General features: G+C 43.3%; 1 protein-coding gene across 1 annotated transcript; it reads right to left on the bottom strand.

The window, feature by feature from the left end:
• Positions 1-40907: 40907 nt before the first annotated feature.
• Positions 40908-71305, bottom strand: PRKAR2A (protein kinase cAMP-dependent type II regulatory subunit alpha). Its single transcript, XM_069966761.1, has 11 exons — positions 70797-71305; positions 55395-55430; positions 53062-53114; positions 52859-52942; positions 49974-50080; positions 49411-49564; positions 47056-47157; positions 46903-46977; positions 46752-46817; positions 43789-43927; positions 40908-43407 (listed from the first exon to the last, which is right to left on the bottom strand). The coding sequence occupies exons 1-11, from the start codon at positions 71065-71067 to the stop codon at positions 43274-43276; spliced, it is 1221 nt and encodes a 406-aa protein (XP_069822862.1). The 5' UTR covers positions 71068-71305; the 3' UTR covers positions 40908-43273.
• Between the last annotated feature and the right edge of the window lie 784 nt (positions 71306-72089).

Here is a 72089-nt window from a genome sequence, read left to right as displayed (position 1 = left end):
AGGAAGTCACATGGTATTCCCCAGCCAAAGCTCGATGGCCATTGGAGTTACCATGGAAGCAGGGGCAGTCACGTGACATCCAGCCATTGAATCTTCACACCATTAGGCATATAGGACTAAATATACATGAGAAGTACCATACTTGAACACTGGGGGGGGCGACATAATACCCTTAGGCACTGATAACTGAATATGCATACAAGAAATGAATGGAATAGCAGACCTGAACACTGAGAGGGGTGACACAATACACACAGTTTGCAGTGGACCATAGCTTTCCAGAACAGAACTGGCCATCATAAAGGTGCAGAGATAAAATGACAAATAACTACTCTGTACTCGGACACTGCAAATAAATAAACATATAATATACCGTAGCGTGCGTAATTGTCCAATCTAATAAAATATAGCAAGCGTCATTGCGAACGGTGAACGGCGTAGACGAAAAGAGGGAAAAAAGTGCGCGTATTACCGATTTTATGTTAGATTATATATTAAAAAAAATTTATAAAAAGTTATCAAAACATCCGATCTTCACAAATATGGTATTAATAAAAACTAGAGATCATGGTGGAAAAAATGACACCCCATACAGCCCCATAGATGAAAAAATAAAACTGTTATAAGCGTCATAATAGGCCCATTTTATTAATATTTAATTGCCAAAAAAAAGGATTTCATTAAAAAAATATATATAACATTAGAGAATCTGTGTAAACCTGCATATGGTTGTGTTCGGGCTGACCTATAGAATAATAGTATCATGTCGCTGTTACCATATAATGCATTACGTAGACACAGGAACCCCCCAAATGTTACCATATTGCATTCTTTTTTACGATTTCAACAATTTATATCTTCATAAATAATATATTTGGGATTCCGTCATACATGTTATGGTAAGATGAAAGACGCCATTACAAAGTACAACTATTCCTGTAACAAACAAGCCATTACATGGCCCTGTAGATAGAAAACTGAAAGTGCTAGAGCTCTTAGAAGGGGAGGAAGGAAAAACGAAAGCGCAAAGATCAAAATTTGCACGGTCCACTGGGTCATTTTGGGCCTGGTCCTCAAAGGGTTAATAGAGGTCCTTCTACAGGTTTGGGATGCTGAGTTGTTGACAGTAGCTGTGTATACTGGAGCCACCTGGCACTGTAATCTTGTCTAGGTTGATAAGCAGGGCACTTCTGGAAAATGATCTGTAACAAACAGGAAGTCTCAATTTAGTTTTTAGGCCTAGTGGCCAGAATGAAGATTGCAGGATTTCAGGATTTTTTTTAAAATAAAGAGTAAAATTTAAAAAATTGGAAAAAAAAAATTTAAATTGATTAAAAAATTTTCTGATGAGCCATTCCGTTTAAGAGGACCTGCTCAGAATACAACAGCATTGTCATAGGCAGTAGCAACTTTTAATTGAGTGGTGTTCATAGTGAAGGGATAGCTTTTTAACGTTTATTCCAATGCTGGACTACATGTTTACCTCTGAACTTATTACACTGTACATCCCCATACAGGTCCACATTTGACTATTGCGGCAAAAGTCCTAGATGCACCTGTAACCTTACATCCCCTATAAATACACCCTCTAACCAGGGGCAGATTATAATGTGGGCTTCTGGGGGGCCTGTGGCCATCCAAATGGGAGAGAGTGTGGGAGGTGAGTTCGTTTTTCTATTTTAATCTAGTCATCATCTACTATAGGTGGACTACTCACAGGGGGAAGCAGCACAGAGGGGCCATCTACTAACTGAGGTAGAAGCACAGGGGATTATCTACTATAGGGGGCAGAAGCACAGGAATCCTTCTACTATAGGGAGCAGAAGCACAGGGGGGCATCTACTAAAGGGGGTGGCAGCACAGGGGGCCATCTTCTATAGGGGGCAGAAGCACAGGGGGCCATCTATTAGATTTGGCAGCAGCACAGGGAGCCATCTACTTTAGGGGGCAAGAGCACAGGGACTATCTTATATGGGGAATGTACAGGTATATATGGGACTACACAGGGGGCCATCTTCTTATTGCTCTAGGATCCTGTAGGGAGGCAGGGGAGGCTGGGGCATTTAGGTAGGACCCATGTTGGGTGGACATTTAATCTGCCCCTGCCCCCAAGGACTAGTATAGGGTGGGCTGGCTTTTCAAGCAAAATTTAGAATACCTTGGAATATGTCCATAAATCGCCATTATTCCAGCTACTTTCAGAACCTAAGGGGGAGATAATTGAGCATTGTTCATTTTAACTATTTGGGTTGTCTTGTAAAAGTCTTAACAATGTTCTTGAATTTTAATCATGAAGAAGCAGGCTCAGGAAGAGCACAGATCTCATCAAGATTCTAGAAACAACTGCCCTGCCTATATAACTGCAGTCTGTAGGGTGCCCTGGAATTCCTCTGTAATATCTGTAAAGCTTATCAACAGAGATGGATAATATGCTGTTAAATGGGTTAAATAATTATTTTTTTCAATGCCTGTATTAAATCTAAAAACATGCTGCATCATCCTGGATTATCAGAAAAACAAGTGCAGACTTTGCTTTAAAAGGAATTTTTCTTGGTTTAGAAAATCTTTTCTGTTTTGTAGTCAGAGGAATAATTAACTGCAGTCATGTATTCCAAATAATCTGCTTGTTCCTCAACAATGTCACCGATTAAGCGACAGTGTTTTAACCCTCTTCTCTCCAGGTGAAAAGCACAGCTAGTATTCGCTACATTAAACGCTTTGGCCCAGAATTCAAGAAAACTGGCTCCACCTAGTGGTGATAAAAAGAGAAACGTGAAAGAATAACAACAGCAAAAAGGTAACTGAAAGAAAAAAGGATCAAAAAAAGAAAACAAAATGAGGGACATAGAAAGCTGTGTCTCCATGCTAGGACAGTACATGGTTTTAATACATCCTCTTATGTCTCTTTTAGCTTTGAAATTCATTATCTCAGTCCCTTACATGCTGTCATGAAGTTGGATTGACTGGTGCATTTATTTTTTTCATTCTTATGCATTTTTTTCAGCCAGGATCAGACTACGAAGGTTTTGTTTAAAGTCTATACCTATGGAAATGGTTTGCATAGGAGCTGCTGTTTTTTCTCCCTTGTTGTTCCTTGTTGATCAATGTTTGTTTGTTTAAACTCCAACTCCTTTCCCCTCCCCCCCCCCCCCCCCCGATTTCTTACTGATGTGAAAATTTAAGTCGCATTGGACAGTATCACTCACCACATAATACGTTCTGATGTACGTGTTGGACCGCTCCCTTTGTCCCGTGCATTACCCAATACCGGGGGACCCTTTATGTTGTACCCGTACAGTGTTTTGTATCTATATGAAAATTTATAAATAAAGTGTTAAAAAAAAAAAAAAAAAAAAATGACATTAATATTTTATCTCAGAGCTCATGCCATCCCGGTTGGGAGGAGGAGGTTAGATAGAAGCCTCATTGACGATGAAGATCAGTGAAATCTCTTCCATTTCTTGGATTTTCTATTCTCTACCAGTGCATAACAGCTTCTGTCCTTTCTGTGACTGTTATGTGTCTGTCCTTGAGAAAGAGACATAAACCTAGATACATGTAATGGTGAAGTTTGCCTAGTAACAGCCAATAAAAAAAATGCATGAGATGTGTCAGGGCTATACACTTAATACAAGTTTTAAAGACACAGTGACCCTATTTAATAACCTCTACTGCAGACAATGCTATTAATATTGGTTAATTTCAGTTAACAGCGGTATAATAAGACACACCAGTCTGTAGATGTAACTGGAATCTGGAATGTACAGTCTCCGGTCTCAGGCAATAACCTGTGAGGGCTGGTGTCAGTCAGCTCTTTTCTGGGCTCTTTTCTACATTTTAGAATTAGCTAGCTTTGGACCACTGTAAGGCTAGGTTCCACACTGCATTTTTGCAATTAGTTTTTTTCATCCGTTTTTTGCAAACAAAAAAAAAAAAAAGGATGGAAAAAAAAACGGATGCATTTGTGTGCATCCATTTTGATCCGTTTTCTATTGACTTCCATTGTAATAAACGTAGCTGACACTACTTTTGTGTCCGTTAAGAAAAACGGATCCGTTTTGATCCGTTTTTTTTACAATGGAAGTCAATGGAAAAACAGATCAAACGGATGCACACAAATGCATCTGTTTTTTTCATTCGTTTTTTGCAAAATACCCCTATACCTTTCTTTTTTTTTAAACTCATTTTATTGAGAACATGTTTTATATCTTACAAATGGACATTCACAAAATAAAACATTACACAGAATCATATACTTCAAGGAGCAAGTTATAAGCATTACAGAAACAACAAGTCATCTACATAGGGAAGAAAGTCGGTATGAGAACCTCAGGGCATGTAGGACATTCCAAGCTAGGCACATTTTAATGATGAAGGCACATCCATTAGGCATTACAGCATAACCCCTAAATCTTTATGAATAATGGAGAGTAAAGCTAGTGAGGGCACATACAGACCTAATATCACCACTGAAGCAGTTTCTAACTATGACAGGTTCCCACTGTAGGGATTGATGAACTAATAGGGAAATCCCCCCCCCCCCCCCCCCGGGAGTATGGGTGTGTAAGCTCTTGTGTCCCCCCAGTCCTCCTCCTATTCTGTAGGAGGAGAAGGACTGGGGGGGACACAAGAGCTTACAGACTAGGAGGAGGACTGGGGGGACATAGGAGCTTACAGACTAGCTCTTGTGTCCCCCCAGTCCTCCTCCTAGTAGTCTGTAAGTGTGTCAGTGTCCCCCTAGTCCTCCTCCTAGTAGTCTGTAAGTTAGTGTGTCAGTGCCCCCCCAGTCCTCCCCCTAGTAGTCTGTAAGTTAGTGTGTCAGTGTCCCCCCAGTCCTCCTCCTAGTAGTCTGTAAGTGTGTCAGTGTCCCCCCAGTCCTCCTCCTAGTAGTCTGTAAGTTAGTGTGTCAGTGCCCCCCCCAGTCCTCCTCCTAGTAGTCTGTAAGTGTGTCAGTGTCCCCCCAGTCCTCCTCCTAGTAGTCTGTAAGTTAGTGTGTCAGTGTCCCCCCAGTCCTCCTCCTAGTAGTCTGTAAGTTAGTGTGTCAGTGTCCCCCCAGTCCTCCTCCTAGTAGTCTGTAAGTGTGTCAGTGTCCCCCCAGTCCTCCTCCTAGTAGTCTGTAAGTTAGTGTGTCAGTGCCCCCCCCAGTCCTCCTCCTAGTAGTCTGTAAGTTAGTGTGTCAGTGTCCCCCCAGTCCTCCTCCTAGTAGTCTGTAAGTTAGTGTGTCAGTGTCCCCCCAGTCCTCCTCCTAGTAGTCTGTAAGTGTGTCAGTGTCCCCCCAGTCCTCCTCCTAGTAGTCTGTAAGTTAGTGTGTCAGTGCCCCCCCCCAGTCCTCCTCCTAGTAGTCTGTAAGTTAGTGTGTCAGTGTCCCCCCAGTCCTCCTCCTAGTAGTCTGTAAGTTAGTGTGTCAGTGCCCCCCCAGTCCTCCTCCTAGTAGTCTGTTAGTGTGTCAGTGCCCCCCCAGTCCTCCTCCTAGTAGTCTTTAAGTTAGTGTGTCAGTGTCCCCCCAGTCCTCCTCCTAGTAGTCTGTAAGTTAGTGTGTCAGTGCCCCCCCAGTCCTCCTCCTAGTAGTCTGTAAGTTAGTGTGTCAGTGCCCCCCCAGTCCTCCTCCTAGTAGTCTGTAAGTTAGTGTGTCAGTGCCCCCCCAGTCCTCCTCCTAGTAGTGTCCCCCCAGTCCTCCTCCAAGTAGTCTGTAATTTAGTGTGTCAGTGTCCCCCCAGTCCTCCTCCTAGTAGTCTGTAAGTTAGTGTGTCAGTGTCCCCCCAGTCCTCCTCCAAGTAGTCTGTAAGTTAGTGTGCCAGTGTCCCCCCAGTCCTCCTCCTAGTAGTCTGTAAGTTAGTGTGTCAGTGTCCCCCCAGTCCTCCTCCTAGTAGTCTGTAAGTTAGTGTGTCAGTGTCCCCCCAGTCCTCCTCCAAGTAGTCTGTAAGTTAGTGTGCCAGTGTCCCCCCCAGTCCTCCTCCTAGTAGTCTGTAAGTTAGTGTGTCAGTGGCCTCTGGGGAACTCCAACCAGAAAACGTTAAAAAATTTGAAAACCTCATTCAGTGACTCACAGGTGACATCTTCTTTGATCTGAGATGTTCTCTTTCCCTTTTCCTTTCCATCCGGCCCGGACCACCATGATGATTTCTTCCAGCTGCAATTCATTTCTTCATAACCTGCCAGACAAACATATTAGGGTCCGCACATTCTTAGCAACTTCTTTCCTTTTTCCACTCCTATAGGCTCCCATACAGTAGAAACTCCACTGTTTGGTCATGGGCATTTAATTGAGTAGGTAAGTGGGTTGCCCCCTGTATGTCGGATCCCGTCGTACTCCCATATAGTAATAATGCCCCAGCTGTGCCCCCATATAGTAATAATGCCTCTTGCTGTACCTTCATATAAATGTCCCCTGCTGTGCCCTCCATATAGTAATAATGCCCCCTTCTGTAACCCCATATAGCAATAGCAGCCCCCGCTGTGCCCTCTATATAGTAACAATGTGCCTGATGTACCCACCATAGTAATAAAATTCCCCCCTCTGTCTGGAATTAAGCTGACACCCCCCACGCACAAACTACCCCACCTGCCCCCTCCCACACACACACACTACCAGACCTGACCCCCCCAGACACACACTACCCCACCTTCCCCCCCACACACACTACCCCACCTGCCCCCCCACACACACACGCACTACCAGACCTGACCCCCACACACACACACTACCCCACCTTTCCCCCCCCACACACACTACCAGACCTGACCCCCCCCACATACACACTACCCCACCTGACCCCCACACTCACACTACCCCACCTGACCCACCCACACACTACCCCACCTGACCCCCCCCCACACACACACACTACCCCACCTGACCCCCCCACACACTACCCCACCTGACCCCCACACACTACCCCACTTGACACCCCCCTTACACACTACCCCACCTGACACGACCCACACACACACACTACCCCACCTGACACCTCCCTACACACACACTACCCCCCTGACACCCCCCCCCCACACACACACACTGACTCACCTTACCACCCCACCACCACCAGGCACTACAGGTTGTGGCAACAGTGCAGTAAATGAGGACAGACCCATGACCACGGGAAGACTGCGACTGCACTGTCTGCACAGTGCCCACTATACCAATGCCTACAGCAGAGCGGGAGCAGTGAGGAGGAAGCCCGGGGAGTGGGGCCGGTACCTGTCACACATGTCACTGGGGAGCCCTCTGGGGGAGATCATCAGCTGTCAACGTCACGGACACCGCTCACTCAGCCGTCTGCATGCAGCAGTCCAGGAGGCCAAGCTGAAGAAGATGCCAAGATCATCTGGAGGCAGGAGAGAGGCTGGGCGGGAGCTGGGCGCCGCTGCGGCCGGCCACGACGCACGCAGTGACATCATCCGGCACCTGTTCATTGGATGCGTGCGCCGCGGCGGTACCTGGGGGCAGGCTGTACATGCCAGCAGACGCTGCGCATCCAATCAGGTGCCGGGTGACGTCACACACAGTCACGCGTCCCGGGGCCTCCGGTAGGGAGGTGGTGAAGTTCAGGGAGATCACTAGAGGCCGCGGGCAGCTCATTAGGTGTTTGGGGGGTACAAATTTGCGGCGACTCAGCCAGGGGGCCCCTGTCACGTGATCTGAACCAGGGGGCCCGATGCATGTGCACCATATGCACCCAGGTTAAAGCGGCCCTGCTAGCAGCCTTTCCTTTAATCAGCTGTCAGCCGCACATCAGCTATTACACGGAGCGATGCATAGCCAACAGAAGATTATTGGTAAACATGTTGAAAGACAGCGATCAGCTGATGTGCTGATGATCCGCTGATCACTGTCTCTATTACACGGATAGATATCTGCCTAATTTGGCAGATAATCGCTCCATGTAATACGGCCTTAAGACTTTGGTGGGCTAATAATAGGAAACAAAAGGCAGCATTCACCTTGGCACAGCAATATTCGTATCCATTCAAGGGGTATTTAACCTATATTGTTTAACAGGAATAGTTACAATCTAAACTTTCAAGAATTACTGGCAACTTCTCAGCTCAGAATGTCACGTTTCATGGTGGGAAATCCTCTTTAATAGAGAACTTTCAGAGTACTGGCGTGCAGCTTGTTTCACAGAAAGTGTAATCATATTGACTAGGAAGGACAAGGGGGCTCAGGGGGCAATGAATTATTACACTAATAGGAAAGTGGGGAGGTTAGAAAGGGAAGATAGTTCCAGCCATTTAGAGGGGTGGTCTGCAACTAAGGGCACGTTTGCCTAGTGCATGGGGATTCCCCACTTCAGCTTCAGATCCATATCTGTGAGCTGTACCAATAGCCGTGTCCACTACAGCATAAAGAACAGCCATTGATTTATGTATTAAAATGATGGAAATACCATTTTATTTAGTGGCGTAGACATAGGGGTGCACAAATAATAGTTGTTCCCTTTTGCCTTGTAAGAAGACACCAGTATTATAAATGGCAAACTGTAGGGTCCTCAGAGCTTCATGTTAATTTGTACCTTAATTAGATTACTATTATATAGGTGTTTAACAGTGAGTTTATGTAGAAGAGTAGTAGAGCTACACTGTAATATGATACAGTCAGTTTACTACCAATGGAGAGATCACCGGTAGCCCACTGTGGTATTGACAATAGTTGGAGCCAATTACAAACTTAGCTCTGCTACTTCTGTCTGTAGAATTTCTCAAATAATGTAGGCCATGTAACCATGGTCTTCGAGCTATGCTCCCTTTTAATACTGTTCATGTAGTTCAGATTACTTCACATTGTGAATGCAGGCGTGTGGCCCTGAAGGTGTCGTCTCTATGGGCCATGTGGATTTCAGCCCTGGAGCGGACAAACCTGTCTACACATCTGAATTCTTAGAAGCGTTCTCTCCATGAGATGAGTTGAGGTTACTGGGTTCTCTTCTCTGCAGGGGAAATTCCAAAAAAGCATTTTCCTATCTGTAGCTTATCACTCACAAGGCAAATGACCTGATACTTGTGTTTGCTTTTTAAATATTTTTTTTGTGTGTGTGTGTGTGTATAAAAGTTTCTGCAACCTTGGCCAAATAGTTCTACAAATACAGGAATCAGTTCTACTGATACAAGCATGACCAACAGATGAAACCTATCCTGGGGTCTTCGGATGGGTGATTTGCTAATGTTAGCACTGATACCATGTACATTGTGTGAGGTAATGCTGCCCAGTCCTGTTCTTTAACGTCCAGAAATTATTCCGGAACGGCTATCTTGTGTTGTGAAGTTCAGGTGGTGGGCAGAATTCCCTTTAAAAGAATAGATTGCAGAGTGGAGAGTCCAGCAGTTTTTTTTACAGTGGCACAACAAGTATCATGGTCACAGTACAATTTAACCTCGAGCATGCTCAAGTTCATCTGAACCGGCATTTGATTAGCGGTGGCTGCTGAAGTTGGATAAAGCTCTAAGGTTGTCTGGGAAACATGGATACAGCCAATGACTATATCCATGTTTTCCACATAGCCTTAGAGCTGTATCCAACTTCAGCAGCCACCGCTAATCAAATGCCGAATGCTCGGGTTCGGATGAACTCGAGCATGCTCAAGGTTCGCTCATCTCTATTCCCCATCTTTGCTATGGGTCCTTTTACATTAAACAATCTTCAGCTGTCCGCAGTCGCGAATAAGTGCCGGTCACCAAGATCAGCCCAACTATTGCAGTGCCTTTAGATTAATCATGTGGCCATTTAAATATATTGCTATTGGTTGCACATCTCCTGTTCACAAAGAAAGAGGTGCGGCTGATAGCAATAAATATTTAGACCCGCGCAAAAGATGCGTTTAGCCAATGAGCCGGTGTTTTCCTGGTCATCAGCTGATCACTGTCACTTGGACAGGTTATCAGACGAAAGAGCGTTTCTAGGAACAATCGTTGACAATAATCAGCCTGTATAAAAGCACCTTATAACTTTTACACAGACTACTACAATAATACATTAATTTACTTACACCTACAACTTGACATACAACACACAAACACTTCACAGTGAATAATAGCAATGGTAACGCTCAATATCATGTGTTCAAGAGGGGCCACTGCTCTTCTTAGCCCTTATCTAAAGAGCCTTTCCCCTACCAAACCCTACTTTATAGTGTCCATTGATTTCGTAGTATGCCTAGATCAAACTATATTTCTTTTAGTGTTACAGAACCCACATTAAACCAAATTCTGAAAGGTTTCTTTCTACCTGTGCTCTGTGACATCCAAGCCCAACTAGCTGAAGTAGCAACTCCTATGAGGACAACATCTTTTGGCCTCCAGATTACCAGCACCTTGTCAGCCTCCAGTCCTCTTCTCTCTCCGACAGCTGGACAAGCCAGTGCCCTGTCCAAGTTCAGGCCTAGCCAGTGCCCTGTCCAAGCTCAGGCCTAACAATTTCATAGGCCAACTACCTCTCTTTAAAAACTAAAACCAATCCCGCTTGCTCTGAATGCCAGTATTGTGGTATTACACCCCCTCCCCCCTTCACATGCTGCTTTTACCATCATCAAAGGCCTTATATCTACTGTCATTTGAAACACTAAATGTAAGGATTGAAAATTTAGCATTGTCTATTAGAGTGGGCATACTTGACAACTTTCTCCAAAATTAAGACATTTAAAGCGAATGTACCATCAGTACATTTGCTTTAAGTTTTGCACATGAATAGAACAGCGCTGGCACTGGCAGGTAAGCCAGTGGCGCGGTTCAAAAAAGGACAACGGCGGCACCGGCTTACCCTTTTTTTGGAACCGTGGCCCGGTTCCCAAGCACAGAATCGGTCAATTACCGAGCACCGGCCAAAGGGTGAAGCACTGGAGGCGGGCTGGCCCACCCCCAGTGGAAGGAAACCCCCGCTCCTCTATGACATGGCTCCCTTAGAATCAATGGAGCCACATCATAGAGGGGCGGGGTTTCCTCCCATTGGGGGCGCGCCATCCCGCTTCCAGTGCTTCACTCACAGACGGTGCTCGGTAATAGACTGGTGCTGTGCACAGGAATCAGACACAGTTCAAAAATAGGACTGCGGTACCGTCTTCCCCATGCCAAAACTGTTCTATTCATATGCAAGACTTAATGCGAATGTACTGATGGTACATTCGCTTTAAACCCCAATTGACCACTTACAACCCCTTCTTATTTCCAGAATGATGGATCATACAGCGCTATTCTGGATTCCATGCCCCTTTGCCTTTTAGCTCTGGGATACTCAGTTCTCTTAGCTCTGTTGATGTGTCATCACATTGAGGCCCAAAGAATGGTACTGTCTGCTTTAAAAGGCTCCCTTTCAGTTAAAAGCGTACCGTGAAAATAAAATGTTCGTACAGCATCCTGCTACTGGGACCCCAAGCAATCAGCTGTAATCTACAGGTAAATTCTCTGGAGCGGCACCACAATTAAAAATGGATCTATTGATGGGAAACAAATGCATTAATTGGCTGTCATGAAGCTTTTCCAGAAAAAAGCTATGGAACCACCATTTGAAAGGGTTAAAAATCAGAGTTTCTAAGAGGACAGAATATTAGGGTAGTCCTGATAATCCGGCTAAAGCTGGAAGCAGAAATATCCCTTCTAAAAAACACACAAAGAAGAATATTGTGCTTGGATTACATTCCCGATCCATGAGCTAATCTTTGTTATATCACATTGTGTATATAGAGACAGCCGGGGATTGGGCACAAAGAGCATTTAATGTCCTGCTATAAAACACTTTGCTTGGAGGCGCGTGCTGCTAATGAAGCCGCCACAGTCACTTCCTGGAGGAAGTCAATCATCTTAGGAAGGGAACATGGTGTGATGGCGACTATTATGGAGTATGCTGCCTGTACACAGAGTGGTGGATAATGTCCTAAAATGAACTATGTCTAACTTAGCTTAAATGGGAAGTTGATTTTTGATTCTTAGGAAGGCAACACCTCCAGTCAACTGTAGACATTGGGTACTGGCAGCCTTCCTGCTCTATACTGAGGGTCACCACCAGAGCTTCATAAGAGCAGTATCATCCTTTTGGGTTTAAACCTGTAGCTAAGCAGCCAGCTTATGTAGCCCTGCCTAAAGCCCCTATTACACAGGTGATTTGGAGAGTAAGCGAGCGCCAATCTGTCAGGTCAACACTCGCTTGTTCCTCGTTCCCCTTCCTGCTGCCATCACTATTACACGCGCTGACAGCGAGTGAGGAGAAGCAGTTGAGGGGGGGCGTGGGGAGGAAATTTGACCCGGCGATCATCTGGGCAGCCCATAGGAGACATCAGGGCTCTGCTTCCGCTGCTCCTATTATTGTGTGCTGACCAATCACAGGTGCTCTTTCCTCTAAACCTATCATATATTTTCTCTCTCTCTCTCTCTCTCTCTCTCTCTCACATACACACTCAGTCCCACCACTCACAGGAGAGTTTAGATTTACCCCTGTAGGAGAAGTTAGCTTTGGTGGAGGAAGTGTGTCAGTCTCTAACTAGTACTCAGTGTGAGAGGAAGCAGACCCAAACCAGTTCCTGCCAGGCCCCCTGACAGGGAAAGAGACAGACAGTAACTAAAGACTTTACTCTGTATGCAAGCAACTACGTTCAGTATGCAGTGCTAAGTTCACCTTAGGGGAGAGAAGCTACCTAGGATAACCATAGTCCACGCCAGGATTCTTTCTAAAACATGCAGGGCAGTCTCCTGAAATGAGAGGAACTGACCCCAGTAGGACAAAGCTACCAGGGAAAAGGTCTACGTATCCTACTGCACAGCGCATAACGACTGGGAAGTCTTCGCAACCGGCTACACCAAGATAACCGACAACTGGGGCTCGTATTACCCACCTAGTACAGGTATCTCGCAACTATGGGGCATAGGGGGTTCAGAGCCATAACTAGGCATCCGTGAGTTTGAGTATCACTCATCACTTCTTTCTACACACTTGTTCCGGCAGAGAACACTTACTACTTGAAACGGGCTCCTCTCCTCTTCCTTCTCTCTACAAAGCACCAACTCTTACAAGCACTGTTGTACCTCACTGTCAGCCACATGATTCCATGATAGGGCTGGTTTGTTTTCATGGACACTAGATGGTCCAACCTTCCCCTTTAATGTCATGGATCATTCAGAACACGGGTCCTCTACCTGCATTGTGAGTCCTATATCAACCTACACCTTCCTCATCTCACTGGGACAGCCCCAGTGTTCAATTTCTTTAAAACCTACTACAGCAATTAGGAATCTTTCACTTTGCTTAATTCCAGCCAAAGTCATCAACAAGCTCCTGATGCCGAAAGCATACTCCTGAATTCTTGGCAATAATGCAGCTTGAAACATTCCATCCCCGGGGCCATTCTAGACTTCAGGCTAAGTTACCTGCTGTTGTTATTTGGCCACAAAGTAATTTATGTTCACCTTAGCCTAAGAACAAAATGTGTCACTACAGACTCTACATACAGATTCTACATACAGAAGCATGTGACGTGTCCACAGGCTGGTGGATATACATCTTCTCAGGCCACCCCAGGCTTCTAGATTACAGTTGTTATTACATAGGTGCAATTTGAAACTCCTGGGCACCAAAATCTGTAATTATGAGGTATCTTGTATAGTTCTGGACTTTTAATATGTCCCAGGGAGACCTACTGGGGCTTCTAAAGCTTTGCCTCAGGCCTGGATACATCCACAACTTTTGAACACTCTTTACATACCACCTTTTCTGGTTACTTTTGAAGCAGCTGGGAGCATTTTCATTATATAGTAGGATCAAAATGATGAGGAAGGATGGGTATAATTCTTAAAAGGGAACCAGTCAGCACAGTTGTGCTGATATGGTTGCCTGTAGCACAATATAGATGTACTGTGCAGCTCACAGAGCATACCATCGGCGGCTGCAGCAGTAGCTTTATAAAGGTGAAAAAGATATTTCATTATGCCGTGTGAGGAAAAAAAGCCGGCAACTAGTCATTAGTGGTCTCTCTGCCTGAGAGCCATGACTAGTCACAGGTGGCTCCCCGACCAGATGACTAGTTGCCGCCCCTCTCCCTGCCTTGCACTGCGTAATTAAACATCTTTTTCACCTTTATAAAGCTACTGCTGCAGACGTGGCTGGTAGTCTCGGGACATGCAGAGTAGATCTATACTGTGCTGCAGGGAACCATATCAGCACAATTGTGCTGACTGGTTTCCTTTAAAATGTGACTCAAAAGGCTTACATATTCCTCATCTTTTACTGTCTATAAGTTGAAGAAGGGCAAAGAGTTGAGTAACACATAACTTCAGGATTTTGATCAAGGAGACACATAAGTCTAAATAGGATCTGTGCAACACAGTGGTAGTGCAAACATACCCATATTCTTTAAAGGGAATCTATCAGCTGTAATTCAATCTCCAAACGGCTGACACTGTTATGGTGCGTTTACACAGAGAGATTTATCTGACAGATTTTTGAAGCCAAAGCCAGGAACAGACTATAAAGAGGGATCAGGTCATAAAGGAAAGACTGACATTTCTCCTGTTTTCAAATCCATTCCTGGCTTTGGCTTTCAAAATCTGTAAGATAAATCTCTCTGTGTAAACGCACCATTAGATAGGTATTAGCAAAGGAGACACATGGTACCTTTCATATATATGTCTTTGCTTCCAGAACATAGAAAATGCTTTTATACTGTAATACAAAGAGTCAAAGAGGCTTCCCCGAGCTCCTGAAGTGCAGCAAGCTGTAACAACTCCTTACCCCCCTCTCCCATACCTGACCCTGCTTGGGCCTCAGCTTCCAGGTGTCAATCAAGCAGATAGGGGGAGAGTGGAGTGGTTACTGCTTGCAGCTATTCAGGAGCTTCGGAAAGAGGCTTTGTATCAGAGAATTAAAGCATTTTTCTACATTTTGGAAGCACAGCTGCATAAATGAAAGATACCATGTGTCTCCCTGACCTAACAGCATCTAACAGTGTCAGCAGTTTGGAATGTGAATTACAGCTGACAGTACTCAGTACTCTGATGAAAAAAGAAGAAGAGAAGATGAAGATTTGCTACTGCTCTGGACAGTTCCTGTCACAGAAGTAAATTACAAATCTATTTAACTTCCTGAAACCAGTTGATTAGAAAGAAAAAATTGCCAAAGTACCAGTTTAAGGATTTCCACTGAATTATCACTATAGGTTGTCATAATGAGAGATGATCGAACAGCCGAAAATCTTAGGTTCTATCGAACTCGAACCTTGCCAGACCTTCCGCATTTGATTCCGATGTCTTCCCGGTCCGTGGGGACGGAGAAGACAGCCCGAGTACTGCCTGGAATTCCGGGATTCAGCCTAGGTAATAGCCTGTCATCTCTAGTCATAATAAATGCTCACCATACTTAGGGAGGAAGATGGGGCATGTTGAATTGTAAGAACAGAGAAGCTTTCTCAAGATGTGAGCTGCTGATGCACACTGTTCCCCATACTGTTCTGTGTGCACAATGTGATCAGCAGAGGTGAGCTCAGGACAGGCGTCTATTCACAGAGGAGATGGAGAACATGCTGTGGGACTTGCCTCAGCCACTATACCTAGTAGTACAGATGATGTCTATGAAATCTCTAGGTGTCAAGATATACATGCGGATACATGGGTTTTATAACCTAAGCCCTAAATGTAACTGAAGCTGATTTGATGCTTCTTTTTGTCTTTCAAGTAAATGTATTTATTCCAAGATCCAATCGATATTCTGGACGTTTCTCTAGGAGATTTTCTGCTACTATAATTTCATATACTATGTTCATCTGATTATCAATTATCAAGAATATTGGATAATCTGGCAGCTAAAATAAGAACAAGGGAGTACAATCTGAGGTTGGTGGAAAGATCTGGAGCAACATGAGAAAATATTATCTTAGGGTATGTTCACACTGATGAATCGGCGAGGAATTTGAAGCGGGATCTGCACTTAATTTCCTGTTAATTCCAATTAAAATTCCGCCCATAAAATATGAACAGAGCAATATCCCATTGTGTTCAATGGGATTTCAGGTCTGTTGTTCACACTGCGGAATTTTTGCTCAGAATTTGCCATCATGGATCCACCTTCCACCCAAACAATTGACATGTCGGATTCCGCTAGAGAAATCCTATAGAAGTCAATGGGACTTGAATTCTACTTGAATTCCTTGCCTGTTCCTCACTGTGAACATACCCTAAGGCTGGGTTCACACTACGTATATTTCAGTCAGTATTGTGGTCCTCATATTGCAACCAAAACCAGGAGTGGATTAAAAACACAGAAAGGATCTGTTCACACAATGTTGAAATTGAGTGGTTGGCCGCCATTTAATGGCAAATATTTGCTGTTATTTTAAAACAACGGCTGTTATATTGAAATAATGGCAGTTATTTACTGTTATATGGCGGCCATCCACTCAATTTCACCATTGTGTGAACAGATCCTTTCTGTGTTTTTAATCCACTCCTGGTTTTGGTTGCAATAGGAGGACCACAATACTGACTAAAATATACGTAGTGTGAACCCAGCCTTATAAAGGTGCAATCACATATCAAGTTTGCAGCATATTTGACACAGGTTTTATATCAACTCCACTGTGATATTCGGTGCCGTTATAGTCTATATACCTGCATTCTCGCAACAGTATTTTCATTTTGCTGCTAGAATTTAGTGACAGCCTTGGTTAACTGTTTAACTGCCATAGGGTTTAAAGATAAACAGATAACAAACATGCTTACCTACCTGTAATCTCCTGGTGCACTCCTGCTTTAGTCCCCAGGTCCCAACACACTGACAGCTCGCTCAGCCAATCACTGAGCTGTCCCGACGCAGACAGTGATTGGCTGAGTGGGCAATCAGTGTGCAGGGACCTGGGGACTGAAGAAGGAGTACCGTGGGGGATAACATGCAGGTAAGCATTGGATGTTTATTATTTTTTTAACCCCACGGCAGTTAAATAGTTAACCAACGCCTTCCCTACATTCACACAGTAGATCGAAAATTTGCTGGGAGAATGCAGAGCCATAGGCATTAATGGTATCAAATATCGCAGTGGAGTTGCTGCAAAACTGTGAACTCGCTATGTATGAATGCACCCTTACAGAAAGAGTAGTAGGTACTTGGAACAAACTTCCAGCAGATGTGGTTGGTAATTCTACAGTAACTGAATTTTAACATATATCTATTCTAAATTGATAATAAAGGAAATAATATAAGGACAAACTAGATGGACCAAGGTGGTCTTTTTTTGATGGTCTTTTGATGTTTTTAAAACACCATGAATGCCATCTTTGGTATTCTTCACACAGAACAAATAGATTGGCACTCTATATAACAACCAGTGATGCTTGATCTGAAGGAAGATTCTTTATGGCTGCCTTGACCCCCTTTTAATTTCTATTAAGTTGATTGTTAAATATTACAATTGCATGTAATGTAGTGTTCCCCATCTCCAGTCCTCTAGGACCATAACCAGGTTAAGATTTGAGGATCTTCTACATAAAGAACACCTGTGATTATACCTGATGCACTGACTATACTTAGATCATCAGTGCAACACTAAGGAAATCCCTAAACATGACTGGCCTGGAGTTGGGGACACTGATGTTATGCACACAGAGACATTGCAGACAGGTTATTTGTTCTTCATTGAAACAGGTTAATAAATTACCTCTCCCTTTCTCCAGTGTTGGAGGCCAATACCCTCATCACCATAACCACTCGCTGGAGCAAATAACATATTAACAGTTCTCAGACCGATATCCCTGACGCCTGTCACCACAAGGAGAAGTTAAAGGGTTAAAGCACATAAGACCTGCTGATGTTTGCACAGTAAATAGGAGGCTGAAAAACAGCAGTATTATGAGAGGTGAGGGTGGGTTAATGAATGCACTCTGTAAATTTGTTTTAGGTTCCATATTATGTAAAGTGGTGATTGTTTTGCACCTGCGCATCCACATGATAAATTGGTTCCTATAGGGGTACAGATAAAAAACATACTGGTGTTGGTTTATAGCACCGCACAATCTAATCTACCCCTGGACAATAGGTAAGTGTCATCTTAAGAAGGACCTTTTGCCCTTTCCTGACCTATTATAGTAAATTCCTTGCTCATTATTTCCCTTTAAAAAAATCTATTGTAGAACATATTTTCTTATAGATCTGTGATGTGCTGTTCCTCTGTTATTCTTAAAAGAAAGGTAGGACTAAATAGACAACTGGATGTTACCAATGTGGCACTATGAACTTTGATTGAAAGACATTGCAGGGGCACATCCACAACTGGTAACACCCATTTGCCTACTGTATTTAGCAATGTATTTTTTGTAAGATATAAGTAAGATATTTAAGTAGGTAATAACAGATAAAAGGAGCAACACAGAACTACAAGATACGATGTTCCAGGATCATGGGGAATGCATGTACAGTGGTGTCTTGGATTACGAGCATAATTCGTTCCGGGACCGTGCTTGTAATCCAAATCCACTCTTAAACCAAAGCAAATTTTTCCATGCAGAAAATTGGTTCCATACCCCCAAAATAATGATTCTATATTCTGAATAACATGTAAAAAAAAATGAAACAAACATTTATAAACAGCTGAATATGTGATATTATAAGTTACTGTACAGTATAGCAATCAGCATGTGGTGTATAATGTATAGTAACTGCATAAACCTAAAAAACAGCCGCAGTTTGTACAGTAGATAGAGGATGGAGCTGCTATAATAAAAAAGCAGGGCTGCTGTCAGAGGTCTGCATGGTCACATGATAGCAATGGAGAAGGGGTGTGTGTTCAGCCTGGACCAATCTGGACTGACAGAGACTGCAGGGAGGACAGAGACTGCAGGACAGATGAGGGCACATACACGCAGCACTCTCTGTCCAAGGTCAGAGGGGTTACAGCTATGGAGAGATTGCCTCCACAGTCCTGTCCCCTGATGTAAGCCCCAGCCTGAAGTGGATCTGCTATGATTTGGAAGGTGAGGGAGACTTCCTGGGTCATAGTACAGGGCTGTAGACCCCGCTATGCTGACCATGCCTCTTCCCAACTCACCCTCCCACCCAGTACAGGGAGCTCTTAAACCAAAGCAATGCTCTTAAATAGAGATGAGCGAATCTCGAGCATGCTCGAGTCGATCCGAACCCGAACTTTCGGCATTTGATTAGCGGTGGCTGCTGAACTTGGATAAAGCCCTAAGGCTATGTGGAAAACATGGATATAGTCATTGGCTGTATCCATGTTTTCCAGACAACCTTAGAGCTTTATCCAAGTTCAGCAGCCACCGCTAATCAAATGCCGATCGTTCGGGTCCGGATCGACTTAAACCCAAACCCGGTTTGCTCACCTCTGCTCTTAAATCAAAACTCTCTTTAACCAAGTTACTAATAAAACAAGGTACCACTGTATTAACTAACATAGACAGGTCTGGAGATCTTCTAAGGCAGGCGTTGAGAACCTTTGGCTCTCCAGCTATTGCAAAACTAAACTATCCATCATGCCTGGACAAAGTATGCCCATGCTGTCCAGGCATGATGGAAATTGTAGTCTGATTAGACACTAGGGGGGACATTTACGAAGCGTACGCCAGGGAGAAGGTGCAAAATCACCCCTTCTCCCTGGCGTATGCCTCCTGTAAGCCCCTCTCGCCCAAGGGGCGGGCTGGGGTAGCTTGGGGGGGGGGGGGTTAACGCAGCGGGGGGGAGGCGTAAATCATGATTCAAATCTACACCCGCTGGAAGCAGGTGTAGATTTAGTACGCCGGGCGCACTAAGAGTGGATTCACTAAGAGGCGTCCTGCCGGGGAAAAGGGGGTGGGCCTAATATTAGACCGGCGTACTTGTATGCCGGTCTTCATGAATCCCCCTCCTAGGTCTTGGCAAATTGATCTCGGAGGATACTTTTGGTTAGTGTACCTCTTGGTAAAAAGCATGGACTGCTAGACAGGCTTCTTTGACACACACGAAGAAGAACTTCTGCCCAGTTGGCAGACTTTGAAGGGGATGCATCATTGGACTGAGAGAATCAGGATGGTTGTTTCAATGGATTGACGGCCACCTAAGCTTTTTTGTTAAGTGTTGGGAGAGATGGTTACATGAGGGCACACACACATGGTGAATAGGCACCAGAGGACCCAAACAGATCACCAGTAGAGAGGACCATTTGATCCACTGATAAACATGCACAGCTTCCACAGTATCCCTTCCCAGCACCCATGCACACTTTATTACACCCCTGGTTATTTTTGTGTATATATATATATATATATATATATGTATATATATATATATATATATATATATATATACAATGTATTTTTATGATACATCCCTGGTTTTAGCAATATAAGATCTGAGTACAGAGAATGTTACAGCCAGCTAGTCTGGGAAAGCTTTACTACTTTGAACTTGTCTCATGAACATGGTGTACATGCTGGGTATGAGAACTGCGGCAGAGGCCTCTTCACTTCCTGGGGTCAGAACTAGACTCCTTTTAGTGGGATAGTGACATGAAGAAAAGATTGGGCTTTGCTTGGTTCAGCCGACGCTGTGATCAGTCATCACGTATTATCCATGGGAAAGCCTAAATGGCAATTTCTGTCACTTATGCAGAGGATCACCCCCGCTGTCCATTATGAATTCTGTGGTTAGGTGAAGGCTGACGCATGGGACACTGTATGCATACTGACTATATGTAGGTAAAGCAGTGAGATTAACATCAGGCTCTATGATGACACATTCATCCCTAATCGCGCTTTATTATACTAACAAAATTCAGACAATACATTAAATTCAAAAGGGTATAGTTTTAATAAATTAGACCAGATCAATAAACATTTACATGGTACAATAGCATTTTGCCATTTCCATGGAACGATAATCGTTACTTATGATCGTATTTGCGATCGTTTTTTGTCTGCTATTTCTTCACTATTGAGTTCGTATCTACTGCGAACGACCGAACAACATTTTATTCAATGCGAACGATTTGTGAACGTTTTGCGAATGAGCAACGATAAAAATAGGTCCAGGTCTTATAAAGCGATCAACGATTTCTCGTTTGGTCGTTAATCATTAACTGCATTTCAACCGAACGATTATCGTTTAGGTTAGAACGATTTAGAGATAATCTGAACGATCATCGTCCGGTGGAATAGGGCCCTTACCCTGCTCAACCAGGTGCATCCTCAGTCAATGCAGTAAAAATCTTGTCCATGCAAGATGAATTAAAGATGTTAATGAATGGAAGTAATAAGATAAGGTAAAATCAGCACAAAACATGGTAATTAGAGATGAGCGAACCTTGAGCATGCTCGAGTCCATCCAAACCCGATCGTTCATCATTTGATTAGTGGTGGCTGCAGATCTTGGATAAAGCTCTAAGGTTGTCTGGAAAACATGGATATAGTCACTGGCTGTATCCATGTATTCCACATAGCCTTAGGGCTTTATCCAAGTTCAGCAGCCACCACTAATCAAATGATGAACGATCGGGTTTGGATGGACTCGAGCATGCTCAAGGTTCGCTCATCTCTAATGGTAGGCACCACTACAGGAATGCATGCGTTCTCAGATATAAGGTTGCAACAGTATAAAACTGATAAGGAGATGAGCAGGTAACCCACTTGAAATCATCTGAGGGGCTTGTGGTCTCTTTTACATACATGAACATCCTTTTATCATAGTGGGGGAGGTGTATCTGGTTGCACTGATTTGTATTAGTTCATTCAGGATCTTGTGCTAATATACAACCGAATCCGAAGAGATTGATATGTGTGAAACCAACCTAGTAGCAACAGAAATAAATTAGGATGTGTGCATACTGCCCTCTAGTGTTCATTGATGAATACTGTCAGATACAACAGTAAGTCATGATTTTGAAGGAGCTGTCCAAAGATTATAATTTAACTTTATGCATCTGATCGGTGGGGGTCCGACTACCAGAAACAGGGACCCCTTATCCCCTCCTGAATTGAGCTGTGGTTAAATGAGCATCCTCTTTTCAAACAACATACCTCCTATGCAATTCTTAAGGGAGAGGTCCCATCAAAGTTAAAAATCTCAGCCAGGCAGGGGGATGCGGGAACATAATAAAGTATACTTGCCTGGGCCCCTATCACGCCGCTCTCACCTCTGCCAGATGTCATTATTGGCCAGTAGCCGGGTACATCACATACCTGGCGCCTTCAGCTGCAGCATCACGGCCTGGCTGATGGATTGCCTGCTCAGCCAGTCAGCCAGTGTATGCAGCGGTGTTCCACCCCACTCACTGATTGGCTAAGTGGGCAGTCCATCAGCTGGGTCCTGACATTGGAGCAGGAGGAGCTGCAGGACACTGGCAGGAATCAGTAAGTACCTTCTGTGGGGAACTGCACCCCATTTTTTTCATATTTGTTACTACATTCCTGCCCATTAGATGTCGCAATACACTGCAATGTGTTACCTGTTAAGGGAAATCTGTATCCAGTAACAGAGAGACCCATCAAAAACAGGAAGTAGAGAGAGTGCTTGTGCTATGTGAAGGAGACAGCCTGGGAAATCTTGGGCTGTCTACCTGCAAGGTGAGCAAGTCTGACTCAGTAGCGGATTATAATAGGTCCATTTCGGGCGGTAGCCTGAGGCCCTAAGCTCCTGGGGGGCCCATGGCCACCCAAACAGACTTGTACTTTAGGAGTGTATTGTCTCCGGACTACAATTCTGCCATGATTTGCAAAAAATCTGCTGCTTTGGGCCTCACAATTCCTTTTGTAGAGGACGAGCTATTCCCTGTAAGTGGAAGGCTATAACTCCTCCCTCTTCAGGAGACTTCTTGGACTCCCTTTCTTTTCTCAGACGTATGGAGGAGCTCACTGCTCATTCAGAAAAGGAGAAAAGTAATTTTACCAAAGTTTGGTTCTGTTGGGATACATTTAAGGAATCTGGAGACCTATCTTTGTGGATCTCTAATCACTGGAGATAGGATCTTGTGTTACAGAGATCCCCCATGATGTTATATGGTATAGTAGGCGCTCCTACACCCTGTCCTCCCCCATCCCTCTTTCCTCGTGTTTCCTCTCTCCCCCCCCCCCCCTCCTCCCCCTTTCCTTCTCTTCTCTCTCTTCTTTGCTCTCATATTTCTATTTGAGTTTCTTCTTGTCACTTTTCCCAGTCAGGGACATGGGACTTTTGATGTCTTGCTTTAGTGCATATGTGCCTTACCTTCACTGTTATCTCTGTGTGAGAATCTTATGGTCCATGATACTATGTTTCTTAGACCAACCGGGGTCATGGTCTCCCAGAGATGGCGACACAAAGATTGCATATTTTGTATTGTGATATTATCCCGCCTGTTACACGAGAATGTTTGTTTTATTGTGCAATAAACATCTTATTTACCAAAATCAAAATAACATATGTTAATAAACCAGCAAGTAATAGATGAGGGGGGAGGAACATGGCTTCTATCTTGAAAGCCACCATATTGGATCAAGGGCAAGTTTTTCCAATGGAAAGTTGTCATGTAGCAAATCAAAGACAACCAAAATTTTCAATTGCCACAATCAGATCTGCAAGATCGCTTGTGGTTCAAAAGATATTAATACAGAACAACAACAACTGGGAACATTCTTGCTGATGCACAGCTATTTGACGTGTCTGAAAATAAAAGGGTGTGAAAATAAAATGCTGCAAAGGTGATCTGTCGCTGTTCTTCAAGAAAGTCTCAGATCACCTTTGCAGCATGCAGCCTTGTCATGAACCTATTTTTCTTACATTGCCACCATAAGGCTAGATTCACATTTACCCGCTGACCATCCTGCTGTCCAGTGTATGTAATCACATTGACACTACACTGCCAAAAGAGGTATCTACAGCAAATTTCGCTGTAAACTCAATACGCTACGTATGAATCTAGCCTTAGGCCATGCACTGGTGGCTGCGCGGGACTTACGGGATAAGGGGGCCGGTATTTAAATGACAATCCCTCTGCGATTATGGAATCACATTGAAACTGACGGGATCCACAGTGGATTTTGCTGCGAACTGGCAGTGTGAAATCCACTGCGGATACGGTATGTGTTTTTTTGCCCAAAACTTTTAATTGGATTCAGACCTGAACTGTTTGTTGGCTGTAAGCAGATGGACCTTTAATACTGGTGTATAATCATCACCAAAACTATTTTCTATTGTACCCCCGTGCATTAACTGCCGAGGCAATTATTGTCACCTCCCCTGATTGTTCATATGACATGAAAACCCCCTTATTTAATGTGTAGATAAGTGTTACATTCATGTCAAAGTTTAGCTTCATCTCCTTTGCCAATGCAGATTCCTCAATAAATATCACATTCACCCAATCCTCTCCATGCTCTGCGACCGCCCTGAAACTTTGTGTTCTACTACTTAAGTCTAATGGTTTTCACTTACCTTTTTTTGATTTGTAAATCCTATAGTATTCCAAGAGTTTCTTACTGTTCGGTCATAAACATTGACTTCTGTTTCCACCCATTTGATTTGTTGTGCACTTTCTGTTTTCAAGGCATATAAAAAAAGACAGATTTGGTCAGCTCCCCTAGAACACCATTCACACTAGGCAGGAGCACGTTGCTATGGCTGAAATTGCAAACACACAAAAACACAGAAAAATGCAACAGCTCCCCGCAATGGCAAGATACAGACACACTACAGACATGAAAATAATTAAAAGCAGCCCCACAACTGTTAAAAACAAATCTCCACAAAAGTAATGAGGCTCTTGGTTACCATTTGCAAATAGTGTAAACCACCCTTCCACGATAAGGTGGCCCCATGACAGGGTGGACCCTGCACTGTACTATGACCTCTCCATGGCATGTAATACGCCTATTCTCTGGGCATGCAAGATTCCCCCCCCCCCCCCCCCCAATTGCTAAACATTTTTTTTCTGTGTTTCAGATGGGAGAAGAGGCTGCCTCTATTTGGTCGTGCACTCCAGCCATCCCATCCTGGTGGTGTAATGATATTTGCTGGTATGAGATGGATCTTGCATGCCCAGAGCATAGGCATATTACATGCCATGGAGAGGCTTTAGTACAGTGTAGGGTCTGCCCCGAGCATGATGCCACCTTATTGTGGTGGGGTGGTTTAAACTGTTTGCAAATTGTAACCAAGAGGGTCATTATTTTTGTGTCGACGATCGCTGCTATTGGTTGATCAATTCAGATCAGCTAAATTCAGCTTTCTGGGTCATCAGTGACCCGGAAAGCAATGGCGATTGGTGCTGTCCGAGACAGCACCAATCGCCATTAGTGTCCCCCAAAAAGATGGCGCAGGTGCGCCCCTCACGATCACCATGATAGGCCGGCCAATCACAGTGATAAATGTGTAAAAAAAGAGTGTTACCGGGTTCTGCACCCCTTCGCTAGGTAGCTGAGGGGTGCAGAACAGGTGTGTGGTGTAAGTGCACCATACTCACCTTATCCGGATGTCCAGAGTGAAGATTCGGTGGTCCCTCGGCGTCCTCTTCTTCCGTCGTCTATCTTCGGCTCCCGTTGGCTCTGCTGCGTCTATCTTCGGCTCTGCGGGCTCCCCCATTGTCTATCTTTGGCAATCTTCAGCAGCTTCGCTCTACTGCCCCCTAGCAGCTGATCAGTGGATATTATACACCGATCAGTAGCCTTAGGGTAGGAAGAGGGTTTTTTGTTTTTTGTTTATGTGCCCCATCGCCGCTAAGTGCTGATCAGCAACTCCTCATTTTTGGCATAGGGTTTTTTTTTCCTACCACCACTGTCTGCTGATAAGTACCACACATAAGTGCGGCATTTATCAGCAACTCCTTTTTTGGCATAGGTTATTTTTTCTTACTTTAAAAAAAAAAAACGTAAAAAACACTACATTACACTACACTACACGAAAAAAGGTTTTACACTACACTACATTACACATTTACATACCCCATATACTAATCCCCATATAAAAATGGCCCACAGGGTGTTTTTGGTGGAAGAGGTATACGCTCTTACAGGGGCGTAGCTAGGATTCATGGGGATTCATATATATATATATATATATATATATATATATATATATATATATATACATGCTCAGTGATGTGGCCAAATAAATAATTCTCTTGTGGCCAGAGGCAGAATCCTGCATGCAGCCACAACAGTGACTGGCAGAGGAGAATGTCTGCTTGTTCTGTCCATCCACTGTATTTAACTATAACAGCCTATTAGGAGCCTCATGGTTATATACGTAGGTGCAGGAGCAGACTACCTTTTGCTTAACCCCTTATGTACTGCAGTGTGTAAGTGACCCAGTGTTCTCTTACATACTGCAACACAAAAAAGGGTTAATACAGAAGACAATTAGCTCTCTCCTTCACTACTCCTGCACTGATAACCCCTGACCTCTGCAGGAGCTCAGAGAACAAAGGTCAGAGGTTATCAGAGTAGTGAGGCAGAGAGCTAATGGTCTTTAGCAAATTAACCCTTTTTTGTGTTGTAGCATGTAAGAGAACACTGGGTCACTTACACACAGCAGTACATAAGGGGTTAAGCAAAAGGACACAGGGGGCTCTTCCCTGTGCATCCCCGGGCCCCCTCCCTCCACAGGCCCCATAGCCACCGCCTTCCCTGCTTCTATGGTAGCTACGCCACTGCGCTCTTATTGCCTCCGTCACCGAAACAGCCAGTGAGGATGAATGGGGGATCCTTGCTTTTTACATTCATCATCATCATCATCATCTAGTGATAATGAATATCCACGTTGGCGTCCAAGGAGGACGCCTTGGGCTGCCCTCAGACACGTCATCCCACCTCGCCCACTGCCCTCCAGATACGTCATCCCACCTCGCCCCCTGCCCTCCAGACACGTTATTCCACCTCAACCCCTGCCCTCCAGACACGTCATCCCATCCCACCCCCCCCAGATAGGTGACCCCATCTGGACCCCAGCCCCCCAAAATTATAAGCCCCAGATTCCTGGCTTTGTTGCACGAGCAGGAATCCAAATTAACCCCACAGGCGTCAGAGAAATAGACTTTTTCAAACTCTATTTCTCTGATGACCTTATAAATTTGATGGTGGTGCAAATTTGTACGCACACCAATTTATAGCCAACAACCCCTCCTTTTCTTTTTTTTCATTTCCACTGCATCAACAGGGGTCCATGCCATGTGTGGACCCCTGTTGATGCAGCGGAAATGAAAATATTTTTGGGGCTCCGCTGCACATGGGCGTCAGAGTACACTTAGGCAGATTTAGACTGGAAGGGACACCAAAATACAACCCCCAGAATGCCATCTTTGGGGTTAGTGGGAAGATCATTTGGGAACTGATCTTCCCACTGCTGGATAAAGGTTACCACCTGTACGGGGATAACTTTTATACCAGCACCCCCTCTTCCGGTCCCTCGCTGCCCGAGCTACTGTAGCTTTTGGCACAATCCAAAAATATAAGAAGCAGTAATAGAGCCCTAATAATTAGCAGCCATGGAGTGGACCCAGCGCTTCTGGATATGAAGGACCCCGTATCACACCAGGGCAACATTTTCCAGGTGACGTCCCCCACACTGAAAAACAGGAGACCCCAGAAGAAGTGCAGAGTGTGGTGTAACAGGGGGATCAGGAAGGACACCATTTTCCAGTATGACACCTGTCCTGATTACCCCGGCCTCTGCATACAGGTTCGCTTCAAGGCGTACTACACGTCATTGGAGTTCTAAATTTTCTAAATTCTGTCCCTTATTCCTATTTCAGGGGTCACGTTGATCCAGGGATTATTCTGATCGCCATTATGGAGTCGGGAAGGAATTTTTCCCCTGTGATGAGGCTACTGTCGTCTGCCTCACGAGGGGTTTTTGCCTTCCTCTGGATCAACACAGGTTGAATTTGATGGACACCTGTCCTTTTCAACCTTATAAACTAATAATTGGCCTAATACCCCCAAATAAATTAAAATTGTCCTTTTTCCCCAACTGAATAGGTATGGCCGCCATTCCCATTAGAGGCGTGCCATGTTGCATTTACAAAGCTCCTGTGCTGCAATTACAGTAGAAACCCCCCACAAGTGACCCCATTCTGGAAACTACACCCCACAAGGAATCTAACAAGTGGTGCCGCAGGGATATGGCCCCCTGGTAGCGGGCACATTTGTGGCGTGAAAATGAAAAATATATTTATATATTTCATTTTCACAGCACATGTTCTACATATGTGCCAGTCACCAGTGGGGTTAATATGCTCACTGCACCCCTGGTTATATTTCTTGAGGGGTGTAGTTTCCAGAATGGGGTCACATGTGGGTGGGGGGTTCCGCTGTTCTGGCAGCACAGGAGCTTTGTAAATACGACATGGCCTCCATCCTCCATTCCAGCCTCTAAATGGCGCTCTGTCTGTGATGTTCTGCAGGTCAGGGGTGTGTGGGTGCACTGTTATGTGATGTTCTGCAGGGTCAGGGGTGTGTGAGTGCACTGTTATGTGATGTTCTGCAGGGTCAGGGGTGTGTGAGTGCACTGTTATGCGATGTTCTGCAGGTCAGGGGTGTGTGGGTGCGATGTTATGCAGGGTCAGGGGTGTGTGGGTGCACTGTTATGCAATGTTCTGCAGGGTCAGGGGTGTGTGAGTGCATTGTTATGTGATGTTCTGCAGGGTCAGGTGTGTGTGAGTGCACTGTTATGCAATGGGGAGAGCAGCCTCTTGTGACCGCAGGCAAAACGCTGCCACAAGAGTGCAGCGGAGAGAATGGATGTAACTGCCATCTGTTATAGGTTTGTAGTGATGGCGGTCATGGTGTACTATGTAATGGCATCATTGGTAATATCTTCCTGTTTTGTTCAGAGCAGTATTCATGTAATATGTAATCACTGTATGGTGGTAGGAGGGTTATAAGAGAACTACCGTATGTATTGGGGATCTTAATACAGTGTGGGGGCACATTCAGTACATTATAATGTGTGGGGAGCTCTGATTCTGATTAGGGGGGGCACCATTTGCCTTCTCTGCCTAGGGCACCAATACTCCTTGTCCCGGCCCTGGTTGGTTGTGCTACAGTATAGGCACAACTCTACACAACGCTTCAGTATATGCATCAACGCAGCTCCTCCGGGGGCGCCACTGTGGGTATAGATAGATTCCGAGTTTTGATATTGGCTGGGATCGGTGGACCGTGATGCCCCTTTATGGCTGAGCGCAGGAGACTAGTATTCCAATGGTTAAGGTGTCACAAAACATCCGGTACAGGACAAGTATTAGTCATCTGTTTATTCCAAAGATTGCAACGTGTTTTGGCCCGTGAGTGCAAACATGGCACATGGTACTTATGTATCCAGCTGACAAAATAATAATAAAAGTTTGATTAATGCCTGGAAACCCCAGGGTCCCAAGCAGACTCGGGTATGGGAGCGGGGTAGAGATGCGTGCTCGATTACAGCTGTTCGGCATTTGAATGCCAGTGGTTGAAAAAGTTGGATGCAGCCCTAGGGTGTCCAGGAAAACATGAATACAACAATAGGCTGTATCCATGTTCTCCAGGCAACCATGGGGATGCATCCAACTTTATCAGCAAGCAATAATCAAATTCAGATACTTCCGGGTTCAGACAGACCCCAGCATGCGTGAGTTGCGCTCATCTCTATTCAGGATATTGTAATTGAAATATTAAAGGTTGTCCAGTGGTCAGCTTTTTTTTTTCTTTATATATTGCTGCTGGTGCATATATAACAACAAACATGTTAACCTTACCTGTCCGCGCTCCATGTCCGCCAGTGACTGCAGAGCCTCCACTTTAGAGATGAACTCATCTTGGAATGACAGCCTACTCAGCCAATCACTGACTAAGATGGGACAGCCTCATGACCAGTGATTGGCTGAGTGGCCTGTTATGCTGCGTTTACACAGAACGATTATCGTGCGAATTTGCACAATAACGATCGAATTCGAAAGATAATTATAAGATGCTTACCCACACACATGTTCATTCTTCAGCACGGACAGGGCAGGAGCGCGCGCCTCCCATAGACTCCCATTATGAGCGGGAGGCTAACGGCATTCCGCGGCGGACAATTCCATCGCAGAATTCCGCTACCTTTGCTCAGTGGGAACGGGGCCTTACTCTATAGATCAGCCCGAACACGACCATATGCAGGTTTACACAGATTCTCTAATGTAATATATATTTTTTTTAATGAAATCCTTTTTTTTGGCAATTAAATATTAATAAAATGGGACTATTGTGACGCTTATAACAGTTTTATTTTTTCACCTATGAGGCTGTATGGGGTGTAATTTTTTCCGCCATGATCTCTAGTTTATAATAATATTATATTTGTGAAAATCGGACGTTTTGATCACTTTTTATATATATATATATATATATATATATATATATATATAAAATAATAAAATGTAACATCAAATCGGTAATCCGCGCATTTTTTTTCCCCTCTTTTCGTCTACTCGTTCACCGTTCGCAACGACGCTTGTTATATTTTAATAGATCGGACAATTACGCACGCTACGGTATATTATATCTTTATTTTTATATGTTTTATTTATATAATGGGAAATGGGGGGATTTCAACTTTTATTGGGGGAGGGGCTTTGGGGTAGTGTGTTAGTGATTTTAACTCTTTTTTTTTTAATGCATTTTAAGTCCCTTTGGGGGACTTGTACATACATTACTTTTATTATTCATTATTGCTATGCCATAGGCATAGCATTGATCAGTGTTATCGGCGCTCTGCTCATTGCGCCTGCCTGTGCAGGCTTAGTGAACAGAGCGCCGATCGGACCGCACGGAGGCAGGTGAGAGATCTCCGGCAGTCCGTTTTAATGATCGGGACCCCCGCAGTCACACTGGGGGGGGGGGGGGTCCCGATCGGTAAGTGACAGGGGACTCCCCCTGTCACTTACACTTAAACGCTGCGGCGCGATCGCGGCGTTTAAGGAGTTAATGTCACGCTGCAGCGCGTCATTAACGGTAAGGTGTCGGCTGCTGATTGCTTCATAGCTCAGGACGTACTGGTACATCCAGGGTCGTCTGGGGACAGACTTCCAGGACGTACCGGTACATCCTAGGTCGTCTAGGGGTTAAAGGGATACTCCAAATGCAGTATAAACTGTGTACGGGCAGTGACTTACCTCCCTGGTTCCAGTGGCGGCACCCGATCGTGGTGCCCCATACCCCCGTCCCACAGCCGCTTCCTGGTTAAAGCTGCGGCTTGAGAGGCAGCTCTGCCATTCAGCTGTCGTAGCAGAGTCCCGCCTCGGCCGCTGAATGGCTGAGCTGCCTTGAGACGTCACATGCCGCAGCTCTAACCTGGAAGCGTCCACAGGACGGCGTGATCCGGGAGGCACCGCTGGAACCGGGGAGGTAAGTCACCGCCGGCTTCTATTTCAACCTCCTCCCCAGCCGTACACAGATTATACTGCAGAGCCGGAGTACCCCTTTAAAATTGCTCTATTACCATCCTTATAACACTTTTACTTCTTTTCGGTCTATGGGGCTGTGTGAGGTGTTGCTTCTTGCGCCATAATCTGTACTTTCTATCGGTACCTTGCTTGATTACTTTTTATTACAATTTTTCTGGATTTGATACAACCAAAAATCAGCAATTTTGCACTTAGGCTTTTACTGTGCATGATTAGCAATTTAATAGTTGGGGCAATTATGCACACGGTGATACAAAATATGTTTATGTTTTATTTATAAAATGGGAAAGGGGGGGGGAGGGATTCAAACTTTTATTAGGGGAGAGGATATTTTTTTTCAACAGAAATTAATTTGAAGTCCCCCTGGGGAATTTCTAATACAGCTGCACTGATCTCTCAGAGAGAAATGCAGTATACATTATACAGCACTGATCCATGAGATCAGTGTTGTATTGCTCTGGGCTGCTGGAGCCAGAATCTGCGTCATTGCGACACTGAGGCCCAGCCGGATCAGATTAAGGGATCGCCCCTCCATGATCACATCCATCCACTAGACCACCACAAACCCACTTTAATAGGCATTAAAATGCAGCTGTCAGTTACAATAGCTGCATTTAACTGTCTTAGTGTGCATGGGGATCGTCCTGCACCCGCTAATAGCTGCAACCCCTCTCTGAATCCCCCTAGTGGACACATGATGTACCAGGTACGTTGTGTGTCCTTAAGAGGTCAATATAATAATCACCAGATATATCATCAGGGTGTGATGTAACCTGCGTCCCTATTAATTCCTATGGAGCCACCGGAAAGAGCTAAACGCTGTTCTCTGCCGGGGGGCCTGGAGATCGGCAGGGAATACGAAGGACGTTGGATCCCCCTTTGATCCTGTGGATTGGGGACAAGTTAGTTTAAGGTGGACAACCTCTAATTCTGGAGAAGACTGATTTCCATAGAAAAGCTTTCCAGGCATGCTCTGTGACCTGTGCAGCCAATATGCACAATAGCAGTGGAAATGTATTGTGAATGGTGGATTATCTGTAATCTTTATATAGTTGTAATTAGGGTTAGGCGATTAATCAAATAAATTTGTTTAATTCGCCTAGATTTTCAAAATCTATTTAAAATTCCTTTGAAAATCATAAATTCGATTTTCAAAAAAAAGAAAAGTGTGCTCTGACCTGCAGCAGTGGAGCTGTAAGCAAGCTGCTCCTCCTGCAAGTCAGGGCGGCCCGCACCCAGGAGTTCGCAACCACCGGCCGACCTGCACCCACCTGCCCCCATCCACAAGACTGCTGCCCGCACGCAACTGCACAGGAAGCAGCAGCCCCTGGGGCAGGAGAGTTTACTGGAGAGCAGCCGAGGACCCGGCGTAGCACTCCGTCCCTCCCCCACTACGCCTACAACGTAAATAATACTATTGCTCCCACTACTATTGCCACCACTACTACTGCAAGTACTGCTCCCACTACTACCCACAATCCTGATCAGGTCTGTGGAGTCAGCAAGCCGCAGCGCCGACTGCAACTCCTGAATTTTATCAGGTCCGACTCAGACTCCTGCTCCTTCTTAAATGGCCAGTCATATACCAGGGGAGTTACTTATCACACTGGCTCAGCAGCTTCTCCCTAGAGTCCTACATGATCCTGGGGCAATTTCTGAGGAAATAAGGAAAGAGATAAAGCAGCTTCTCCTCTGTGTGCAGTGGATGCAGCCAGTCTCCAGCCTCCATGTCCTGAACAACTCACAACTAGACTAGAAGGAGCAGGTGGTCTTTTAGTTTCTAACTAAATATTCACCTTACACACAAACACTGCTAACAATGCCAAATACCTGTAATATAGAGGTCAGCCATAGTGATATAGAGGGGGGTCACACATAGTGATATAGAGGGGTCACACCATAGCGCAAACATGCATAACCTGCTGTAGCCATAGCACACATACACACAGCCTGCTGCAGCCATAGCACACATACAAAGAGCCTGCTGCAGCCATAGCATACACACACAGAGCCTACTGCATCCATAGAACACTGAAGAAAAACACCACAAGGAGGACAGAAGTTATTGCTACACTACTTATGTCTTCTCCTCCGCCTCTATATTACACAGGATATCTCCATATTACACTGCTGCTTATATACAGTCATCCCACATCCAGGAAGAGAACAGCACAGATCTCTTCCCCCCCCCCCACACACACACACAATGGACTCTTCCAGCTCAGAAATAAACTGCCAAATAGTGACCACCAACTTTTCCCCAACCACCCTTATCTAATAGGGCCAGTTTCCTATTAGAATGTTGCTCATATGTATTGATGAGCAAAACTTCTAAAATTCATATCAAAACTCAATTCCAAATTGTTCTCAGAGCTGGAGTCAAAAAAATAATTTAAAATCGAGATTTTTATTTTTTTTGCTATATCGCCCAACCCTAGTTGTAATATTACATTGACTTACACGATACCGCTGAAGCGACCTCTATAGAACAGGGTGTCTTAGTCTAATTATTGGGCTCCATGGCCAGGATTGTTTTAAGATATTAAAAAAGTAAAATGAAAATTCCAAAAACCATCACCAAAAATGTTGATGAATGTTTAAAACCCACCCGAAACAACTGTCTGTGGATGGATACCTGGCCTTGGGTTTTCCCCTGTCATTACATGGACTCATAGGGCCACTTAATATGGTGGTTTTGGTAATTTCCCTACAGGAGCAATTTCTGGCTAGTCCTGTGTTTTGAGACTTTTTTTTATGCATATTCATGTTTCCCAGGGAGCAATGCACCTAGATTTCACTATATTGAGCACTTTAACCAGCAGCCAACAGTGTCTGTCTCCCTGCGATCAGTGATCTATTTTCCTTTTAACAGGTATCCACACTATATTGCATTGGTCTGTATAGAATTTGTACTTCGATAAAACTGTATATGTGAACAGGGGCTAGTATTAGACAATTAATAGAATCATTTTTCTTTTTACTTATACAGGTTTACAGAAATGCATGAAGTATATTACGCACAGAATCAATAGGGAAAATAATTTGTGGGGACAATGAGAAGATAGGTAAGAAAATTTAGATGCCACAGCACTATGAGCGAGATTTTTTGTAGCTGTGTGTGAGGGATTACTGTGTCCACAGCTCAGTGAACGGATACATTGGAGGTGAACTGTGGTAACTAGGAACTTACCATAGGGAAGCCTGCAATGAATTCCTCGGAAATATGGCTGCTCCGTGGTGACATGATTACACTCACACACTCAAGTAAAGAGACCAGCCAGAGCTGTAGAGGTGACAAAATAGGCTAAGTTCACGCTTTTCCTGGGGCTGTGGGAGAGGAACCTCCTCTTGTCTGATCGACATGTATCAATGGACCGTGTCCTTTTGTGGGCACGGTACATTGATGATGTGTTTTTGATCTGGCAGGGGACGGAAGTGGACCTCCAGATGTTTATGGAAGAATTAAATAAGAACACCAAGAATATACATCTAACATATAAATGGGACAAAGAGAAAATTGATTTTTTGGACATTCTCATTAAGAAAGATTGTTTTGGCTATTTACAGACCGACGTACACAGGAAATCCACATCAGTGAATTCGGTTCTACATGCTACCTCGTCACACCCCAGGTCAACAATAAAAGCTGTCCCCACTGGTCAGTACCTTAGAATTCGTCGCATCTGTTCTTCAGAGGGAGATTTTGAAAAGCGGGCACAAGAACTACAACAAAGATTTCTTGACAGAGGGTATAGTAAACGTTCCTTGAAAAAGGCATACAAACGAGCCAAAGGGACTGACAGACAACAATTGGTACATACCTCTATCTCCAAAAGATCAGATAACCAGGTAAGGTATGTCACTGACTTTCATGGTCAGTGGCAGAAAATGCGAGGAATAATGCAACAACATTGGCCAATTTTGCTTTCTGACCCTATTCTACAGAAATACCTACCGGCGACACCATCTATCACTGAGAGGAGATCTGCAAATTTAAGGGACATCCTGACTAAGAGCCATTATGTGGATGAGAGACAGACAAATCCCTTTAACAGCAAAGGCCCTAGATGGGGATGCGCTCCCTGTGGAAAATGTGTGGCATGTCCTAACATTGAACGAGCAACGGACTCTACTGGACAACGTACCTATAAAATCTTACAGACCATCACCTGTGATATTTAATTTTTGGATATTTATCTGCACAACACTATTAATTATTTTTAGAAAAATTTATTTATTTATCTATTTTTTTATATAGATACTTTCACTATTCATTCATCTAATTACATTATAGCACTTTGAAAGTTTTTATTTATTTTTGGTCATTATTTATTGTAACATCTGAGAGTATGCGAAGTGTTTGTTACATGTAGACCAACAACGCTCATATTATATGTTCCGTGGTAGTGCGCATGTCAGAAACACTGCCTCTCCTACGACTCTCGGCGGCGTTGGGGGCCGGGGGCGTCGTCATGGCATCCAGTGTCACGTGATCAGATACGTCTGGTCATGTGCCCGGCGCCATGTCGTCGCTTCCGGCTGGACCGCGGAGCGTCTGTGGAGAATGTATGTGGGACAGATCATGCGCCGATTTACCACTGGTGATATTAATTACATTCTACGAGCGATTGGTGGGCACAGCCTTTTTATACGTCGATTAGAAGGGACGTCATCACCCCCGGACGAAGACTACGAAACGCGCGTCGGGGTGGTGGCGTCCCGGAGGATATATATTACGTCTGATATATAGGTACCTATGCCAGGTCCCTAGGACCTTTGGGGTCAATAAGATTTATGGGCAAAGTGCAATATGATAATGAACTGTATGTATTAAGTACTTACTATTACCTTTAAATGCTTTTTTGCACTATTACTTGTTTACTTACATTGTGTAAGTGTAATTGGTCGGGGACTGGGTATGTGCAACAATATTAGATTACAACCTTTCATTTCCTCCGGGATAGCCACTGTTCTTTAATGTTGGTTTTTTTGTCTTTTTTTATGAATTGCTTTTAATATTTGTTTCCAATAAAGACTTATTTTTGGGCTATATAATTTCAGCATTTTTTTCTTTAGAGGCATTGTATTGGTGAGCTGTAGTAGCAGTACAGACTAACTGCTGAATATTTAGGAAGGCACTTGCCCCATATCAAATACTCATAAATATTGCATGAAGACAGAAGTGTGGGTATTGTTTTAAGTTCACGCTAGGTATAATTGAATTAAACAAATTGTAGTTTTGCAACCACAGCCGTTATTTAATGAAATTTCCAATCACATTGATTTCAAAGGAATCCCGGATGGAGTATATTATATATATATATATATATATATATATATATATATATATATATATATATATATATATGACATGTCAGTTTTGTGCAGCTGCTATTCATTGAATAACGGCCGCACAAGACTGAGAGCAGACAATGTAAACTACAGCTCCTGATGCACCTTACATTGTCAGCTATGGTGATTTGGAATGCAGGTACACCCTAACATGCCCGAATTCCAAATCAAAAGACATTAAAGAGGATGTACCACCTGGTACATCCTCTTTAACCTGAACCCACGGAACGATCGGCGCCGGAACGGGCAAGCCGGTGCCGCGGTCCTTTTTCCGGACCGCCGCCCGGTTCCCGTGCACGGTGCCGTTCGTTCCAGCGGTAACAGCCAGTGCTGAAGCACTGAAGGTCGGCCGGCCCGCCCCCAGTGGGAGGGAATTCCCTCCCCTGTATGACGCAGCTCAATTCATTCTAAGCAACTGGGGGCAGGCCGGCCGACCTCCAGTGCTTCAGCACTGGCCGGTAGCGCTGGATCGAACGGCGCCGTGCACAGGAATCGGGCGGCGGTCGGAGAAACGGACCGCGGCACCGACTTCCCCTCGCCGGCGCCGATCGATCCGTGGGTTCAGGTTAAAGAGGATGTACCGGGTGGTACATCCTCTCTAAGTTCATCCGGCCAGTACTGCAGTACCGGCTGGGATGAATTTCACTGACACCATTGGCGTAGCTACCATGAAGGCAGGGAAGGCGACTGCTATGGGGCCCCTGCAGGAAGGGGGCCGAGGAAGCCTGCCCTGCCTTCATGGTAGGTACTGACATCGGACCATTGTACCCCCAGGGGTCCAGAGAGGAAGAGGGACCCTCACTGTAGTGCCGGGTGAGCGGGCTGAACAGAGGAGCAGAAGAGAGATGAAGGACCTTGTGGTCACATGACCCAAAGGTCCTCAATACTTCTATGCAAAGATCAGCCCAGACTACAGGAGTAGGGGGGGGGGGGGGAAGCCTGGGAGCTGTAAGTGCTGTGTACGTGTGTCAGTGAGTGTATATATGTATCTGTGGGTATATGTATATGTCAGTGTGTGTATATATGTATCTGTGTATATATTTATATGTCAGTATGTGTATGTATCTGTGGCTATATATATGTGTGTGTGTGTATATGTCAGCAATGTCTGTAGCACTGGTGTATGTGTGTGTTTGTGTATGTCAGTTGTGTCTTAAGTGATTGACAGGTTTGCTCCCAAAGATGTTCTGCAGCAGCTTCTATTAATGTTGGGCTCTAATAAAAGAACCCACCACTAATATCTGCTGCATTTTCTTTTATTTCTGGTTGAGTATTTCTTATTACACTGAGATGATTTCCCTGTGTACAGTCTATTCATGGTGTATACATCTGCACTAGTGTAATCACATTACAGCGTATATATGTGTGTATGTCAGTGGCGTATCTGTATATATATTAATGGTGCCTCTGTGTGTGTGTATATGTGCGTCATGGTCTGTGTTTTGGGGGGGGGGGGGGGGTAGGGGAGCGTACAGGATTCATGGGCCCCTGTACAGTTTTTTGCTATGGGGCCCCATGAATCCTAGCTATGCCCCTGACTGACACTGTCCGTTTTGTGACAGGGCCATGGTAAAAAACGGCACTGAAGAGCAGCTGTTTTCACATGAATAGTGTAGTATAGACTGTGGTGTGTATTCCAAGGCTTTAAAAAAAAAAAAAAAAATAGATCTATACCTACATACATATTTTTTTCCCCAGTTTTTTTTTTTCTGATGACACATCCTTTTACGAGGCACAGGGATAAAGCACAAAATCTTGAATTGCCATCTTTCTTTATTTTAATAATCAAACATTGCATACTCAAATGTGTCATAAAATGGCAGACAGCTGTACATGGAGCCAAGCAATCTCACCATATCCAATATAACCCAAAAATTCCAAAAAGACAGAATATGTCATACAGTGCAGTGTATCCAGATTTCCGCTGTGAATAGAAAAAATTAAGATGGGCTGAATAAGACTATGTACAAGATGTCTAAATAAGAATTTCGCCATTTATTATTAAAATGTAAATCTGAGAAATCCTATTGAAAAGGAGTGGATCATGTGACGGAACAGGAAGTTCAATACTGATGGTTCTAGATAAGTTCTCTCCTTTCTTCTGTAAATACTGTTGGAGTGCAAAAGGACAAGGAAATACCAGAACAGACAGAACCAAACTTCTTTTTGTTTTAAAGTGAATCTCTCACAAGCACACAACACAGGCAGCAATTCAGTGGTAGTGGACAATGCTGGCCATTAGTCTGCTAGGACTTTGTGGCAAATCACCAGGATAGGCCCTCTTTAAATTATGACTTATGTCCAAAAGGGGTTATCTAAACCTATTAAAATTGTAAACTGTGCTCTATCAAATCCTTGTAATACACTGGACAGGTCCCCACTGCACCATGGTTATGATAATGTGACATCAAAGCAGCCAATCACTGCAGCAACATGACAATGTCAATAAGTCATGTCTACAACCATGTAAACAGAGGTGGGTACTCGTGGTCAAGGATTTAACAAACCCATTTATTACTGCCCACATAAAGTGGAAGTCAAGGGGAACATAGAAGTCACATACATCAACAACCCTGTCTCTTTAAGGGGCAAAGTGTTTCTGCTTTCTTTAAACACTGAGTAAAGCAGTAGTCTCCAACCTGTGGGAACAAAACTCCTGACATGGCCTGATACTAGATATGCTGGGTGTCATTGTTTTGTAATAGCTGGAGAACAAGGCTTTAAAGAGCCTTTACACAGATTTATCTGACAGATTTTTTAAGCCAAAGCCAGGAATGGATTTGAAAAGAGCAGAAATCTCAGTCTTTTCTTTATGACCTGTTTTATAGTCTGTACTTGGCATTGGTTTCTAAAATCTGTCAGATAAATCTCTCTGTGTAATCCCTAGAGGGTTGTACAGGATTAGAAAGATGTGGTGGCCCACATGGGATGTGTCTGGAACTGCAGCTTGACTCCATACAAGTAAATAGGGTTATAGCGAACCACTTCCCTTAGTAAAAAAATAAATATATAAAAAAAAAAAAAAAAAAAAATTATATAATATTATATATATATATATATATATATATATATATTGGACCTGTTTGCGTGAATCCTGATAGTCCATTTTTTTCAAACCGTTGCCTGGTTCGTTTTTGCGATCTGCACTGATTTCTCTATATGCAAACAGAGTCACTGGAAGCAGGCCCAGCACCCCCAGCGTACCAATATCTCCTCCCCTGGGTGACTCTCGGCCTTATGAACAAAGTCTGGTTCTGCCTCAGTGCATCACCCAGGGGAGAAGATACTGGTACACTGGGAGCACTTGGCCCAACTCTAGTGCAACAGGCGACCCTGGGAAGTGGTACTTTTGATTTAAGCTGCTGTACTAGACAACCTGTGGAAGAATGGCAATTTTTTTTGGACAATAGGATCCATGTTTTTATAGTCATAAAACACCTTTAAGGGCAACTGAAGAACTGCACCAAGTCACTCAACTTAGAGTAAGCACCAAACAGGGAGCTTTCCCTGGTGACAAGACCCCTCTAATTCTGCGCTGGCTGAATAATGGTGCATTAAACAAAATGGCTGCCTCTTTTGTGCTCTAGTGACAGGTATACTTTGATGCAACACAAATATGACCAGTAGTAACACATGGGGCGCATTCACAGGTGAAAGAAATTTGCAAAGCACTTAACACCTTGAGGTAGCTTCTTTTAGGCAGAAAGTCAGTTGTGTGTTGGTATAAGCAAACGGGGGTAAAAATAGAATAGTGCATTTTCACTTTATTCTTAAACGCACACTAGATTATGGAATGCATGAGACTCAGACCATCCCAGGCATTCCTCAATATAGCCCTGTAGCGTGAACTAAAACTATTACTATAAACCAAAAGGAAGGCCTCAAGGAGAAAGAAACATGAACGGGACAACAAAAGAACATCCTGCAGCATAAAAACCGCAAAAAGAATGTTGCAGGATCCTGTGGAGCTAAATGGAATTTTAACAAAAAAAATCTGGGAAAAAAAAAAAATCTATTTTGGCAAACCTGGTTAACATACACATGTCGATAACAAAAATCACAAGTTTATCTGGAAACAGGAAAATAATGAAAAGGTGACATTCAGAGTTGTATTTTTTTTCTTTTTTTTGTAACTTAACTGTGCAGAACAGTTTGTGTTTCAATAAGAGCAAACTTTATATATTAAATAGTTAAAATGTGAAATCTGTGCTGTGACATAAAACAGAACTACAGTCGGCCAGGACACTTGTGACCCTTAAAAGGGGACAGAGGAGAGGTGGGAGAGGAAAAAAAAAAAAGCTCCTTTTACCGACAGCATGACTAAGCAAGAATAGGAACGGCCGACACTTTCTCCATTGACACTTTGCTGCTGAGTTCTCCCTATTGACCTCTCTGGTGTTTCTGTAGCCATCATGTCCCCTTATTTGATCACACATCTACAAAGAAAGGGGGAAGAAAAATACAAAAGCAGAGCAGAAATCAATGTAGAATATAAACACATTTAGTATGGAGGAGTGCCCACTGAAGCCTTTAGGAGCACAAGGTATCTTATAGGGAGACTGCTTTTGAAGCATTTTTAGAGGGAATGTTCATAATTATTTAAGAACAGTCCAAGCAAAATGACTTGTGCCTAGTGCAAGGCTTGACGATGAGAAGCATAACTCAGGGATACAACAGAGGGAATCCCTGTGTCAGGCTCAAATTCTTAAATCCTGTCTATACAACACATCAGTTTTACCTGGAGTTCCTTTATACGTACTGGGGAGGTAAGCTGGCTAGAGACAGAAAATATGATCTTCAGTCACAGCTAATAAGTTAGATCTTGCATTTCCATTTATGGACAATGAAACAGTTACATGCTAAATGAAAGTCGTCCTCCTCATGAGGTTGTTGGTAAATCCCAGGCTAAAGTGTGCTCATAGACATCTTGCTTCATTTTGTTGACAACCTATCTATAGATAACTATGACTACGCCTGTTCAAATCCACTGTTTTGCCTATTAAACAGTCTGGTGCAGTGAATGTTAACCACTGCAGACCAAGCTCCAGGACTGCATTTTCAGTACTACATGCACTAAGCTAGCTGGCTCTCAGTTCATCTCTAGGGTAAATCCTGAAGAAGCCTAACACAGGAATGGAGAGGCTCAGAAGAGTCTGCATAAGGCACTAGGGGAAATTGTAAAATGTAGTCAGGCAACTCAGAAACATAAGGAGAAAGCAATGCTATCAGAAGAATAAGAAAAACTGTGACAAGTCTCCTTACTATTGAGGGATTACACCCATTTAGACATATACATGGATCTACCACACAAGGCATGTTAAGTAATCCATACCCTATGTCTCGCTGTCACATTAGTGAGGCAAAAAACACCTGTGGGCGTCAAAGGAAACCTTTTCTACCTTGACTGTAGTAGTTTTTGAAGCAGTGACTACTCAATATCTGTAACTGCAGCACAGCCTGATAACAATCCACAACTAACCAGCGACAGTCCCCTTAGCATAACCACTAGCAGACCCACACAGGGAAAATACACTATCTACAAACTGCACAGCGTGATAAAGGTATAACAAAAATGCTCATTTGTATTTAAGAAAATGTATATCTTTAACCCAAAGGAAACAGAAAGGAATGCAGTGAAAACCTGGTAACAGATCCTGCTATATAAAATGCGTACCGTATGAAAACTGGGGAGGAGGAAAATTTAAGGTGCAAGGAGGGGGAACTCTCTCATTTAAATAAATATTTTCAAGTTAAAAAGTGTTCTAAAACTAGTACGCCAACCCCTGAAGGATGAACAGAGACATCATTGGGCTCTGCTGGAATGCAGGATCCCCACCAAGTAACACAAATGGCCACCCACCAGTCACATCAGTTGTGGCCGTAGGACAATGTCCAGGCAGCCGTTCACATTACATTATATATAAAAGCCAGTTTCCTCTTATGGGTTGGTTTACTTCATGAGAACACTTCTGGCCACTGGGGGGTTGCTAAAATACTGACTTTAAAAGTGCTAACAGATTATTTTAGCATTTACCTTAAAGGGCCAATAAAATACAGGACAAAGAGTTATATGGAAGTTACCCAGTAGAACTGGACAGATTCTAATTAAGCTGACTGAGGAAGAGAAGACCCATGAAATGTAGAAAGCCACAAAACAAAGCATAAGCAAACCGAACAGTCATACAGGAAAGCTGTGAAGCAGAGCGTGGGGGACTAACAGGGTGTTTGTTACTAAGGGATTTTGACCTGCCATTCTCAAGCAGGCAGTACTTTTTTTTTTTTTTTTAATAAAAAGGCACATTTATAGATGGTCTAATAGTGGGATCTCAGCAGCAAAATGAATCGCAGATTGGATTTTTACTCCGACCTCTGGTGCTGAATTCTTCAATTTGTAATTTGTTTCCTAAAATTTGAAGAAAAAAAAGGAAAAGAAAAAAAAAAAAAAAAAAAATGCCCAAGACAACAGCAGCAGTGACTGCTCCATTGTGGCGCTCTTCGTCCCTTGTGTGTTGTATAGCTGACAGGAGGCTTGTGTCTGTGTCTTGAACAGAAAAGGCACTAAGGTAACAAGGTGCCTACTTTCCTGGATCTCTGAGGTCCATACTAGAACCAAATAATGCCACCAGCTGCTCTTCATAATGTGTGATGTTTCGCTTCATAATGTCCATGCAGGGGCCTAGCAATCGCTCAAAGGCTTGCACATCCATAACTGAAAAGAAAATTAAACATAAAAAGTTGTGTGGGTACTTATAGTTTATTTATAAAGGTAAATCTACTGCACGTCTGGAACACAAGGGGGATGCGTTGTATTAAATTGAATCCTCAGTCTGTACATTAAAGACATTTTTGTTTTTGATGTAGTCAAAAGGACCTTCATCTGATAATTTCTCTTAATTCTAGGACAGGGATGGGGAACCTTCTGCCCTCCAGCTATTACAAAACTAATTCTTATCATGCCTGGCTTTGGCTTTCCAGGCACAACAGGAATTGTAAGTTTGCAACAGTTGGACGGTCGAAGGTTCCCCATCCCTGGGTGTAGGAGAGAGGTATACAAATTGTATGTAGCTAAAAATCCCCTCACAGTTATTACCTAAACACTTAACGTCGTCTACAGCATACGCAGAGGCAGCTCGGGGCTTGTTGGTAACAAGGGCAAGTTCACCGAAATACTGTCCTATCTTACACCGAGTGATCTCCACCTCTTGGTTGCTTTCTTGACCAGTCTTTGTCTACAAAGAAAAGACAGAATGTTACAATTTTTGTTGGCACTGCACTTAAAGAACAAATACCCATGCCTGGCATCGGTTTCTGGCAAGGAGTAATCAGACATTTTGGGATCTTGCAGGATCTTCCCTTAAACTATAATTTGTCTTAGAGCACTTTTACACAGCCCAATGTGAGCCAGGAAGAGAGTGGCGACCAGCACTTGATTGCAGAACCTTTACAAGACTTGATGAATCGTGTGGCAGGGCCACAAACAGTTGCTGGATCGCATGTGTTGCCATTTAAATGCATAGTTGTCGGCCACACATTTCAATTACACAGGGAATCTGTCAGCACCCGGGCCCTACCTAAGGTGCTGACAATGTGCTGTAGCTGGCAGTCCCCTAGTGAATAGTGGATAGGCTGTGAGTAGGTCGGCACTCCCCGAACATAAAGGTGAGATTAAAACATAACTTTTAATTTATAAAAATTCATTAAAACCAACGCGTTTCGCGCTACCGCGCTTAATCATGGTCACATATAAGAATAGACAAACTCTTGAGATTAAAAGCTATTGTGGACTAGCACACGCCAGGACTCGTGCACCCCACCCATCTCGTCTATTCACTTGGAGCCGCATAATCATCTCTATCGGGTGAGCTGATCCCTCTCTACATACATCCATGCTTAAGTCCCCTAGTGAGCATGGTACCTTTTGGTAAGTTGTCCGTGCAGTGGATTTTGCACAATCCTACTGTAATGAAATGCTAAAGTGTTGTTTGTGTCACAAAAAGCGATCAATACGTTTGATTTAGAAAAAAAAATGTTACTAATAAAAACTAAAGATCATGGTGCAAAAAATTATGCTCCATATGACCCCGTAGGTGAAAAAAAAATGAGTCACAATAGGGACATTTTAAATATACCTATTAGCAAAAAAAATTTTTTTTTACTGCTAATAAAAATAGCAAAATGTTAGAAAACCTAGTAAACATGCATTTTCCTGATATAGACTGACCTATATAATAAAGAAAAAATTTCAGTTTTACCATAAAGTGCATTACGTAAACATGAAAGCCCCCCAAAATTAGCAGAATCTAATTTCTGACCCAAATTAACCCCATAAATGATATTTTTGGGGTTCTGTTATTCATTTTAAGGCAGATTCAAAAATGCTATTACAAAGTACACCTGCTCCTGAAAAAAGCAAGACCTCACACGGCCCTGTAGGTAGAAAAATGAAAGTGTTATGGGTATTAAAAGGCGTAGAGGAAAAAAAACGAAAATGCAAAAGTGACAATTGGCCCGGTCCTTAAAGGGGTAGTGCAGCGCTCAGCAATTATTCACAAAATAACACACATTACAAAGTTATACAACTTAGCAATGTATGTTATGTCTGTGAATTGCCCCCTTCCCGTGTCCCCCCAACCCCGCACGTGTACCCGGAAGTGTGGTGCAATATAAATACCTGACGCGTGTCAACCCCCGTCTTCTGTCGATGCAATCTTCGGGAGGCTGGCCGACTCGCTGCAGCCGTCCCCCCTCTGCAGCGTCATCAGCTGCTCAGCCGCAATTGGCTGAGGATAACTGTGCTCAGCCAATCACGGCTGAGCACAGTTATGACGCAGCAGGGGGGGGGGGGCGGCAGGAGCGTGGCCTGGTCTTTAAGGGGTTAACACTGTTTACATTGCATTGACACTTTATAGGTTATATTTAAATTACTAAATTAGTATTTGCAGTAGCTGTTTTGCAGTGTTTTTGCACACCTTTTGGTATATATCTGGGTAATTGTTATCCCCCTTTACATTGTTTGTTATTGCAGTGCCCCATACACATGTTGTACTCATATGTTGTGCTTGCAATGACCCCAGACCATTTTTATGTATATTTTTATGGGGTGTTTTTGGTGTTTGTATAATAAATAATATAAAATATATGTAATTTTGTGTTGAATTTTTTGGGATGGGATATTTAGGTGTTTGTCATTGGACAGAGACTGCAGATCTGAACATCTGTCACACCAATAATGGTGTTAACTCCAGATATAGCCCTGCTGTCTATTTTCCTAGGTCAATTCCCCCAAAAATGTAAAAGGAACCTATTCAATTATTTTATATTTGCAATAAAGCAATTCATCCTGAGACTTTGGAGGTCATCCCACCCACCTTCGACAAGGTGAATGCTGTAAATTTCTGGATGAGAATGGAGGAACAACATGGAGCAGATGTACTTAAAAGGGGTTGTCCGACGTAAACTGCTCATCTATGATGCTGCTATAGGGAGCTGTATACTTACCTGTCCCACCACAGCCGCTGATTCCCGGGCTGCCCACTGTCCATCTCTTCACAACTTCCACTGATGAGCAGTTTACGCCGGATAAACCTTTTAACATAACTAAAAGCCTTTCAGACATGTGGTGGCCACTGCTTTATTACAGCTCCTCACAAGCCATGAGAGGATGGCTAACTTCAGGTGGCTTCTCAAAATAAAGCCAGAGTGCAGCTCATCAGATTCCAGGGATGTGCAAAAATCCTCCCCTCATTCGTTGATCCACCTTTCTCATACAGATTTCTATTATCTTACAAACTTATAATAGTAAAGCATCAGTGTGCAAAAATCTAATTTTTGCACTATGTTTGCTGATATACCATAATGAATGTTTTAACTGGATAAATGAAGGATTTTATTCATAGTCATGCTGGATCATCTTGGATCTTTTATGATACTACAAGAGACACTTGTCGTAATACAAAATTTTTGTTTATAAGGATTACTTGCACTTTTCTTCTAACTTACAAATATCAGAATGTAATGAGAGAACAGATGTTACCAAATCCCTCCTCTATTTACCTTGCTTTTCATCATTATTTTTACTTCTCCTGATTCCACAATGTAGAAGCAGTCTGCCATATCACCCTTAAAAACAAAAAATACACATTTGTAAAAAATTTGCACATCTACCCATAAATACGATGTAAAGATTGGGGTCATTAGTGCTCACCTGTGCAATAATGCGGTCTCCATCCTTATAAATTTTTTCACCTATTACATCAACAATTTTCATGCGTTCAGAAGGCTAAAAATAGATAAATATTAATGTAGATCATTCCAGAAATTGTTCCAGGAATGTATACAGCAGATAGCAAGGCCTTACCTCTAACGACTTTAGAATAGGTACAGATTCTATAAAGAGCTCAAACATCTTTCTTTTTTTGGCATTGTTTTTAAGAATTATTCTTCTGAAAGTGACTCGATCCTGGTTAAAAACAAAAAAGTTACAGAAAGATGACAATTTATTTTCATTTTTTGCCTAAGAAGTGAGTAAACATATTACAGCACTCAGCTCTCCTACCCATCTGGGCAAACGATTGAAACTGCACATAAGAAATAAACAAACAGTCTTACAAATAAATTTGTCCTGTCTAAAATAAATTCCTTTGACTTTCCTTCCACCCTGAAATTCTGCATCCTGCAACGTGCATATTTCTTCAAATGGCATGCTAAATTGTATGCCATTTGTTAGTCATCCACTAGGTGTCACTATTTATTCATGATACTAGTAATGTAAATACTTGTACCAACATATTCTGTAGATGTGGAAAGGGTAGGACAGTTTTGCTTCTCCATCTAGTCATTTTTTATTTATTTATTTAGGTAACCCAACCACACTTTATAATATAGCCTTGAAGTGATGCCCTACTTCTAACAGACTTATCCAGACCAACTACCATAATAAGCTAAAGGAAAGGGATTTTCCAAACTGTAGATATGTTAATGTCCTGTGGCCTTCTGCTTACAAAGTGTGGAGCCCCTCCCTTAAGACTATGTGCCCTAATAGGCCAAAACCCTACTTACCCCAAGAACACAAACCCCATTTCCCCTATATGCTACAGAAGTGAACACAATCCTAGATAAATTAATATAATCCTAGAACATAATCCTACAGCTCTAAGAATTTCTCAAAAAGAAGGTAGGACAGTATGTCCCATCCTACACAAAAAAAAGCAGATTTCCGAGAAATTAGCTTCAGAGGGTTTTTTCTAAGGTAAGGCTTCATTTTTGGTTAATAAAGCTATTTACAACTATGTCAGGAATCACACAGGTTATAAAGGATAGAAGCGGTTTAAAATTTCAACAAACATTTAAAGCAGAAGTCCGGTGAAAATTTTATTTAAGTCTTGTATTGCTCCGCAAGAGTTATACAAATCACCAATATACACTTTTTACGGGAAATGCTTATCAAGTGTTTTTTCCCTGCACTTACTACTGCATCAAGGCTTCACTTCCTGGATAAAATGGTGATGTCTCGGCCCGACTCCCAGAACTGTGCAGGCTGTGGCTGCTGGAGAGGATGATGGCAGGAGGACACTGAGGGACACAGGGCACTGGAGGGACACAGAGCGTTCCTCTGCCATCATCCTCTCCAGCAGCCACAGCCCGCACAGCTCTGGGAGTCGGGTCGTGACCTCACCATTTTATCCAGGAAGTGAAGCATTGATGCAGTAGTAAGTGCAGGGAAAAAACCCCCCCACTTTATAAGCATTTCCCATAATAAGTGTATATTGGTGATTTGTATAACACTCAGTGGGCAATACAAAACTTTAATACAAATATTCGTCACACTTCTCCTTTAATAGGTTATGCAAAGACTAAGTTATCACCTATTCACAGGATGATTGTTGGAGGAAGGGGGCGGGGAGGGGGTCAGAGTGCTGATCACAAAAAAAAATGGTCCTAATTCCTGAGCAATTGGAGCTGTGCATACTCCACCTTTGCTACATTGAGACTTCCAAAAATAACTGATACACAGTGAAGAGAGGAGGCCTAGCATGCATGCAGCCACTTCATTCCCCTGGGAGGACAAGGGGCCTCGGTTCTTGTGACTAGCAGAGAGCCCAGCAGGAGGACCCGAACAGGTTACCTATATTGTTAGAAGATTTTGGGGGAGATTTATCAAACTGGTGTAAAGTAGAATTGTCTTAGTTGCCCCTAGCAACCAATCAGATTCCACCTATCATTCTAACAGATTCTTTGAAAAATGAAAGGTGGAATCTGATTGGTTGCTAGGGGCATCTAAGACAATTCTACTTTACACCCGTTTGATAAATCTCCCCCTTAAATCTTAGGAAAAACCCTTTAAGCCACCCTCAGACCTCCCTGAACTTAATGATCTGTAAGAATCCTATGGCAGAAATGATAACACAAAACCAGAAAAATTATGTAACATAAAAGATAAACTAATATAGCAAGCCTATAGATAACAGAACAGACTTCATGCCCCCTTGTCCTTTACTGCTGTCCTAGTTCATTGCTTTACCAGAGATCTGTATAACAATTTCCTCTCCAAAGACTGAATGGCTTTCAGTGTGTTGGGGATAACATCAGTCGCTTAGAATACAGTCTAAGACCAGACAAGCAGTAAGTACATCAGATAAGACTACCCACAGATTCATAATTAATCACAAGCTGGTGGATCGCTCTCGGCAGCCACCTCAAAGTCTTTACTTACCAGTCCCCACAGTGCTCCATCAGTTGTGGCTACAATAGTCGCAGCCCTAGGAGTGTTGTACATCAAGGCTAGCTCACCAAAACTGCCATGATTATCGTATCTGCCCACACAGCGGGACTGTCCATCTCTAGATACAAAAATGTCATACAGCCCTCTGAAAGTAAAAAAAAACAAAAAAAAAACATTACAGCAAGACAGAATTACTATTTACCTACATTGATAAAACCATCAATGTATTCTGTACATTCTTATATTCTGAAGTCCAATATGGAAAATATAAAAAGTTGGACTATATTCTATTTGTTAAAACATAAAATAACATCTTATTACCACTGGCTTTATCAGTATAGCTAATATGGCTGTCACTACAATGCTCACTTTTCCTAAGTTTTTCTGTAAGGCACAGATTTACAATTTATACCAACACATCTTGCTTTTATCATGCTGCATAAAGAGGCAAAGGAATCAGGGATTTCACCATTAATAGCAGACAGCTAAAAGAACTGACACCCCAGCACAAACCAATCAGCAAACGGTTTATGTTGTGTTTGAGAAGCACTTACCGTTCAATTACATAGAAGTTATCTCCATCGTCTCCCTGGTCGATAACATGTTCCTGAGGTTCTACTTTCCGTTCAAACATTGCATCAAGAACCTGAGAGAGCTGTTCCTAAAGAGAGACATCAAACGCTGTAAAGAACTTGTACACATACCATCTGCAGGGCCATTAACAGTTTTCTACAGTCCATTCATGGAGCCATACGTTGTCACACTAACTGCGCTACATATAGACCACCAGTCCTCAGACTGGCAATGGTTACAGGTATAGATATTACATGAGTACATGACCCCAGACAAAGCCCAATTCACTTCTACTGTAATGATACTTTATTCACCTCCTCTTTGGTTATTGACTAGTGATGTACAAATTCATACTATATATTACTATATAAAGTCATATGGTGTTTTGCACATAAGTTGACAGCATTGTGCCAAAGAAATTATGACTTTTTTTGGCATAATGCTGTCACCTTATATGCAAAAACACCCATATCACTTAATATAGTAATACTGAAGATTGGGTAGAATGAGGTATATGACAAAGGCCACATTTCCCATGATAGTTCATTAACCCCTTCCCATCAGTAATACGTATATATAGGTTCCTACTGCACATACCCCATGCAGTAAGAATGTATATATATGTTGCTGTCTGAGGGGCTGACTGATGTGTGTGGGACCGCCGCAGTAAGAGCAGCCCCGCACACAGTGTGTCTGGGGCCAGAGGTAATGAGAGGCAGCTGTCATTAACCCCTTAAATGCAGCGACCAATAGCGATCGGAGCGTTTAAGGTATTCAGTGACAGAACAAGCTTGTGCCGCTGGGCGGGGGTAAGTCACTTACCTCCGTCCTGTCGGATCAGCGATCTATGAATAAAGTCTGCTCTCAGGCAGGCTCTATACATAGACCCCCGATAACACTGATCTATGCTATGGCATAACATAGATCAGTAGATGCAATCTATTGATTGCATGTTTTACAGTAAAAAAAAAAAAAAAAAAAGTAAAAAAAAGATTAAAAAGTATTAAAAAGCCCTTATAAACCCACTCCAAATAAAAGTTTAATATACCCCATTGCCAATTATAAAAATAAAATAAACATATTACATATATTACACGCGGAATTGTCCGGTCTATTAAAATATACCATTGTTGCCACAAGGTGAACGGCGTAAATTGCTGATTTTAATAAATTATATATCAGAAAAAAAAATCAATAAAAAACGATCAAAATTTTTCTGTTACACCAATGTGATACAAATAAAAATTAGAGATCATAGCGCAAAAAATGACACCCCAACAAGCCCTGTAGGTGGAAAAATAAAAGCACTATGGTTCTTAGAAGGCGAGGAGGAACACTGCATTAATTTGACCCGGACATCCATGCAAAGGCTCTGTTTTGAAGGGGTTAAACAGTGAGTGAGCACACCAGAAAGTGGTGAACCAACACTGATTGATTGACCGATAGATCGATAACATATATATATACACACATTATACATACATACAAATATACACATACACACATATACACTCACCGGGCACTTTATTAGGTACACCTGTCCAACTGCACGTTACCACTTAATTTCAAATCAGCCAATCACATGGCGGCAACTCAGTGCATTTAGGCATGTAGACATGGTCAAGACAATCTCCTGCAGTTCAAACTGAGCATCAGCATGGGGAAGAAAGGGGATTTGAGGGCCTTTGAACGTGGCATGGTTGTTGGTGCCAGAAGGGCTGGTCTGAGTATTTCAGAAACTGCTGATCTACTGGGATTTTCACGCACAACCATCTCTAGGGTTTACAGAGAATGGTCCGAAAAAGAAAAAACATCCAGTGAGCGGCAGTTCTGTGTGCGGAAATGCCTTGTTGATGCCAGAGGTCAGAGGAGAATGGGCAGACTGGTTCGAGCTGATAGAAAGGCAACAGTGACTCAAATAGCCAACCGTTACAACCAAGGTAGGCAGAAGAGCATCTCTGAACGCACAGTACCTCCAACTTTGAGGCAGATGGGCTACAGCAGCAGAAGACCACACCGGGTGCCACTCCTTTCAGCTAAGAACAGGAAACTGAGGCTACAATTTGCACAAGCTCATCGAAATTGGACAGTAGAAGATTGGAAAAACGTTGCCTGGTCTGATGAGTCTCGATTTCTGCTGCAACATTGCGATGGTAGGGTCAGAATTTGGCGTCAACAACATGAAAGCATGGATCCATCCTGCCTTGTATCAACGGTTCAGGCTGGTGGTGGTGGTGTCATGGTGTGGGGAATATTTTCATGGCACTTTGGGCCCCTTGGTACCAATTGAGCATCGTTGCAACGCCACAGCCTATCTGAGTATTGTTGCTGACCATGTCCATCCCTTTATGACCACAATGTACCCATCATCTGATGGCTACTTTCAGCAGGATAATGCGCCATGTCATAAAGCTAGAATCATCTCAGACTGGTTTCTTGAACATGACAATGAGTTCACTGTACTCAAATGGCCTCCACAGTCACCAGATCTCAATCCAATAGAGCATCTTTGGGATGTGGTGGAACGGGAGATTCGCATCATGGATGTGCAGCCGACAAATCTGCGGCAACTGTGTGATGCCATCATGTCAATATGGACCAAAATCTCTGAGGAATGCTTCCAGCACCTTGTTGTATCTATGCCACGAAGAATTAAGGCAGTTCTGAAGGCAAAAGGGGGTCCAACCCGTTACTAGCATGGTGTACCTAATAAAATGGACGGTGAGTGTATATACACACACACACACACATAATATATATATATATATATATATATATATATATATATATATATATATATATATATATATATATATACACATACACACACACACACACTTAGATGTTTGTTTGTATCTAATCTTACCTGATCAAGGTTTTTAAAGAGAAGAATATCTTTACACGCCTCCTGCAATCTACATCTCTGCTCATCTGTTTTCGGGTGCACTACCTAAAAATTAAAAAAATATGAATTGTCAAGTACAAGAATAAAGAGATGATCAAGGTACACATTTTGCATTAAACTCTAGCTTATAGGACATGGAAAAAGAAATGAAAAATTTGATTTACCCGAGGTTCCGTGTCTTCCTCATCTTCATCTGGGTTAAAGGCTTCAGCACAAACTAGCAAGAGGAAAGAAAAATAATTACTCCTAGGTCTGATGCATTGACAACTATTATTGTAGATTTGAGATAGATTTCTCACTCAGCATTTCATGCACATTGAATCCCTGCAGTTATCATTGGTATCAGACATGCACTATCTGGCATATTCTCTCAAAGGGAAGGTGGACTGCCCATGTTAGATTTAAAAAAAAAAAAGTGTACTGTGTGTGGGTGGCACTGCATTACCACATGGAGGATGCAGGTCTACTATATGGCAGGGGACGCTGAGGATGAAAGGTAAGTTATTTACCTTGATCTTTGGCACCATTTTTGTGTATTTTGTAGTTTAATCCATAAACTAATGAGGCTGTTTGGTGCACTGAGGGTGAGCAGATCCACCCCAGCTGGACCGTCCCTTCTAATAAACAAACATTCATCCGGTTACTGCACAGCGCTGGCCCAAATATTGATTAGAAGAGGCGGGTCAGCCGAAATTGATTGGTGCACTAAGGGTGGTGGTCCGGTCCCCCACAAAACCACTCTATTAGCATATGGATTAAACTACAAAATTCATGAAAACCACGCAGAGGTTTAAAGGTAAGAAAACTACCTTCATCCTCAGCACCCTGTGCGCTATAGGGACATATCAGCAGGTTAGAGAAAGGGGGGGGGGAGAAATGTACTCAAATAGTACCAAGAAATATTCTATAACCTGTGGAGCTCCAGATGTTTAGCTGCCAGTGCCTGCCCTTAACCACATGCTGGTTCTGGCTGCACAAGATGAGCTCTGTCATCCACCATTTATTTGTATAACTTCATTAGAAAACTCGAGCTGAACATTTAATGGGAAGTGTGCCAGGATGGGATGGTAAAGTAATGCTCAATGAAATGCATTGGGTCACACTAACAAGCTGCTGCTAAAAGCAGCTCTATTTTAATGAACATTGAAAGCTCCTCCATATTTGTAGTAGACTTTTGATGCCTTTTTCTTTATCAGGCCTTGCAGGAATGGAAGGTCACTCTAGCTGTTATCACAACCTCAGGATTCTACAGCTACAGAACAAATTGATATTTTTCTTTTGTAACAGCCTTGAGAGCCAAGAAACTATTTCTTCAGCAAGGTCAGAACAAAGCTGAAAATTGCCGAGCTTCATAAAAAAAGACTTTGCACACCCAAACAATATCTAGAAAATCCAGAAGAAAAATAAGTGCCAATATTTTACACCCTACATAAAATACCCCCTAAACACATCACAGATTACCTGAACACCTAAAAGGGGTATGACTTTTTTTTTTTTTTTTTAAATACGTTGCTGGGCGTTTAAAAAAAAAAAAAAATAATGTATATGTATATCTATATCTATCTATATCTATCTATATATCTATATCATACTTACCCAACCTGGTCCCCTGCAGCCTCCATTCCATAGACTTCCAGACCCCACTACTCATTGCTTTTGAGTTGGGGAAACAGAGAAGGAACTGCCTGCTCAGCCAATCACTGCAGAGGTGTCCCAGACAGACAGTAACCGCTCCTGCTCCAACTTCCATTCAGGCAAAAGCCGTGAGCATCGGGTGTCCAGAAGTCTGTGGAGAGCTGCAGAGGACCAGGATGGGTAAATATGGTTTTGTGTGCTATTTTTAAAACATTTCTGCTGGAATGCCCCTTTAAGACTGTGTAATAAAATCTTATTGATAAATTTCTTCAGCCCTGTTTACACCACTTTTGGTTTCCATCATAAAACACTAACATGCTCACAAACATATACTAAATGTGGCTATTTGGCATTTAATAGGTCAAAATACTTTTGTCTCAACTGTACTTAAGAGTGTATTTGCATTTAAGAGGTTGTTTCATGTGGATGGGCAATAACCAAGACTGAAGGTTTTCCCACCACTGGGATCTCATCTATGTTGAGTACAGAACTTGGCTAAATCTAGCTAGAATGCATTGGCAGTGAGCATGCACGATCCCTACTTCATTCCAATGAAAGCTTTAAGACCCCTGTTCGACAGACTAGGAGTCCCAGCAGTTGGATCCTTGCAATCCTCAACAGGATGGGGAATAAGTATTAATGGTGGGCCAGACACTTATTATGCTTATCAACACAACTGCTACCAATAAATAAATAAAATCCTACACTTTGTTATACATATATTTATTATAATTGCAAAAGAAGTGAATGACAGACTAAACACTCAATAATCCAACGGCATCAAACATCTGCTAACATATGGCAGCAAAAGAGGCTTCTTCCATTACATAGTGATAACCAGGCCAACACTGCAGTAACTCACCTGACACTCTTCTAATGTATCGATTAGTGATCGGAGCTGAAAAACAAAAGCAAAAACATTATAAGTGACAAAGAAAAAAAAAAAACAAACAGTAAATAAACTGCAAACAAACAAGCTTACAGATCCCTTAAAGGGATAATCCAGCAAAGAAAATTGTATTTAAATAAAACTATCCCTAGAAACGAATATAATGTTATCTTTACTAGTATTGGCTTCAGTCTGTTTTTGCATGATTTACCCAATTCTGCCAAAATAACTACAAGATGTCTATTAAAGCATCCCAGCTCCATAGATGATGCATCATCCTCTACCACATGATTCTTGATTGGATCTGGTCTAAGCTCTATCCCCACCCCCTGAGTGATGTCACCATCTCTGACCAGTCCCTCCAGCATATATTACCTTCCCTGTCATATACACAGATTATATAGCTCTTTATTGGGACATTTAGGGAGAAGGGGGTGTGATTATAGAATGCTGAATAATGCTACAGAAAGTGCAGACAAGGTGAATGCAGCAGTTGTTGCAACTCACTCATTGTGCAATAGTCTGCAGTGTAATGAGATATTCTGGAACAGCTTTGGGAGAGGAACTGGCCAGAGGGCTGTGGGAAGGGAGTGTGCAAGTTTGGAGGGCTGTGATGAAGAGCAAAGCATTCTGGGAATTGTAGTAATGAGAAACTTCTAATTCAGGTAGCACACAGACGAAACACAGAACTAGGACCCCAAACCAAAGGGATTTTGGAGGCTTCAGAACTGGAACAGACAAGTAAGAAAGGATATATGACGGAATAAACTTGTACAATTACTTGCAGCTGAGTCGCAGGGCAAGCTGCTGCCTACAAATGGCTTTTTTCTACACTAGTTCAATGCCTATCGATGGGCTGTGATTGGTATTGGAATTTAATTAACTTCAGCATGAACCAAACAAACCACAAACACTTTAGCATTTTGTTATTTCATCTTTCTAGAAAACAGTTTAGTTTTAAGATGTTCCAGTTGACAGCCAGACATCCTGGTACGACTAACACATGTTAAGTATGAGGGGTTTCCCCCTTGTACAGAATAAGCACACAGCTACGAGGGATGAATGTGTATCTGCCCTTTCAAGTGAAGGGGAACACACCATCTAAGGCCAGCAAAACTTCAACCATGAACCTTCCCAAATACTGAACAAGGGGCCGTGCACTAGTTTTACACTGCAGATCATTGCTACAGTATATGACACTAGCCCAGAGTCAGAAGTAAGAGTAAAACTAACAACCTTGAAAACTTGCTGTTGCAGCATGAGCTCACACTATTACTTTGTTAAGGGGGTTTTAACCCTTTGAGGACCAGGCCCAAAATGACCCAGTGGACCGCGCAAATTTTGATCTTAGTGTTTTCGTTTTTCCCTCCTCCCCTTCTAAGAGCTCTAGCACTTTCAGTTTTTTATCTACAGGGCCATGTAAGTGCTTGTTTTTTACAGGAATAGTTGTACTTTGTAATGGCGTCATTCATTTTAAAAATAACATGTATGATGGAATTCCAAAATTATTATTTATGAAGATATAAATAGGTAAAATTGTAAAAAAAGAATGCAATATGGTAAGGTTTGGGGGGGGGGGGGGGGGGGGTCTATGTAATGCACTATATGGTAAAAGCGACGTGATACCATTACTCTATAGGTCAGTCCGAACAACCATATGCAGGTTTACACAGATTCCCTAATGTTATTTTTTTTTTTTATAAAATCCTTTTTGGCAATTAGTTATTAATAAAATGGGCCTATTGTGACGCTTATAACAGTTTTATTTTTTCACCTATGGGGCTGTATGGGGTGTCATTTTTTCCGCCATGATCTCTAGTTTTTATTAATACCATATTTCTGAAGATCGAACGTTTTGATCACTTTTTATTACTAATATATATTCTAAATTGTTCTAATACGGGAACCGCTCGTTGGAGCTTACAGACTACAACTGGGGTCGACACAAGGCACAAGTGCTTTATTTGGCCCTGGTCCAGCCATTGTACATAGTTGGAAAGAACTGGATGAGTCCGTCACACATGAATGTCTGAGTACAGGTAAAATGTATAAAGTGCAGGAACTGTCAGAAATATAGAGTGAGGGAACAACAGAAAGGGGAACAGGTTTAAGGAATATTATAAGCGAGCCTGAAGAGATGGGCATGCTTAAAGCTGTAAGTGTTGGCTATGAGTCTGAGGTCTTTGGGTAGGGTGCTCCAGAGAACTGGATGTATGTTATATGACAGTATATCAGAAAGATCCTGATGATTCCATTATATTAAGGTTCAATGTGATCCAGTAAAATATTTCCAGATTATCTAAACAGAAATACAACCAGAAACTAAGGGAGAATATAAACCCCAACTAGATGCTATTGTAATACCTAGTAATATTGGCCCATCTAAAAGGCCGATGAGTTTCCTGGGTAACACGAGAACAAAACGCAGGAGATACCTTCGGGGTGAAGAATGAGGAATGTAAGACATAATAATAAAGGGGGACATATCTGCTGTATTGCAGCTTTACTGAAGCAGTCTTTGTTTTACAGGTCAAAATTAATGTTCAATGTTCTTTGTTCCTTGGAGAATAACATGTTTGACATAATCGTGAGAAGGGAAGAATAAAAAAAAAAGTGAAGATGTAATTGCACAATTTACAGCTAATGAGTCATTCACATGATGGGGAAGAAGAGTTGACTGAAGTTTTCAGGATTCATATTCACCTGGGAAATATACTGAAGCAGTGCAAAAAGTATCCAGACCACATTAAGACCGGACACATACTTGCAGCAGTTCTGTTGAATTCTGGATACTAGTAGTTAAAACCTCGACGTAACATTTTACCTAGTCTTATTCCTCATAAAAAGTACTCAAGGCATGATCTACCATAAACCCATGCTGAATTGTAGCCCTTGGATGGGACTATTCATTGTAGCTAAAAAGTAGAGATGAGCTTTTTCATAGGATGCTACTATCATTAAAGGTAACTATACAACACCCATACAATCCCATGCTCAATTTACTACCTGTTATGCTCAAAACCTATTATATGATTTTCATAAGTGTCTTGACACTCATGTTAAGACCAAACAAAAAGAACCTTTTTACATGGGGAGATCATCTGTAAGAGACCCAGCAACCATCCAACACAGGAGTAAATGCTGATCACTGGAGTCAAACAGCCTGAAAAATCATTATTGCTGGCCATCCTTTTAAATAAAGGGATGAGCGACAGAATGATGCAAGTGAAGAGCTGCATAATTGCTGAGCCACGAATCATATACTAGGTCAGTGCCCTTTATAGTGAAAGATACTGAATCAAAACAGAAAAAAACATTCACATCATATCAAATGAAACCATGACATTTCTAAACTTTGTGGACATCCATGGGATAAGAAATGCATGTAATTGGGTAAATTGCAATTTAACCAGTTTTAGAAATTTTACAAATTGTTTATTACTATCTATAGGGGAGGAGGGTCAGACTGCCAGTGACACTTGCAGACGCTGCATCACTAGTTAAAAGGACATCATTGCCTGTAACACATTACAGTGGTACCTTGGTTTAAGAGTAACTTGGTTTAAGAGCATTTTGGTTTAAGAGCTCACAGTTTTTCAAAATTGTGACTTGGTTTAAGAGCATTGCTTTGGTTTAAGAGCTCCCTGTACTGGGTGGGAGCGCGAGTGGGGGAGTGGCAAGGCCTGTATAGCGGGGTCTACAGCACTGTACTCTGACCCAGGAAGTCTCCCTCACCTTCTAAGTCATAGCAGATCCACTTCAGGCTGGGGCTTGCATCAGGGGACAGGACTGTGGGGGGTAATCACTTCATAGCTGTAACCCCTCTCTCCCCGGACAGAGAGTGCTGCTATACTGTGCCCACATCTGCCCTGCTCATTCCTTCCTGCTCCCTGCAGTCTGTCAGTCCTGATTGGTCCATGCTGAACACACACCCCTTCCTCATTGCTGTCATGTGACCACACAGACCTGTCAGCAGCCCTGCTTCTCTATTCTAGCCTGTTGTACTACGCTACTGCATCATAGGGATCTGCAGTTTCATCCTGTATTTACAAACTGCTGCTGTTTTTCAGGTTTATGCAGTTACTATACATTATACTCCACATGCTGATTGCTATACTGTACAGTAACTTATAATATCACATATTCAGCTGTTTTTCATTATTTGTTTTACATGTTATTCAGAATATTAAATCATTATTTTTGGGGTGTGGAACCAATTGTCTGCATTTCAATGATTTCCTATGGGAAAATTTGCTTTGGTTTAAGAGTGGGTTTGGATTACAAGCATGGTCCCGGAACGAATTATGCTCGTAATCCAAGGCACCACTGTATTATTATTATTCCCCTCTACAATGATATAACCTCAGAGTGGTCCTTACCGTACAAAACTGCAGAGAGCTGAATCAATATTCATAATGGGGCATTGTTACAGGAGCGGGTGAGCGGGATAATAGGAGTAAAGTATTCCCCCACCATCCCCCCCCCCCCCATGCACCAAACAGCCAAATTTGCATATCTGTAAAACTGCATTCTACAGAAACACAGTACACTGCAGAAACAAAATGAAGGTAATATCATGATCAGTGTTATGTGGCCTATACCTATACCACAAGGTTTCCATTTAGGCACTGCACAGGGATCTACAACACAGTCCTAAGTAGGTTTAGCACTTCCAGAAGAAACTGTGCAGGAGAGCTGAAGAAGATAAAATCAGGCATGAAGCAATGATATTATGGAAATACCTCTGTATGCAGCAACATGTGGCCTAACTTCATTCTTATATTATGTCCCCAAGCAATGAGCACAGCTTACAGCATACAAAACACTGAGGGTTAGGGCAGAGGTAAAGCCCATCCTTCTCATTTTAAGGTCAATATTTGATTTTACAGATTTCCACTTCCGACTTGGGCTGAATAAATACCCGCTACCTGGTTGCCATGAAGAGGCAGAAACACTGCTCCAGTGGACCCTTACTCATTCACACAGATTGCCTCTTGTAACTATAGCTGCAACTGTGTAGAGACCTTAATGTACGGTGTTCACATAGTGACATGACGTATGCCACCTCATCTGCCAAACATAACAGCTCCTTGCTTTATACATTTAACGCTGGAGCACAGCCAAAGTGCAGAAGGGAAGAGAAGTAATAAACTGCAGGACACTTGTTTCTACTTTTTTTTTTTTTAGATGATGTTGAGCTGAATGGAATAGGGGGGAAGGGGGGTAATCACTATTTTTCTAGATATTAGAAACCTCATATTGAGTAGTGGCATCCAACCTGCAGCTCAATGGCTCTTTCAAAACTACAACTCCCAGTAGGCTTTACCTTTGTAATTTAAGGCCCTATTATACGTAACGATTCTCAGCCGTATTTGGCCAATAATAGTCTTGTGTAATAGAAGAAACCATGAACAATGTCGGCTGATCGTTACAGTCGTTTGTCTTTCAACATGACATGACAAACGATTAATATAACAACAATCTGCTGTTGTCGTTTAGTGGAATAGGAGCCGCGGCAGCAGACCGGCTGCTATCCTCTATGGGCTGCCCGGACAATCTAGCGATCACCCGGGCAGCCCCCCTGCTGCCCCCTCTGCACTCACCCACTTGATGCCGACGCGTATAATAGTGGCGGCAGCAAGCGGGCAACAAGGAGCAAGTGAGCACTGACAGCACTCGTTTTCCCCGTGTAATAGGGGCTTTACTCTACAAAATGATTGTTGCATGAGCTCCTCTTGGACCTAATATAGATCTAATTGACCTTATTTATGTTTGTATGCTACGGACAGTTTATTGCTGGAATTTAGGTCATTTTGCAGTCATTGTGGAAGTGTATGCAAATGACTGCCGTATCATTATTGCTGCTGGCACTAAGATAATATCAATCATGAATAATCAAGGAGACACACGGAAAATCTTTCAAATTTAGCGTTTTTTTTTGTACTTTCAAACTTTACATGGCACATTCGACCATACATTTATGAAAAGCAACAAAATATCACCCGGTGCATAGAGGCAGAGGCTTTAACGGGTCACGTCCGGCATCGGCTGAATCTCAGCATCCCGGGAGGTACTCCATATGTTCCTTTGGAGGAGCAGAATACAGGTGAACCGCCTGCGCTCTGATTGGCAACGTTTCAAGGGCAACGCCCCCTTTCTCAATGCTTGAGCTTGTTTTTCTTTTTTGTTTCTATTGTCATATGACACAGACCTCTTCTGGGAGTATCCTGTTTAAGGCCCCTTTTACACAGAGCAAGAGGGGTGGAATTCCACATCGAAATTGTCCGCCGCGGAATGCCATTAGCCTCCGAGTCATAATGACACTCTATGGCATCGCTCAGCGTCTCTCAGCGCTGAAGAAAGAACATGTTCATTCTTCAGCACGCCTCACATAGAGTGTCATTATGACACGGAGGCTAAAGGCATTCCGCGGTGGACAATTCCGATGTGGAATTCCACCCCTCTTGCTCTGTGTAAACGGGGCCTTAGTGGTGCAGTCAGCTTGACAGTCCCATCAGTGTTCTCCCCCATCCAGCAAGTTGGACCCGACTAAAGGACATTTTGGACCCTTGAAACCAGGGGTGATACGAACAAAGACCAAGAGGCTAGTAGGTGAGCACCCTCTTCACCTTCTCTATTTTTCTTGTTTCCCACGGTAATACACAAGGCACATGTGCCTGGTTTTATTTTGTCTTTATTCAGAAGGGAGGGGGGAGGAGAGGATGATTCACATATTTTTATTATCTGAAAGCAGCAGCTCAGAACTAGGGAAAGAAGACTAATGTCAACCTTACCTATGCAATTCTGTGTAGCATCTACATAACTTACCAAAATTCTCACATGGGATAAATATGCACAAATAATCTACACAAAGTTGAACTGAAAATTTACAAGACTGAACCATGTAATAAATGAAATTTGCTGATAAGTTTAGCCATAAATATTACATGCTGGCTTGGAAGGCAGACGAGAAACCAAAAGCAGCAAATTTTGAGGGGGTTGAGCAAAAGTTTGTAACTGTTTGACAAAAAAACAAAACTATACAGTTGATCCCCATGACTCATGGGTCTGCAAAACCACAATTCTTATCAGCTAAAGCTTTGGATTTGGCTGTCCAGACATGATGGGAAAGGGAGTATTGCAGCAGCTGGAGGGCCACAGTTTGGAGACCCATGCTATAGCCTGTAGGCAGCACATTTCTCTGTGCACACACTACATACAATGGAAGTAAACAGCCAGATGAACAATCCAAGAACTGTTCGTGTGGCTGTTCACTCCCAAAAGAGACCTGTCTAAATGTGCCATATTTGGCTGATTTTCGGGCATTACAGCCGATAATTGCTGTAATAAAAGTCGGCTGATCTGCTAGTGTTACTCCGTGCAATAGGAGCGGCGGCAGGAGACCACTGCTATCTCTTATGGGCTCCTCAGGCGATCTAAATATCGCGTGGGAGCCCCTCCTGCAGCTCCTTGCGGCCCCCCATGCACCTACTCGCTTATTGTTGGCGCGTGTAAGTGAGAGCAGATCTGACAGGTCGGAGCCCACTTGCTCCCGCTGATTGGCCCGTGTAATAGGGGCTTAAAGGACAACTCCCGCGGGACCCCCCAAAAGAAAAAAAAACAGACACACACAGAAACCATCCCTCCGGTGACGATCGCCACTCCATTCGCCCGCCGTACCGTCACCGCCGTCCAGCGATGTCTCTGACTTCCGGGTCCTGGGGATGGATAAGGTTGCCAGTGCGCTTGCGCACCGGCAGCCTTTTCATTGGCTGGAGCGCATCACATGGCTTCCAGCAACCTCAGCCAATCAGGGCTGAGTAAGCTGGAAGCCATGTGATGCGCTCCAGCCAATGAAAAGGCTGCTGGTGCGCATGTGCACCAGCAGCCTTTTCCGTCCCATTCACTCTCTATGAAGACGCCGAGGAGGAAGAACACCCGGACCGCCCCCCGGCTCTGACGTCATCGTCACCAGATGCCGCCCGGGAGAAGAGGACCGTGACGATCGTAATAGGTAATGTATATATTCTTTAACTTCCGGGCTGGGGGTCGGGGGTCCGAAAGTGGGGGAAGGGGGCCAGACCGGGTATTTAACCACATTACAAAGTTAAAAAAACTTTGTAATTTGTGAAATAAGCTAAAAAAAAATTTCGTGGGAGTTGTCCTTTAACAGTGAGTGCTGATCAACTTGTACACAGTCAATTGTCACAGCTTATCTTCTGTGAGACTATGGACTCGGCATGCCAAATAACAACAACCGCAGTTTCTTTCCAGTTTCCACTGTTCTACAAACAGATCAGAGACAGCTAGATTATTAGATTCAATAAGATTGACTAATAGGGGAACTATACAGGGTTCTTTCAGCAGAGCTGCATATTGCAATGTAGCTTCCTACCGTACTTTAAATCCACTCAGAACCACCCGCTGTTAAGACAGAGCCAGAGGTTGCTAATTCACTTGAATGCAATAGGTATTTGCCCTGCAGCATCATATACTAGTCACCAGGATGGCTTCATGTTGGGATTGCCCATTCCACAATATTTGTGTCTATCCAGAGATGCAACTGGTTATAGAAGCATCTATGAAATAAAGGGATTTAAAAGAAAAATAAGTGAAAAAAAAAAAAAAACAATGATACTAATAAAAACTGAATGTATGTGGACTCTGGATGGCTGAACAGCATTTTGTATCCAACTCAGGCCACAATCCTGCCGAATCCATCCACAGCAGAAATAATCTCTACTAATGCAAATGTACACTAAGCTTCAGAGTCAACAGATCCTAAACAAAGCTATGGTGTAACATCCCGAAGTAATCCATAGTAATACATAACATAATATCAATGAGCCCCGTTTGTCTCCCACAATGACAAGCATAGAGCACTTCAGGTATGAGTCTAGTACAGGGCTCTTCCCACTGTTACGCCTACACTTTCTCCCTATAGCTGCAGATCAGATTGGTTTTGCAGCCTGTTGAATGAATTCTAAAACGGGCAAAAAGAGGTTGCTGTAATCCCCAATCCAATTTCTTGCTTCTGTGCCTTTACTGCACCAGAGAGACCGGCAGCCAACGGTCCATGAAATGCACTGCTGTCGTCTAACTTTTGGGCCATTTGCTATTTAAACCCCATAAAAGCTTTGATGCCCGGCCACTAGTAAAACCATAACTTCTGCACCCTGGACACAGCAGAGCTGTAGGCACAGGGCCTCCCCAGCAGGATACAGTCCCCGAGGCTCCATAACACAACTGCACACACTTTATATGGCACTTTATCGTGGACATATTTTCAACTATATGCAATGCATCTTGGTAATACAACATTAACTGGATCATAGCTGTTTTTTCCTCATCAATTCCATATCCCACCTGGTGCTTTAGTAGTGTAAAGGCACCTCTAAACAAACCCTTATCTATGAGATCAGCACTCATTTACAGCAAGGGGTCAGTTTGTGTAAAGGACCCCTAGAGGAAGCGTCTCTCTAGCCAAACAGTAGTCGCCTCTGTATTAACAAAAGGTAACCCCAAAAACAATTGCCTAAAGATAGCTTTAAGCAGGTTTAGCCCTTGGCTGTAGCAGTGAGGAAAAGGACATCTCATTCTCAAGTCAGCCACCTATAGAAAGAACACTTTTTTGTACTATATAAAAGAACTTAACGCAGAGAGAACAGGACAGGGAACTGGCTTACAAGACCCCTTTAAGACGTCAGCCTCGAGGCAAACATGAACCGATCTGATTCCATGTCTTCCAGTGTTTACACAATGTACAGAAGAGACCTAAATATTTGTAATTACATCCTGTTCTCCCCTATAGGAACAGACAGCCAAGGTCTTTCTGTTAAACAGACAGCGCCCTCCTGGACTGCAAGAGCTTAAAGGTTGTATTACCCAAATGCCAATGTGCTTTGTATGGTCAGTCAATGCCCACACAGTATGCCAGCTCCCAGCTTTTATCTATGACTTGTCACATATACTATTATCTGGACTCATTAGCGCCTCATGATGATACGCTTCAGTGTGACAGTGAGCAGGGCATATCATGGTGCCAGGCCAGCAACTTCCCAATCAAGGGCTGGAAATACTGTTATATTTCAGGCAGCAGTCTAAGCACTATGAGACAGACACAACAACGGGCACAGACAGTATTACTGATAATAGATGTACATGAATGCTATAAGCAGCCGCAGAGTGCTTCTTTATTCAGCATATTGCTACAAGAGTTAAGGTCCTGTAAGGGCTGAAGAGTCACATTCATCTAAGGAAATTAGTAACATGAAGAAAGGCAAATATTATAATTACAGATTACCATATGCCACTATGCTGCCAAACCCTTCAATTATTAACATGCCAACAGAGTGGCATCAGGCTGGGAGACTGAGGTTACACAGCACAATGAGTGATGAGCAAAGGGCACCAGGACCACAAAGAATAGCTTTATCCCCCCATGGTGACCTTTCAAGAGAAATAAAGGAACTGCCTGGAAAACAATATATAAGGGAATATTAGTGAATTGCAGCAAAAACCAGGAAATAAGACTGGCAACAACTGAGGCCTCTTAAAGGGATTTACATTTCAATAAGTGATGGCATATCACTAGGAAAAGTCATCACTTTGTGATCAGTGGGGAGCTAACCTCTAAAGCCCCCAACAAACCTGAAAATGGAGAGGTCACAGTACCGATGAAGCACTGTAGCCCTTTCACTCATTTCCACGCAGACCAGTGCACCCAACACTGCTCTGGGAATTGCAGCCGTCCCATTTATTGAACAAAGATGTACTGCAGTTTTCCTGCACAGCAGATGGCCTGGTGCCGCTGTGCAGGAAAAAAACTCCAGATGCCATCATGGTATGGTGTGGAAGACCCTACAAACATTTATGTCAAAGGTTTTCAACCTGAGGAGTTGGGTTCGACCTAAGGAGCCCTAATAATAGCCAGAGACTTGAGGAAGGCGTGGGAATATACAGAATTGCGTATTCTGTACAATGGGTTTTATAATAAAACTTCCAAAAGGGTTTTTTGTTCTCTCCTGTGATTGTTATTAACAGCAAGAGAACGCAGAGATCTCCCGGGAAATAAGGGGGATAACAGAAAACTGCATAAAATATGGAAAAACTAGAGTAATAAAAAGGTGGGAGGAAATTCCCAAAGCATAGCTCCAACAAATGCTACAGTCTAGCTACACAGCAGTGCACATCACCTACATGAGTGTAAGTACACAGGAATGAGGGCCTAGAGATATATGCAACATATTTACCAGGGGGAAGACATATGTCATCAGTGAATGTGGCTTCTCAGAAGGGTGCAGGACTCTGGAGAGGGCCAAATGCCTCACACATGTATGGTGGAAAACACAGCACTCCAGAACAATGTCAAATATTGAAGATTTACTTTTAATCCTATGTTAGTTAAAAGCCATCATAGTTTGCTAGACCAACGAGTTACTGGACAATAATGAACAAGTTAAAAACAAGTAACATGCAATAAAAACATGACATGTCATAGGTGTATTACATGGTAACAAAGAGAGCGCACAATTAACTCCTACAACGCTAGTGCGAAGCAATAAACAAACTGCATCAACAGCACAGTGTGGATATGACTATGTGGCATAAAGACAGGCTATATGTAGCTGACTTAATACAAGTAATGAAACAGCAAAGAGCAAATACATTTTATAATTAAGACCTTTTGGCATTCTTGTTTCTAAGCAAATAGCCTTTGCCTCTGCGTTTCATTACTATGGTCTCATGCGGGTGAACAAATCACAATGGGGAGGCAACTGGCATAAGCGCCATCCTGTTGTGGCTTGTTCACTTGCATGAGAGCATAGCTCTTCAGTAAGCGTAATAGAAGAAAAGGCAGCAGACCGCCGCTAACTTAAATGGGCAGCCTGCGAGCATCATCTGGGTAGCCCCTCCTTGCTGCCTGGGCATGTTAGGGCTAATGTAGACATCCGTAGAATTCCGTCAGTACATGGATCGTTTTCTGAGGACTGGACCTCTGGAGCACGGAGCATCATGAATACTTATGATGTTGGGAGCTTCGATACTTACTGTTTAAAAAGTTCGCTCAGCTGTGTTGGCACACTAGCACAAGCTTTCAAACAGCATCAGAGCTCCCGACATCATAGTTAATCACAATGCTGGAAGCTCCAAAGGTCCCGTCCGTAGAAAACTGTACAGACAGAATTCTACGGACGTGTACATTAGCCCTAAAAGCACAGACAGCAAACGCAGAATGAGGGGCAAGCGAATGGTGACCTGACAGGTCGGTGCTTGCTTCCCACTCATTATCGTGCCGTGTAATACGGTCTTTAGAGTAGCTTCTTTGTGAAAGGCGTGATTGGAGTACATAGTAGAGAGACCACTGCTTTACTACAGTATCATATGCATAAACAAACCACAACAGGGAGGTGAACAGCGCAAGACTTTTTCTCTTACAAATGCATGGCACAAGGTCTTAATTATAAAAATGATTTGCCGTTTCATTATTGAAGTCCGCTACATATAGCCCATCATACCGGTCTTTTGCTACATAGTCGTATCCACACCACAAACGTGCCGTATCAGGTTGATGCAATTTGTTTATTGCTTTGTACCAGCGTTGTAGGAATTGTGCACTCCTTTTATTGTTACCATGTGATACACACACCTATGACATGTCATGCTCCCCTGTTCATTATTGTGCAATGGATTATGATTAAGCACACCTGTGTAAAATGTGTAGGTCTGGTACAGTACAATGGGTTTAAAAGTTAAGTTTTAATATTTGACACTGTTCTCAGGTGCTGGATTTCCCTTTTTTTTTTTGCTTCTGCATTGTATAAGTAGCGAGAGCTCTCAGCACATGGCAGCCAGACACAGCGCCCATGTAACACAAGACCATGCCAAGCAGCATGCTATCCTGGCTGGTAGTGAAGCTTCCTGATACCCTGTCGTGAAACAACCACTTTAACCCATGTAATCCCTTGTTTCTCAGGGAAATAATCAGTTCCAGAGATGTTTTCCAGCTTTAACACCAGGCATCACAACAGATACATGGCTCCAGTATCTATTATAGAAACATCACTGGTCTACAATATGCTTACCACAAAAAAAATATAAAAATATATATATATATATATATATATATATACACAGATAAAACACCTTACAAAATATGGTATAGTAGCATCCATGCAACAGTGAATGAAGCAAGATGTAATACCACATACAGCCTGGAGACAGGTGTGATATGGTTTTTGAAAGAAACCAGTTATTTTCCAGCCCTTGTTAACCCCTTTAAATGTTACTGCAACTTGCTCTACCAGCACAAGCACATAGGCATAAAGCCCTATTTGAAGTACATAGATCCATTCCATTAAATTACAATGCAGAACATTTACCCAGTATGGAGGTCCAGTACAGCAGACACTGTGGGCCAACAACATTTCATGAATCCCTCCTTAATACAGCATCTGTTAAACCAAAATTATCACTAAGTTCCAAAAAATATTAAGTGACTCAAATAAGTAGTAGAACTTAATATACACGCCACAATGCTTATACACTGCATAAGCATCTAAACCGGGCCATACACTTCTGACCGTGCTCTCAATGTTCCTGATACACATACATAATGTGCAACGCTCATTCATAACAATCGTCTGCAAGATGACAGGGAGCAGTCACTGGAGACATCCAGACCATTAAATAAACCAGTGTAGTATAGTATGAGAACCTGCAACCTCAATGGTATCAGACATCATCTCCCTGTGGACTCCCAGACTGATGCCGACTACAGAAGCAATTACTTCACCCAGGCTAGATTGGAAGCCGGGAGGTATTTTCTAAAGAAACAGGGTCCTTAAATTCACAACATCTGGGTAATAAATGTGACCAAGAGAAATGTGAAGCCCCAAAAACAGGCCATCATTAGTCAGAAGCCATTGTGTTGTCACTGCCTCCTCCTGACAACCTGTGTGTATAGCCCGCCGCACCAAAACAATAGTGTATTCCATTGTACTGGCACAGGAACCATTCTTCATGGGTAGAAACATCACAGCTGAAATTGTGCAGAGGATGACACTTGAGATACGTCTATGACACAGCCACAGTTTACGGTTCTCCCATTGACATACGTGGTTAAGTGAACTGCAAAGAACAGTCCGCTCCCTGGTCACGGCCACCACAACCAGGTTGGATGGAGCTGGGGGACCTCATTCCTCAGGTAGGTTACAGGTACTGATCTATCAGACATTTACGGCAGTTCCTGAGGATGTTCAGATATTATTTGGGATGGGACTACCTCTTTAAAAAATATCTTCAAAGAGACAGACAATATAGCCCCCATTCCACCCCTACACGAAGAGGGTACTGGAAATGCCTATGTGTTAGAAAGAACCCCAATAGTATATATTAGAAGTGACCCCAACAATCATTCGTCCGTGGGGGATCCAGCAGGCAGCGTTCAATCTAAGCTGTACACAGCACCCAAGATATAAGCCGTTATGTATAGTACTGCAAGACCAGCAACACTTCGGTATTAGGAGTTATCCAAAAAATTAAAGGCCAGACAGCATAACATACAAGGTCTTACACCAGTCTGATCCCACAGTGATCCAGTACAGAGGCGGCAGTAGGCACCCTGGGGTATTAGTGACTGCTGTAGCCAATCAGTGGCTTCAGTGATCACATGACTTACTAGAGGCATCATGGCTTCCATCGCTGAGCGGCCATACCAACAGTAGGACACATGACCACTAAATGGCTGCACTACAGTGACATGCTGTCTGTCCGCTAGGAACCAGAGACCAGGGCACCAACAGAGGCTTTGTCCAGGGGTGGGCAGGTGAGTGAGTGGACCTCTTCACATCTATTAACACTGAATGTCTGTCTTAACAATCCCTTTAAGGATGACAGCCATATCCATGCACATCTAAATACTGCTGGGATGAACACATAAGATCTGGGCACAGTGTAGAAAGTACAGCCCCCAATACTGTCACAACTTGGGGAGAGGGGTTTAGCAGATTATTATTGGGGGGGGGGGAGTAATGTTGGGTCTGGAGTCTGATTTAAAGGGGAAATGCAAGCTAAGCTCCTGACATGTCCCCAGCGCAGCCATGGCTAGTGGAGGGCAGAGGGATGGTGGGCTGGGGTCCCTCCTCCTATGTGGGGGATACAGATCCTTCCTGCCCTGTCAAGAAGAAGCGGTGTGTATTTCCCCTTTAAGAATATCGTAAGCCCAGGCATGCCGGCAAGCTACCGGTTCATGACAGCCCTGGGTGACTGACAGCTGAGAGGTTCTGCAGCAGCTTAGTGAGCGCACACAGGGTCAGGGGCCTAGGGGCCTCGGTCTGGGGGGCTACGAGCAGTGAGCGGACCCCGGCCTCTTACGTTCAAAGTCAGAGTCATCGTCCTCCTCGTCGTCGTCCTCCTCTTCGTCCCCGTTGGACTCGGTCTGCATGGGCTCCCCGTCAAAGTTGACCCCGCGGCCGTGAGGCCGTTGAGCTGCGGCAGCCCCGGCGCCATCCTGCAGCCGCTTCTCCTGGAGCCGGGTGAAATAGTGCACGGCGAAATCGACCAGATCGTGCGGTCTCTGGCGCAGAACCTCCACCGTGTAACCCTGCAGCAACTCCGTCAGGCCGGGCGGGATCTCGATGCTCATCGTCCCCCGGGGGGCTGCTCCGTCACCGGCTCTCCGTATAGACACACACCGTCACCTCACCGGAGCAGAGGAGCCGTCCCCTCCCTTCTGTGGTGAACCCCCCTCCCTCCCCCCTGTCACACACGCACAGCGGCCGCTGGGGGGGCTGAGGCGGCGGCGGCTCCTGGCTTCACCTCACACACACACTCACACAGCCTAATAGGACCGGCAAAGCGCAGCGCGCACTGATCCTGCTAAACCAGGGGAGGGGAGGTGGAGCGGCTCCGGGTGTGCGCACAGCGGGAGGGCGGGAAAATGGGGGTGGCCTATTGGAGGAGAGGGAGGGACGCATCACTGACGTCACAAACATTTCTTCCGCTGGGACTTTTTTTTTTTTTTTTTTTTACAAGACGCTTGGCTGAAGAAGAGGCGTGTCGGAGTGGAGAGGCGTCTGAATATATTTGCATGAAAAGATCCGCCCATTCACGCAAAACCAATCACAATGGGACCGCTGTCGTTAGCCACGCCTTTTTGACGTCAGACCTAGCTTGTGGCCTTGAAGGATGTGTAGCTAGTGTGGGTTATGTTTTGGGCTAGAGGAGGCTGGCAGTGCCTGGTAGTGAGCTGAGGAGGATGGGTGACTGAGGACTACACAGCATGCCTTGCTGTAATGTTACCTTGTTTCTACCAATTGGCTTAATGGTAAACTAAGTCTCAGCATGTTATATGCTATTATTGCTAGAAAACAAACATTTGAAGGGGAATTCCCCTTGCCACCCATCTCTAGACAAGTGTGGGCATTGAATTGCCCCCAGCCAACCTGCTTGTGGGTGATGGAGGTGGTCAGGAAGCTGAAACAGCCAAGGTGGCTTAGGGTATGTGCCCACTACAGAATCGCAACGGAAAACCTGTCGCGGATTGCGCAGTTCGCACCCACGCACGTCTCCGCCCATGCCATAGACTCCATTCTGTGCACGGGTGGATTCCTCTTCATTCTTTGGATGGGCGGCAGAATCTGCCCATGCATTGAATAGAGTCTAAGG

Source organism: Dendropsophus ebraccatus, chromosome 4, assembly GCF_027789765.1.
Source record: "Dendropsophus ebraccatus isolate aDenEbr1 chromosome 4, aDenEbr1.pat, whole genome shotgun sequence".
NCBI classification, from domain to species: domain Eukaryota; kingdom Metazoa; phylum Chordata; class Amphibia; order Anura; family Hylidae; genus Dendropsophus; species Dendropsophus ebraccatus.
The sequence above is the reverse complement of the archived record's forward strand: the minus strand, read 5'-3'. Positions and strand labels throughout refer to the sequence as shown.

Bases quoted from the DNA above. Each gene is read 5' to 3' on its own strand.
- PRKAR2A (XM_069966761.1), bottom strand. From the start codon at position 71,067: ATGAGCATCGAGATCCCGCCCGGCCTGACGGAGTTGCTGCAGGGTTAC. The intron at 52,943-53,061 runs GTAAATCAAATT...TTTAATTTTTAG, and splicing joins AGGAAGACACGGAACCTCGG to GTAGTGCACCCGAAAACAGA. The intron at 43,408-43,788 runs GTAATAACTGTG...TTTTCTTTTCAG, and splicing joins AGACGACGTTAAGTGTTTAG to TTATGGATGTGCAAGCCTTT.